Genomic DNA, 68,293 nt, shown 5'->3' on the forward strand with positions numbered 1-68,293 from the left:
CCATTCCTAATATCTATCAATTATACGGTTCTAATCCTAGATAGAAAAATAAGCCAAATTCAGAGAGTTTGGCGAGGGGGAGGAGGAGAGACGGTGACGCCTATATGATATGTCGAAAGAGGAGAGAAAGATGATGCTGGTGAGAGGAGAGCATGGCCGACAAAGGAGGGAAGAAGAGTGGGGCAGTGTTGGCGTAGATGGGAGGAGACGGCTGACATAAGGGAGTACGTGGTAGAGGGGTATAGAGATTTATAATAGCCATCGTTGGGAGCAACACCGGTGGGGAAACTAAGGGAGATGATGAGAAAGATGGATGGATGTTAAAATTTGTATATGATTTTAGGTGTTTGGTATAAAATATTAAAGTTCCGAATGAATCATTAGAAATATAAAGGTTAAAAATAAAAATTATAGGAACTGATATATAAATTTGAAGACACCGCTTAAGAATCGATTTACAAGAAGATAGTTTTAATCTACATAACACTTAAAACTACTCAAATTAAGTGGCTTATAGCATCTTTATAAAAAAGGCTAAAAATTAACTATCCAAATCTAATTTAATTATTCATAAAAAAGAAGAATATACTTTTAAAATACACTTCAACAGACTATAAAAATTTCAAATAGATCGGTTATCGGAGATGCTCCTGCCTCGTGCGTGCCATATAGAAACTGAAAAGATTTACCTCGTGCCATTCTACCTGAACTCTGAAGACAGCCTAAAGCATCACATGACACCAAGCAACAGGTCAAAACACGTGGCTTAAATGCAAGGACCAGCCGGCGGACAGTGACATGGCATCGAACAGCGATTACTCCGTCGTGGCTCACCGATCTACTGTCCGCACCCCCACATAAATGTGTCAGGGCGTCAGGTCGGTTCCGAGTATTATGGTATAATAATAAACGCGTGGAATTAGAGAGATTGCGACGTAAAGTACTGTGCTCATACTAGTGGAACGTCAGGCACAGAGGCTGCTACCGTGCCACGGTATCGTCGGTCAGGTTGCACTGTAGATACTAGTCCTAGTACACCAAAAACTACTCCTGACCACCAACATCTCTGCACTGTCCCTTTCTGGGCCTAATGCAAATGGGAATTGCGAGATTTTGGCATATACTAGTAGCTGGATATTTCTTGTAGGCAGAGATAATGCATATTGCTCCTAACAACCACCTCCTACATCGGATGAACCAACAAAAGCTCTTATGGTTTTGAAATTTGAATCACATAGAATTTGTAGGAACGATTTAGGGGAAATTTTTCACATTTTAGAAAAAGGATTCAGTCAAATCCATGCATTGCAATGAAAAAATTACGCCAACTAGTAAATGATGCCAGTGATAAAGGGCTCCATCGGTTTGCTGATACGGCTGAGGATTTTTAGCATAAGCCCATCGATTCGTTTATCATGCTAAATACAGATCAACTTTTGATGGTGGGCCCTATGTAATATAGGATTTGTTTACGGCTATCTCTTAGTAGACCAACCAGATTAGCCGATTAGGTGTAATCAGTAATATACCAACGAGTCCTTTACTGATTTGTTGTTTTCTGTTCAATAATTAATTCTTATTTTGTAAAATAGAAAAAAAACATCTAGTGAAGTCCAAAAACATGTATAACCTCACAAAAATTTACTCAATTCATTAATCCACAAGGCCACAAGAGATCCACTAATCAACTATTCTTTCCTCGTAAGCAAAACAATGGAATTGCTGTTGCTTCCAAGCAGCCGCCTATCCTGCTGAAACGCAGCTGCAAAAGCAAAACAATGGAGCCCAAATATTCACACTTTGGTATAGTATAGTTACGTTCACATAATACACATGAAGACTAGATCGATGAGATATATGTAATATTCATTTACCACGAAAGTAAAATTGATCATAATCCCATAGGACCGTCAATAAATGAGGTAATTGATGTTTTTTTCTTTTTTTAGTCACTTTTTTCATCCATTGGATGAAAATCTATTCTCTCGTCACTTTCCCCTACCCTGTTAAAAACCCCTTCTTATCATATAAAAATTGAACAGAAAATTATTCCAATTAAACATGAAGAAGAAAATTTACAATTGAATGGTGCTCCGTTTTTAACTGAAGTAATCTATTTGGATGGTTAGATCAAGAAACAAAATGATCAGATTGCGTGTGACAAATATATCTAAATCTGGTATGCACTACTTTGGTCGATCCCAGGAACACTTCTTTTGGAAAGGGTATGGTCGTAACTTTCTTTATGCATCGTTAGCGTGTAAATGGTAGACTTAAGCATGGGGTACACGATCTTTTGTTAAGACATTACGCGTTATTTGTAAGCTCTACTCTTTAAGCCTGTCCATCACAAAGAATAGACGGGAATAATATGTATCACTCATGCATGTACCATTTTATTCATGAGGCATTGTCTATTTGTCTCAATACACGAGTTTGGTTTTCAGTCTAACCGATGCACGCCAGTCAATTTCCCGATTGAGGACATGATTCAGGATAGCAGCCTCTAGCCAGGCGAGGCAATCGCCACGATACAAAAACTGGATTAACCGGTCCTACCAGTGTCTTCTCCTCAGCACGCAGACCTAGCCAAACACGCGCGACTAATTGCAACACCCGGACGGCCGATGGTCCGGACCGGGCCGGGGAGAGAGCACGAGACCACCACATGGGACCTGCCTGCCATCCTCGCGCATGGCGCGCCCAGCACGCAGCCGTGTCATCAACCGCGCGCGTCTCCTCGCCTCCTCCCGCAGAACGCAAAAATCCCCTCCGTTTTCTACCCGGTGCGGTGATCTTGCACGGTCTCACCGCCACCAGTACAGCGCAGTACCCCACTACTCGTTGCCTCGTTGGTTGGGGCGGACGAAGCGGCGAGCCGCGCGGCATGGCCGGGGGAGGCAGCGATCGCGCGGTGCGGTGCGGTGCCGTGGCGTGGCCGCGCGCGCGGGCGGAGGCCGGAGGCGGGACACCGACCGAGCGAGCAGACAGCGCACAGCCCCGCGCTCCGGGATCGGGGCCGCTTTGCACGTGACGGCGCGGGCCAAAGCAAAGCAGATGCTTGACGTGCGAACTAGAGTATACAAATCCCACCCATCCGTCCATCCATTCCATCCCATCCCATCCCATCCCATCTACCACCGCAAGACGACTCAAAAGCAGACAGAAGAGAAGCCGAAGGCCAGCGACCAGCGAGCAGACCATGCATGCACGTGGGACCCAACATGGAAAATATATATCACCCATCGCTTAAAATATACTGCTGGGTATACCAGTTTGAAGGGATTAAAGTTGATACAAGAGATGACCGTGGTTAATTGAGATGAAAAATAGAGGAAGAAATTAAATACAAGATATATATGTGATTTGTTAAGATGGAGAATTACATATAATATCAAATATAAAATATTAAAATTGAATGCTACGAGTAGGTATCTAGTTTAACAAGCTATAGTTTAACACGAAGAAAGTATACTCTCATTGCTGTCACTTCCCATGCTGTACTGCGTGAATGCGTGATGATTCAGTACATACGCAGGAGGGGACATGCAGCCCCCACAGTAAAACGCTTTCGACTAAAGCTAATCGAGCACTAACAAAAGTAGGAAAGAAATAAAGCATGGTAATTGAAGATCCCACCCCAACAGAAAAAAAAAGATACAGATTGTTAATAACTCTGTAAAGATATTAAAGAAGCAGCACTAAGTAACGCAGCGGCATCCAACGACGGATTGCTTTTGTGCATAATCGGTACAAGTACTACATCATCATCTCCTGAAAAGAAAAAGTAAAAATCAGTACATGGAGCGACCCAAACTTTAACCGGTCAGGCCCATGCGTCAGTCAAAACAACCAGATTAGTATAAGCCACCGCAATGCTGATCATCAACACTGATGTTCACATCAGCTGGCTGGTTGGTACGCAAAGTATAGGATTCCAGTTCAGGATGTGTCTTGTGTGGAATATTTTCTTTCCTTAGATGAGCACCAACCTAGCACAACCTAATTGTTTAACCCCATTCATTTCTCCAGAGGCAACAAGAGATCTTTATACCAATCTAGTAATGTTTCTGTACACTACCAGCTACATAATGTTGATCATCTTTTTTTTTTGTAAAGAACCAAATTAAAGGCTCACCCATGTTGGATGTATGGTTTCTTGAGTGGGTGGGAAATTGGGGAATGTGGGATCCTACAAATAAAGAGAAGAGGAAATGCTGAGAAAGAAGAGGGAAAGAGGAAAAAGAAGCAAACGGAAAGCAGATTCCGGTGCCACGTGTGAGGGAGACCGTTGATCGCCACCGATGGATCATGGCATATGGCCACAACTCCGAAACCGAAAAATGGCGGCTTTCTTCCCCCCCCCCCCCCCCCCCCCCCCCCTCCCTCCTCCTCCTTACCCACTCTCTCTCACCCTAGAAAGGAGCAGCCGCAGCCGGCAAGCTGCCTGGCTCGGCTCGATTTTGTTTTTGGATTTTTTTACTGTTCTGCTCGCACCGTCAATGCCTCCCGCCATCGCGCGATTCGTCGCGATCGCGGCGGTGTTGCTGCTGTGTGGCCATGTCGCGGTGGCGGCTGAGGACGGCGGTGTCGGTGCAAGGAGAGTGCTGCATCAGCCGCTCTTCCCCATTGAGTGGACTCCGCCACCGGCACCGCCGCCTCCGCCGGCCCCGGATTTTACCTCCGACCCCAGCACCCCGCCCGCGCCTGACGCGCCTTCCGGCGACTTCTTCCCCCCGGCGCCGCCGACGACGACGACGCCGACGAGCCCCGGGACGATTTCGTCCCCCACCACCGTGGCCGCCGATGTCTCGAAAACTCCGTCCGGGTCCGGCTCGGGACACCGCGGAGGCGGTCCTACGAAGGCGACCATAGTCGCTGCCGGGGCGGCCGCGGCTGCCGCCATCGCGCTGCTGGGGTTCGCCTGCGCGTTCCTGATCACCGGCCGCGCCCGCCGCCGCAGCGACTCGCAGAAGCTGCTCGGCCCCGACCGCGGGGCGGCCGCGCACCACCGCGCCCCCTCTGCGGCCGACTTCCTCTACGTCGGCACGGTGGAGCCCACCACCCCCGCGCGCCACCATGGACCCACCACCGCCGATCTCGTCGGGTCCCCGTACCGCAAGCTCCGCATCGAGCGAGCGCGGCGCGGGGTGAGCCGCGACGAGGACACCGACCACCCGAGCCCGGAGCTCCGCCCGCTCCCGCCGCTGCGGCGCGCGACCACGCTGGGTTCCTCCGACGAGGATGCGTACTACACGCCTCGGCAGCGGTCCGGGGGCTCCGGCGGGGGCGCCGCCGCCGAGGCCTGGAGCGAGGCGAGCGCGTCCAGCCCGCCCACCACCACCACGGCCTCACGCCGCAGCCTCCCCAGCATGACGAGCGACTTCTTCCCCCCGGTTGCTGCCATCACTGCGCCACCCTTGCCGCCTCCCGCGCGCTCCCGCCGCACGCCGCCGCGCACGCGCTTCTCCACGGGCTCCGCCCCCGACGTCAAACAGGCGATTTCTCCATCCCCGCGGCCGGTGCAACCCTCCAATGCACCTCCCCCTCCCCCTCCCCCTCCGCCGCCACCTCCCCCACCACCGCCACCGCCAAAGTTGAATACAGCTCCGAAACCTCCTCCACCACCACCCCCAGTGACGTCAAACAATACTCTCCCAAAGACAGCGGGGCCGCCGCCGGCCGTGCCGACATCAAGGCGCCGGTTGGTCAAGCCGTTGCCGCCCGAAGGGCCGCGCATTGCCATGCCGATGCCGATCACAGCGGCGACGACAGCGGATAACAACGGGAGCACATCAATGCGGGAAGGGGACGACGCGGCCAACGGGGGCAGCGGCGAGCCGCGGCCGAAGCTGAAGCCGCTGCACTGGGACAAGGTGCGGGCGACCTCCGACCGCGCCATGGTCTGGGACCAGCTGAAGTCAAGCTCATTCCAGTTGAGATTTGATCCATACTGATTGCGTGATTGTTACTGGTTGGTTTGCGAGTTACGCGTGACGTTGAGGCGTTTCTTTCAGGTTGGACGAGGACATGATCGAGGCGTTGTTCATGAACAACTCGACGCCGGCCGCGCCGCCACGAGAGGTCGGGAGGAAACCCGGCGGCGTGCCGTCGTTCCGGCAGGAGGAGAGGGTGCTCGACCCCAAGAAAGCGCAGAACATCGCCATCCTGCTGCGCGCGTTGAATGTTACGCGTGAGGAGGTCTCCGATGCACTGTTGGATGGTGAGTATTTAGCTTGGTTTTACTGCATTTATCGCTGCACTCGCAATTGTGCGTACCAGGATAGAATCATCACTACAGTTTTGTTGGTAATATACTTTCTTATCTGATTTGATATATATTACATTAGCTTCCACTATTAAATGAAATACTGAGATGTTTTTTCCCCAAAAGCGATCCTAAACCAGCTTAGTTGTGTTTGTTTAGCATAGCAAAATGCCATAACTTTGCTTTGGTAGGGTGCTGTTTTCAGATTCTGTTGCTCTGGTTGTGAGATTTTGTATTTGTCATTTTTTTTGTGGGTTGCATGCCCGTTTGACAGTGCTAGGTATTGAATTAACAGAAAAATCAGGTCCTGACAATAAAGACGTCAATAAAATTTACAATGAACTAGAAGTTTGAAACATCCATCATATGTTACAATGAGCATGATTTTTCTTCTTGTCGTCATAGAGACAATGCTACTATCTATAAAGTGGCAAAAGGTATTGTATGAGCTCAAAGTTCAATGGTTTATTTTTCATCGTGGGGCGCTATAATTTTGCATGTAATCTCTACACAAGAGAGTATAGCCAATATGTGTAATTACTATTGTTTCTCTGAGCAGGCAGTGCTGAATGCCTGGGGACTGAACTTTTGGAAACATTAGTCAAGATGGCTCCTACTAAAGAGGAAGAACTGAAACTACGAGACTACGATGGTGACTTGTCGAAACTTGGTTCCGCGGAGCGCTTTCTAAAGGCCGTGTTGGATATACCTTTTGCCTTTAAGAGAGTTGATGCAATGCTATACCGAGCCAATTTTGAGACCGAGATAAATTACCTAAGAAAATCTTTTGAAACCCTGGAGGTATGCTAAGTCTTTAATTAGTTTGCCATGCTGAATATAAATCACCCTTTCCAACTACTAAGCTTGCAATTAGCTGACATTTCTTATGCTTTTAGGCAGCTTGCGAAGATCTTAGAGGCAGTAGGTTGTTCCTAAAACTCCTCGAAGCAGTTCTGAGAACCGGAAACCGGATGAATGTTGGAACAAACCGGGGTGAGGCTAAAGCCTTCAAGCTTGATACTCTCCTGAAGCTCGCAGATGTCAAGGGCACTGATGGTAAAACCACGCTGCTCCATTTTGTCGTCCAAGAAATTATTCGTTCGGAGGATGCGAAATCTGAAAAGGAAAGTGCAATGATTAGTAGCTCCAAAGATGAGCAGTTCCGTAAGCATGGGCTCAAAGTTGTATCAGGGCTTAGCAGCGAGCTTGGCAACGTCAAGAGAGCAGCTACCATGGACTTTGATGTGCTGCATGGTTATGTCAATAAGCTAGAAACAGGCCTTGAAAAAATCAAGTCAGTCTTGCAGCTTGAGAAAAAATGCACACAAGGCCAGAGGTTCTTTATGTCAATGCAAGACTTTCTGAAGGAAGCTGAAAGAGAGATCGAGAGGGTCAAAGGTGAGGAGAAGAGAGCTTTGGGCAGAGTGAAGGACATCACGGACTACTTCCATGGTGACGCCGGGAAAGAGGAAGCCCACCCACTGAGGATATTCATGGTGGTGAGGGACTTCCTGTCAACGTTGGATCAAGTTTGCAGGGAGGTTGGTCGGATGCAGCAGGACAGAACCGTCATTGGTGGATCGGCTAGGTCATTCCGCATCTCAGCAACATCCTCATTGCCAGTTCTAAGTCTGTATGGACAACGGAGAGAAAACAACTCCGATGATGATAGTTCATCGTCATAGGAACAAACTGAATTTTGGAATGAACATAGATGCACAAACTTATACAGCTTATAGCAGATGCAGAAAATGCTACTATGAACAATGACGATGACAAAGGAAGCTCATGTGTAATGCGGGGAACACCGTGCTTAGGAGAGATCAGGGGGGTATACATTTGGGTCATGTGGAAATTCTTTTGTACAAAAGAGGAATAATTATAACAAGCTCTTTTTCCCTTTTTGTTGGGTAATTTGCAACAATTAGGCTTAGAAAAGAGTCTCGCTTCAGTAACATCTCGCAGTTACTTGCAAGATGACTGCACTCTTCTTGTGTAATTATTATATTCATCTAGTTTGCCAACTGGTAGGTCTAACTATAACCTGGATCACACACAGATGGTAATTTTTAGTCTGTGCCCATACTCTCAAAACATGAAGTAAACTTATATTCAGTCCTTCCTTGCACTTCCCATTTTCAGATTTGTTGGCCATATGCTGGGACAATACCAAACTCTCTCATTCTCAGATCATCTTAGTGGATGAATGCCTTACATAAACTTCCAAAGTACTGCATAGCATGGGATGCAAACCTGCAATTGCCATCCTTCCAGATATCTGCAGGCAGAGCAAAAGGAAAAGAAAGTGAACCATCACTATGTTTGTGATGCCTGTAAAGCAGCAGTCGAGTGAATAATAACTGCCAGCAAAGCGACCATCATAATCTGCTCCATAGCCATCGTCAGCCTCCTCCGTCGAGCTGCCATGGCCTTTGCTCTGCACAGGACATACTACTAGATAATAATAAGTGATGGATTGAGCACGCCATCTTTGCGTGGAGATAAAGAAAGCTATGGGGGCAGCATCCAGCATAGGTACAGGTAATTTCGCTCCGTTCTATTATTACCTGGCTACCTGCTGCAATTCCGCCGGATGCCCTAGCGCTCTTGCAAACTTCCGATTCGTGTTCCAAGTTCAGTATTTTGCTACCGATTTTCAGAGTATGCATGCATCGACCGCGACTTGCGGTTTCTGCAAGAGAACACGAGAGAACAAGAATCGATCTTCTTCTTCTCTGATAGAAAGTGAAAGAAGCCAATGGGATCTCCGTTCTTTTCTTACTCTTCTTGGTTTCCCGAGTATAAACCGACCGAAACAAGTTAATACCGTGTCGGTTTTTGACTTGTAGTATGAATCCGAGACGAACGTTTAGGGATAATTGCCCTAATTCGAATCGGGATCCTACATCCCGTATGGCTATATAAACAAGCACAGCAGTAAAATTAGGGCATATTTTTATTTCGTACCTTCGGAGTTGGAAAAGCCTTCAGAGTCATGGAGTCCAATAGCATCCAAGGCTATGTAAGTCTCTTTTCGCTCTATCTGTGAGTACATTACTTATTTTTTCGTATGCTCTTCAATGATTTCTACATAGTTGATTATCACTTCTTTCTTTGGTCTAATGCTGTGCAAAGAAGAAGGTGGTGATTGTTTGATTTTTTTTTTCATATTTGCAAACGAAAAATAATTTGGGAATAAAGCTTTTATACTCATATTCTTAACGATTTAAAAGCTAAGAAGAGAAAATAAACTTCGGCGAAAAGAATTGAAAATTTAAATGTTGGCTTATTTGTGCCAGCTGATTGACCGCTTTATTAAACTAGCTCACTGGTGTTAAACAAGCTAATGATTGAGCGCTTTATTTGTGCAGGGCCAAGATATGTTCGACCAATTGCCGGATGATATCTTATTATCCATCATAGAGAGAGCTGACGTCCGCACAATTATAAAGACCAGTGCCCTGTCGACACGGTGGAAGCAACTGCCTCTTTTGCTATATAACATCGACTTGGATGTTGATAAATTTATCCCCCCAAATTCCTCCATGTCGGCCGACGAAGCGATGGCAATTCTAATTAAATCGATGAACAATTTATTTGGTTCTCCTCAGAGAGAATGTACAATTAAAGGGCTAACCCTTAGCTTCTGCTTGCTCACTGATTTTGAGGCATCATTAAAGTATTTGCTTAACATCAGTGAGCTAGTTTGCAATGCGGTCGACAATGGTAAAGTGAAGAGCGTGGAGCTTGAGATCAAAACTGAGAAGCCCAGTGTCGATTACACCACTGATGATACGCTACTGCATGCAAAGAGCGTAGTGTATTTTTTTGATATATCTCCTAGTCTGTCACGTTGCCTCACAAAGCTTTTTCTGAGGACGGCAAGGTTTTCTGAAGCAGATTTTCATCAACTAATAGTCAGCTGTGACCAGTTGCAACATCTATCACTCTACTGTTGTGAGCTTTGGGATTCGTCCACGCTGAAGCTGGATATGCCAAATTCAAAACTCCGATTTGTTTCGCTCTTCGGGTGCTTTATCCAGACTGTAGAGTTTATCTGCCTCCCTAAACTAAAGGAGCTACACTGTGATTCATGGCCCTTAACAGGGACTCCCTTATCTTTTGGTGCGGTTCCATGCCTTCAGGAACTGCTTCTTGTTTGTGTTAAGTCAATCTTTCAATCAGGATTCAAATTGACTGATCTTCTGCGTGGTACTGCAAATGTACAGGATCTTACTTTGAACTTCCAAGGAGAAAATGTAAGTTATAAATTACATCCAAAATCATCTTCACTATCAGTTCAAAAAAATCATCTTAATTACTGTCAAGTGGTGGTGGCTGTTGGCCGCATGTTCCTGTGCAATCTAGGCCCTTTTCGATTTGGAGGAATTTTATAGGAATTTTGGAGGAATTGAACTGTTTTCTCTGAAATTCCTGTAAAATTCATGTGATCCGAAGAAGCCCTTAGACTGAAACTGATAGCACATTTTTAAAGCATTTTTAAATCAGCCTACTGTCGATACCGTAAACAACTTTGTACATCCCTTTCAATCTTAATATAGTTTGGTCGGCCTTCTTGCCTACCCGGCAAAAGAAAGAAGCAATTTTTAAGTGATTAGATCTTGATGAAAACTACTGTTTTATCCTTTTTTGTTGACCAAATTTCAGATAACATGCTTACAGATTATCTTTTCGAGTAGAATCGCGTTATTACTATGAGCGCTATGGTTATTGAGTATCTAAGTGCTGGCCTGATTAAGAAATTTTAGTACATTCAAATAATTCCTTGTTTATTTTACCTAGATTTGGATTACACCTGAACGAAAAGAACTAAGCACCACTTTGAGCAAGATAACGAAGTTGTTTCTGCATGGAATATATGTGAAATTTAATATCTTATGGACAATGCTTCTCCTTGAAGCCGCACCATCCGTTAAGATCTTTGGTGTCGAGGTACCCGCTGTCCTTTTCCTTTTTTTTTTTAATTCGTCATGGCTTGTTTTCAGCTATCTTTTTTATGCAAGTCTTTCATATGTTAAGCAGAAATGATGCCAAATGTTCAATTTTCTCATGTCTGGATGTAGGTGTGGAACCATCCATGTGAAGAGGGTGGTGAGAGAGATGGATATCCTGAAAGAACAAATGCTTTGTGGGATGCTGCACAGATGGATGGCTCGATACTTCATTTGCAATTAGAGACGTTAGAATTTGGTGGGTTCGATCCAACCATAAGTGAACACTTGGATTTCATAAGAGCTGTAATTGAGCGTGCTCCCAAGTTAAAGTCAGTTATTTTACAAGACGCAGAACCTTGTGAATACTGTGAATCAATGGACAACCCAATCTCAACATCCAGGTTTCCGCATAATGAAGATGAGAGAAGCACAGTGCTGAAGCAACTCAAAGCTGGGATCTCTCGCCCTGTTGCAATAGTCTTTTGCTAATAGAATAGGGAATGTCGGAGATTCTTTGTTACTGGGTAACTCGTAATAAAACAGATTCTCGTACCCTATAAAAATGAGGATTTTTCTCGTTTGATGTGTGACAGGTTAGTCTATATACACATTGATCCGGAAGATTATCACTGCCAGAGTAAAATAGATTCCCCGCATCCTGTGAAAAGGTGAACTTTTTTTCTGTTCGATGTGATTGATAGGTCAATTTAGTAGGTTTGATTGAGATTGGCACAGTTATACTACCCCGTTGGATGCTCTCTCTGTCCCAAAATAAACTAATTTTTCATTTTTATCTTTAATTTTTGACTCTTCATCTTATTCAAATTTCTTTTACGATTGATATTTTTGTTTTTATTAGATGATAAATCATAAATAATACTTTACGTGTGACTAATTTTTTTCTAATTTTCTGAAAAATTTTCAAATAAAACGGATGGTCAAACATTGGACACGGAAACCGAAGAATTCGTTTTTTTGGGACAGAGGGAGTATCATATACTAGTACTAGTACTACTCTAGTAGTATACCATAGTACTCCCTCTATCCTAAATTAATTATTATATAAGAGAAAAGTAGTAATCACGTATTGATCATCATATAAGAGAAAATAGTCTATTGTGTATTAATTGTAGTGCAAAAACTTTTTGGATCACACGCACATTAAATGTTTACATGCATCTACCTAATCAGCTTTGATGTGATTTGCAAATTTCGATTCTACATGTATATCTTTGTACCTAGACATTATATGATAATAAATTTGGGATTGAGGGAGTATTTGGTTACTGTTGCTGCCAGCTGGCTAAGCTATACGGAGTGTGACTAGTTGTTGCCAAGCGCATGCATGCAAGCTAGCCAAGGCCACTCTTAATGCTCAATTTCACTGCACAGTCTCGATAAAACGATGTATGAAATAGCTACTCACAATGCAACGTTTCATTGCATCATTTCCAAAGCTAAATAAAGTATGTAATTACTGTTGAAAGTTTGATTACATGCAGAGAGTGTTTGATTGCATGAAACGCCTCAAGCTTTTTAATGCAAGTTTCGCTATATTACCGAGAACTTGATAACAGTGCCTAAAAGTTTCATGGTCATAAAACTAATTACCTCTCTCTCTTCATAGTTTTATGCAAATATTCTCTTTTGTGCTAATGTGTCACCTGTATAATATGTATGACACCTCCATAAAATCTCCATTGCAGCTAATAAGGCCTTGTTTAGTATGGCATCCAAAAAAACACCCCTAAGGCATTCTGAAATTTTTCATTTAAAAATTTTCTTTTTCCCAACTAAACACCCCTAAGGCATCCTGATGCTTTGGAATTTGGTTTTTGTATGGCTCATGGCCTGCAGCTGCACTGCACACTGCTGTTACGAAACTTTGGCATGTTGTCATTAATCCCAGAGCTCTGGATTCTGGAGCCTGAAGACTCTGAACTAGCGATCGCACGAGGGAACTGTGGAGTTGTTTAGATGAGACTAAAATTTTTTTAGTCCATATTATATTAGATGTTTGGATACTAATTTGAAGTATTGAATATAGACTAATAAAAAAACTAATTTTATAAATGAAAACTAATCTGCGTGATGAATTTTTAAGCCTAATTAATCTACAATTAGTAAATATTTATGGTAGCATCACACAGTCTAATCATAAATTAATTAGGCTCAATAGGTTCATTTCGTGAATTAGTCCAAAGTTATAAAATAGATTTTATAAATAATCTATATTTAATACTCTAAAAGTCGAAGTTTAGACCCACAAGCTTTCCTTGCCTGTGCATCACGGGTAAACCAACCGCCCAAAATACTTGCAATCGAATGTTCTAGCCATGGATCTCGTCGATCGTCATGTGAATCTCTGGGTCAGGTTCAGCTGGGGGCTCGATTTTAACTTATACGGCTTGGTTTTCCCTGATGCTCTCTCGTGATCCAGCATCGAAATGCGTGGGCATACAAAACGGCCAAAAACTCTGATGGTGAGTTGGTAGGAGATAGCACCATTCGAGAAACTTAGGTTGTATTTAGATGGAGCTAAAATTTGTTAGCATCTGTCACATCGGATGTTTAGGCATTCATTATAAATATTAAATATAGAGTATTAATAAAATGCATATATAATTTTGGACTAATTCGTAAGACAAATCTATTGAGCCTAATTAATCCATGATTAACCTATGTGATGCTACCGTAAACATATGTTAATTATGAATTAATTAGGTTTAAAAAATTTATCACGTAAATTAGCTCTCATTTATCTCTCATTTATGTAATTATTTTTATAAATAGTTTACGTTTAATATTTATAATAAATATCAAACATCCAATATGACATGGACTACAAAGTTTTAGACCCATCTAACCGCCCCTTAACCGAAGGGTCCAAGCTGTTGCTGTCGTGATATCATCCATCGTGTTGCTGTTCCTTGATGAGCGAAAAAAAGGAGTGTAATTCTCTCTTCCCTTTTGTTGCCATTCCTGCCTTCTTTACTTGGGTAATCATATAAACTTGACGTCATGTTTTTCATTTCTTATACGAAGAAAGCGTACTCGCAGTAGACTTCCCTTACAGTGTTTTTCTTTTTTAAATAATACTAGTAGTTCATTTGAACTATACTCTGGGTTCATGCGGATGAGATTCAAAATTGATGCTGTATATTACAAAACGGGTCATAGCGCCAAAGGATAATCCACTGTGCGTATACAACAGACACGCAGACAAATTTGTAAATTGTAACTCCAATCATACTTGTACAGATCATTCAAAGAAAATTTTAAGAACGAAGAACGCGACCCATATAAATCTTATACCGAGAACAGAAGTTAAACGCAAGTTCAGAATTCGCTCCTGGTACGTACTAACATGTTGTTCATATGTATTCTATTCATCCGATAATTGATCAATGGCAAATAAAAATACTCCGCATTCAGCAATATGCAATGAAAAAACAGTTCGAAGCTTATTAGTTCGTAGTTCATTCATATCACCGTATTGCTTCTCTAATCAACGAGAATATTGCAGGAACATCCAAAACACACGACAAACAAAAATTGATGTAGTTCATTCATATCACCACAGGAACGTGGCCAACGGGCGATTGCCAATGTATTTTGACGAGTAGCCTGTGATACCAGCATCCGTGGAAGGTGGCGGTGGCGTGCGGCGGGCGGTCATGTCATGCCGCGGAGGGTGTGGTCGACGGGGCGGGGCCGGGGGCCGTCTCGGTCGTCGACGGGGCGGGCACGGTCGCGGACAATGTAATCGACGGAGAGGACGTGGTCGCAGACGGTGTGGACGACGGGGCGGAGGCGGGGGACTTCTCGGTCGATGGAGCCGGAGCGGGAGCAAGAGTCGTCGATGCGTTGGACTTGGAGGCGGCAGCCATCTTCGCCCGGGCTGTCGCGTACACCTTGGCCACAGCATCTTTTTCTTTGTCAGACATGGGGATAACCTCGTCGACCTCGTCATCACTGGGCACACTGGCCTTGATCTGCTCCGCCTGCTTGTCCATGCTAATCTTCCGGTGCCGTTTCCCACCCCGGCCGCTGAAACGAAGAGCAAGTTAGATCATAGAAACCAAATAAAACCTAGAGCGTGCGTCAGGGTGCAGAGGCCTTACAGCTTGATCGCGCTCTCGTAGGGCCTCATGGCGGCGACGACTCCGGAGGAGGACGGGGCGACGGAGACTTGAGCCGGGAATGGAGAAGGTGCGGCGCCGCTCACCCTCTGCGCCCTCTCCTCGACTCTCTTCTCGACTCGATCAGCATCTCGAGACTCGAGGTCTCTCTGTGTGTATATATACTAGGACATCACTGGAGGCAGCCTGGCACGCGGGCCCCAACCAGAAGCGGCCCCACATGGCAGCGGAAAACACGGAACCCAACCGGCGCGTAAATAAAAAAGCAACCAGCACCAACGGCCGAGCGCACACCACCGCTCCACGCGCCGACAAGCGGGACCCACAAAGAACGGGCCCATAGATCAGTGTAACAATAGGCCAGGCAACTGGATCATAAAAAAGCAAGACCAACAGAAGGGGCATGCAAAAGCAATCCCTGACATGCGGGACCCACCAAGGGCGACCCCACAGGCCAGCGGAACAACACGCAAGCCAACTGGTGCGTAAACTAAGAACCAGCAGCAACAGCCGAGTGAGCAGAGCGAAGTCTACTGCTCCAGGAACAGTGAAAAAAGCCTACGTGGCATGCCCCATATGTACTTATTGGGATTGTAAATTCAGAATTTTTTTTAAGGTGATATTTTGCGTGATATACCGGGAAAATTCGGTCCATTGCATTTAGATTGATGTACCAGAAATAATCGTCGCGTGACAAGTAATAGTTTCAACGCTTGACACATAAACTTAGAGATGTTTTTTTTTGGGCGGAGTAGTAGACCTTTCCCTTCGAAAGTACCTCTATGCTGATGCAAATGATTTATGTACACCTTTGTGCGCAACTGTAGACTGTAGTACATTGGAGCTTGGCGAGAAAGAGTAACACAGAAAATTAACTTTCATTTATGAGATTCCAATGTGATATTCTGTCCGAAGCTACAGGAAATATGCTCATAGTTTGATTCCACCAGTAACATGAGCAAGGATCATAATGATGCTTCATGGCATCGTATGCTTGGCCGTCTATTGCACAACCACGTCAAAAAAGAAAAAAAAACTGTCACATTTACAGTTCTCGCATTGAAAAACGATGATGAAACTATCACCTAAATCCCTGTCAATCCTTGCATATGCTTCTTCATCGCACGATCTCTCCGGTAATGGTTATTCCGGCCACCACCTCTCCTTCCGCCGCCGCCTCCACGAGGAGCAGGCCCCCCTCGAGCGAAACCCTGTGCTGCATCAGGATCTTCACTGTCCTCCGCTGGATGGTCATGGTTCCTGCTGCCCCCTCTTGGCGCACCACGGCCAAAGCCACGCTGCTGGCCATTAAGGTTCTCGTTTACCTCTGGTTGGTTGCCATGATTTCTGCCTCCTCTTCTTCCACCACGGCCAAATCCTGGTGGCCCATTTGAGTTCTCGCCCTCCTGCGTGGGGCCGCCATGATCTCTGCTGCCCCTTCTGCCATGACCGTCACGGGGATTTGAGCCTCCTTTGCCTAAGTTGGAACCTCCTCTGCCGAAGTTGTTTGCATTGCCCTCTTCTTCCTCCATGTCTCTGTGCTGCCTGTTGGGAACACCCAGAGGTACATTTCCACCACGGCCAAGACCATGGATAGTCTCTCTCTGAATATTGCGCAAGACTTGCGCTTCTCGGGCACTAGATACAGCAACCGAACCAGCAACCTTGTAGCTGTAGTTCTTCCCATCCTTGACATAGTATTGTGGCTTCTTCTGTGAACTCCACCGTGGACCCTGTGATGACGTCTCAGCATCATTCGCACCATCAGTTTCCTCATAACTTGATTCTACCACACTGAAGCCAAGATCATCAAATGAGTCATCGTATTCATCCTCATATTCGTATTGGGATTCAAGCACAGCTGATCTAATAGCATCTTTTGCTTTCTGGGAGTCTAGAGTTGCAGAGTCAGGCACATCATCATCGGTCTTCCTTGTAAATCTACCTTGTGGGACTGATGAAGCAGATGATGATCCCTGGGATGCAGATGAGACTGAGGACGAAGAATCTTCAACAATGCGTTGCATCTCAGTATTAACCTTATGGGGTTTGTTCATAATTTGGGGCTCAGTCTCCACAAGTATGCCTTTGCCTTTATCTTTCCCAACAGTAGCTGCAGGCTTTTGCTGCGGGATCTCATCTAATGTAGTATCCAAAGCTAGAAGATCTTGATGGAGGGTTCCATCTAATATCCTTTGGATAACTTCCTCTGGGTTCTGGTTGTAGGCTTCCAGGCATGCAGCAAGGAAGCCCTTCCCATAATCAGGAAAGAGGTCCCTTATTTGACTAAGCTTGGACTCACCGATGGCAGTATCCTCATCCTTCTGTTGTACTTCACCACCATAGGAAGAGACAAGCAAATCAGGCACACTATTAGAAGATGTCAGAGTAGCTCCACACACGCGCGTGATAAACTGGAACTGCTCATCGTCCATGTGTATCCATCCTGTTTAAGATTGGAGGAACATGATACATCAACAAAATGTTTTGGCATCAATATAAAAACTAAGAAACAATCAATAACTTGATAACAAGAAAATGCAGCATAAATGTCAACAGAACAATGCTGTCAGTTTAGCTAACTCTTTGGTCTTAACAACAGAACATATACGAAACTGAAAAAAGGTGATGTCTTATGAAAACAACTCAAAAATCATCAGGGTGATTAAACGCAAATAGAAATAAAAGCAAAAGTAGGGTGATAAGGGAATATTATTGGTGAACTTAGTGAGGTCAGGACAATTGAAGCTTGAGCATCTTTTCCTTTTACACGTGGATCCCAGACTCCTCTGTAGCATGTTCTGACTCTTTCCATTCATTGAGATCAATACGCTGGATCAAACTGGAACTTTCAAGCTTTGTAAGAAACACAACGGAAGGCATGCAACTCTTTTAGCTCTATTAACTTATGTACAGATTGTGTGAGCAGGCATAGTAACAGAACATAGAATCCTAACAACATAGACAATTTATGACATATGTAGAAGAGACAATATTGGCTGAAATAATAATAGCGGGATACTAAGTTTACGTGGAACTTTACAAACCTGAAAGCAGCCAAGTAAGCATTTAGTTTAGAATTTTGATCATTTACCTTTCTTTCGAATATCTCTAATCCGGCTCATCAACTTAAATTCCTTTTCAAGAGCTTGGAGGAATGTCTTTCCAGGATGATCTTGTCTATAAGTGGCTTCTCTATTGATATCTTTCAGTGTTTGAATTATGATGTCTCCCCTGATCATAGGATCTTCGACTTTAGCTGGAAACATCTTAGCACAAGCTTGAACATCATGCTCCAGAAGTTGATCATTTAGATAGCAGTACTCCAATAATCTCCAACCGAAACTAACAGTTCTCCTTGACAGCATCCTTAAGCCAAGAACCATGTCACTTAGTATACTGTCAGATGTAGTCTGGCAATTGCTTTGGGAACTGGACATAGCTTGAAAACCATGAAGCAAAGATGGTAACAATGAATCATACAATCTTGGAAGAATGTTCAGTAGTTCCTCAACTCCATAGCTGGAAATTAAACGGTAGATAAGCATCACTGCCTACTAAGGGAATAGTGAACGAATATTGTGTTGGATGAGTAGAACCTCACCTCATTTCGAAAGAGGTACAAAATAATAAAGCAGCAGGTTGATAGGAATCGACAAAGGCATCCAGGGTGACAATTGCATCATTTACAAAATCCAACACCTGATGGAAGTTGAATTTACAACAGTGTAGAAAAAATCAGACAAAGGGACAGCAGAAATATCATAAACTACGCCGTAAAGTAAGACTTGCCTCTGATAAATCTTTCTGAAGTTGGGTATATCCACTATCATTCGCTCCAGCTGAGGTGAGCACCTAAAATGAATTTATTATGGTTAAGATTTGTTTATGCATAGTTCTCCAATATCTATAATAAACCATCGTCAGATCAGCAAAATGCGATACAACAAGATCAAGTTTATATTGATACTATAGGCCCTCAACTTTTAACCTTAGTAAGAAAATATGCATTCATTTACAATTAAGGGTTAAAAAGAACGAGAGACAAATTAACAGTAAACAAAATCATCATCGGTTTCTATCTTACCAAGCAATGGACCATATGGCCAAAAGGAATAGTGAAGAAAATATTTGAAATAATAATAGATATAATAAATAATCACAAATACATTCATCGATAGGACAAATGAAAATCATTTTACCAAAAATATAATTTCTCTTTTCTACAAAAAAAAAGTGATTTAAAGAAAATGTCAGCAGTTTTAACGTATGCAATTGTGACTACAGAGTGAAGCAAGCAAACAGCGATTATCATGATATATATGTTATGAATAGCACTTGTGTTCATATGAGGGCACTAGGCCCGAATATATACATGTACAAGATGAGTACATAAGGAAACTATATGAAAAAGGAAATAAGAGTACGAATAGGAATACATCTACACTTAACAATATCCTATGGATGTTCACACCAAGTAAAAGAATAGAGTATCCTATAATAGTAGGCTGCAGTTATTTATGAAAATAACCTGTAATGATTTCATGCACCTCTGCTGCATTGTGTGGAAAATGCCCAGGAATTGGGGGAGGGCAATATTAATGCCATCCAGAATATTTGGCTGGACACTGACAGCATTCTCAACCTACAGATACAGAAAATGTGCGCTCTTTATTGTCAGAAGTATTCATGCCAATGACTAGAAAGAGTTTATCTGAGACTTAAGGGAACGAAATAGAATTTGTATTTAAGTTGGGATCCATGTGCAAAATGAAAAGGAGAAAAATAACAATAATGAAAAACACTTCAGGAACCAACCAGTGTACTTGTCAATTTGCCATTGTCATGCCCATAAATAGCACATATATCCAGCAGCTTTGGCAGGTCAAGCAATCTTTTCTCCTGAAGAAGGGCTACAGTGGAACAACATAAATACAATATATTTAAACCAATGGTCATTCCATTCTGCCCTAAACAAAGTAAACTCAAACAGTGATCATATGAGTAGCCATAATCTCACCTGCATGCTCCTTCATGCTAAGGGATTCAGTCCTGCCTGCTCCAGGATCCTTGTTTGAAGATCTACCACCCAAACAAGAGACATGACGACAAATTTCATGCAAATCTTAACAGCATACACTATCTTATGAGAAGAATGCATAGAAGTAAGATAGGGAAATGATTTTAATCTCACATGCGGTACAGGACCATAAAGACACGACGGCAAAGCTCAAGCTCCCCAACAACCAAGCCAGCAACTGCCCCTTTGGGTGCACGATGAGGCAAATCATACCATCGATGCCTGAATTGTAGGTAACTGTCCAGGAACTCATGCAGGGAATCATTCTGTGCCACTGGGAAATGGTAACCATTAGTAGAGTTCAAATACATGCGGATATATCCATAAATTCCAATTCTAGGATTGAAACAGCCGATAATCACAGATTTAGGCGTGTTCTCATCTCAAAATTTTATGTTGACTCATCTAGTTGCTCAATTATTGTTCAGGCTTAGTTTGCATAAGGAATAAGACTCAATTCCTCGTATTGGTAAGGGTAGTTAGTTCCTGCCAATCTGAAAGGACTGGGATTAATAAAACTATTCTAAGGGATAACTTCTAGTTAAAGAACCCCAGATTAATTGACAGAGGACCTTATACAAATAGATATAGTTCCTAATAGTGACAATATTATTGCATTGGCTTTGTTTTGCTTCTGCAGCTACAGACACTTAAATCACAGATGTAGCAAAAAAATTAACGCACTCGTCATCTTGTGCTTAAAAGTGTGAACTGACATTTGAACGAGTATTCACTAAAATTTTATACTTAATCTATAGCATTAGCTAATTGCAGAGACAGCAGTATCAGAAGACAATAATGCATTCAAGGAATACAACTGAAGCAAACATACACATCCTACATTAAGTGGTTATGCTCCCAAGCTTTCAGCACTGAATTCCCAGTCCCAAAACTAATCATTTCACGCGCTATAGCTAAGCAATTTCGATGGGCTAGTAATGCGCAATCGAGTGTTTCGGTTACCCTGGCGCCAGAACTCCCGGGGCTTAGCTCGGAGGAGCGCCGCGAGGGCATCGTTGAGGAGGTCGACGACGGCCTGCGACTCCTGGGCGTCGGGGCCGCCGAGCCCGGCCGCCACCACCTCATCGTGCGGCAAGTAGGCCACGAACCCATCGGCCTCTCCTCCGACCCTGCCGACGCCTGCGCCGGATGCAGACGGGGAGGCCACCGATGATCGGAGTGCGGCGGTGAGCAACGGCGGGGGCGGGGCCGACCCCGAGGGTTTAGGGGCAGCGGACTTCTGGACGTACCGCTGCTGCTGCTGCTGCTGGCCTTGGTGGTGCTTCGGGCCGCCGTTGTGGCCGCGGCGGTGGCCGTAGGAGGTTTTGGATTGGTGGGGCGGCGGCGGCGGCGCGGACGACATGGCTGGATCGGGGAAGGAAGAGGAAGCCCTCGAGTCGTCACGGCGTTCAGAGAGTGGCCCAGCAGGTAGGCCTTGTAGATTTCAGAGGAGTTTCCCGGAATTTTGGTGTCGCAAGGGTTCCTTGTCACAAATTGTACGCATCACTGAGGCCGCGTTTGCTTGGACAGAGCTAAGCGCTTACCCGGCACGAAAAACGTACTAGTAGATTAATAGATTAGTATATGATTAATTAATTATTAAAAAATAAAATAGATTAATATGATTTTGTAAAATAATTTTTCTATAGAAAAATTTTGTAAAAAATACACTGTTTAGCAATTCGGAAAACGTGCGCGTGAAAAACGAGCGAGTAAGTCAACTTAGGAGAGGGGGATGAACGCGGCCTGAGTCATGTGATAATTTATACTTTTAAAATCAAAATAAATAAAAGGAGACATATTTCCATCGTTTTTGAATTCTAGCTTCTGGGAATTTATGTTCTTGTCCTAGGATGTTTGTTTCTAAGGGCTAAACTTTAGCCCCTAGTCACATCGGATGTTTGGACACTTATTATAAATAGTAAACGTAGCCTATAAATAAAATCCATGCATAATCTTAGACTAATTTACGAGACGAATCTAATGAGCCTAGTTAATCTATGATTAGCCTATCTGATGCTATAGTAAACATTTGCTAATTATAGATTAATTAGGCTCAAAAAATTCGTCTCGTAGATTAGCTCTTATTTATGAAATTAGTTTTTTATTAGTCTATATTTAATACTTCAAATTAGTGTCTAAATATTCGATGTGACATGGGGCTAAAAAGTTTAAGCATCTAAACAACCCCTTAGATTGTTCGTACAACGGTTTTACATGTAGTATTTGCCCCTCGCACTATCGAATAGAGCAAATAGGCCCCGTTTGAAATCTCCAAATATTTTAAAGTTTTGATTTATTCGTTTCTTATGATAGTTAGGGGTTGTTTAGATGGGGCTAAACTTCTTAGCCCCATGTCACATAGGATGTTTAGACACTAATTTGAAGTATTAAACATAGACTAATAAAAAAACTAATTTCATAAATGAGTGGTAATCCGCGAGACGAAATTTTTAAGTCTAATTAATTCATAATTAGAGCATGTTTACTGTAGCATCGTATAGGTTAATCATGGATTAATTAGGCTCAATAGATTCGTCTCGTGAATTAGTCTAAGATTATGGATGGGTTTTATTAATAGTCTACGTTTACTATTTATAATAAGCGTCCGAACATTCGATGAGACAACGGACTAAAAATAAGTCTCTTGTTCTAAACACCACCTTAGCTGGGCCTACAAATAAATGAGTTAGCTATTGTAAAAATTTCAGCATGCTTGGTATTACTTATGTTGGTAGGGGTTACTACCCACCATATCATATAAGGAAAGAAGTTGAATACAGTCCCAAAGCAATTAAGAAAGGATATGGTAGAGGAAGGAACTTCTGCTAGGTAAAAAAGAATATGGTAGTTTAATCCATATACGATAAGTTTATCTGACCATCTTGTCTAAGGACGTGTTAGAGTTCGACTCATCTCCTGCTAAAACTATTTAGTTAGTTTTTATATTTATCTCCTAGATCTACTTTGTTTTTATACTTATCTTCTAGATCTACTTTGTTTTTATACTTATCTCCTAGGTTTACTTAGAGAAGAGGAGACAACAGTGAATCAAATAACTTTTGAGAAGTTAGAAAACCTCGATAAGCGACCAAAAAGTCTTAAATGACAACTAATACAATACAAATCCCATTGAGTCATCAGTGAAGAAACCCGAATATGTTTAGCCATATGCAACCATGCTTGTGCTATCGTACCAATTCATTAGGAGCCCGAACCTATATATAAAAACGGATGTTATTCTCATTGTTATAGTTTTGTGAATAACTTGGCATCACTTGAACTCTTATCAAATACCATAAGTAGATCTTTATTCGACGTCGGAAGTCAAAAAAAAAGGATTAGATAAGAAACTTTTAAAGCAAAATTCACCGATGATCCTTAAATTTGTTGTGTTGTGCCATCTAGATCTCAAAACTTAAAAAAAATGTATATCCATGTCACTAAACTTGCTAAGTGTGTTACATAGTTCCAAAACTACCGCTAGTCCTCTAGGAGTCCATGTGGCTCTCTGGGAGCATACATGGTATTTATGTGGTGGATATGATTATGCAGATGCCAAGTAGGTATTTATGTGGTGGATCTGATTATGCAGATGCCAAGTAGGCTTGTGGAGGAGCGTACGGTGAATTTAGACCTATGTGGCAATACTTATAAGACAAATTTAAATTTTAAACATTAAAATTAGAGTTGATTTGAGGGTTTTTTCATATAAGTTTATTTTCTAGGTTTGACTTTTAGATCAATAAGAATACATATATAAAATTTTTTATTCATAAATTATTTCTCCTTTGCAAATGTGTTGTAACAATCAACCTCAAATATTTTTCAAGTTTACAATAACTAATATTTATCATTTATTAATGAGCTAACTCAATTTTTGTGATCACTTTTGTCTTTCTTCGCTCACTCTCAAACTCACTCGTAGCAAATTTAGAGATATGTATATACATTTGCATAGTTTAGACATATAGATGACACAACAATACTAATTTAAGTGCCGCAAACTTTTCAAACAAAGGGCCGGTCCTTAAACTTGTGGCGCAGTACTACTTAAGTTCATAAACTTAGAAAATACATGTTTAGGTCCATGAACTCGTTTTAACATCTAAAATCATAGACCTGGACAGTACATTAAAATGAGTTCATGTACCTGAATGGTACATTAAAACAAGTTCATGGACCTGGATGGTACATTAAAACAAGTTCATGGACCTAAACATGCATTTTCTAAGTTTATGGACTTAAATGGTACCACGCCACAAGTTTAATGACCAGTCATATACTTTACTCAATCCAAAATATGGTAGAGATAAATACATACTATTATGACCCCTGCCCCCAAGGTGTTTTTGAAAAGCAAAGACAAAAATTATGTATAGTAGATGAAAAGTAGTAATATCAAAATTGAATAAATAGACAAGCATGCTATCATGGCCCCCGTTTCATGAGTTTTTGAAAGTTGTAGGAGTTTTTGAAAAAGCAAAGACAAAAGTTAATATAGTAGATGAAAATAAGCAGTAATACGGAAAATGGATAAATAAACAGGCGTGCTATTATGGCCCTTGTTTCAGGAGTTTTTGAAAAAGTAAACACAAAAGTTAATATGGCACTCCCAATAAAAAATATTTATCGTTTATAATAAGATTTGGTCAAACTTCTAAAATTTTGATAAGTAATATTATGTTAAAATGAATTTGAACTTAAACATTTAAGAAATAATCTATGGTCATAATTTTAGAAATTTAGCCAAATCTAATGCTAAACGAAAATAATTTTGACCAAAGCCTACAGATTAAGCAGCAGTAAAATGGAAAAAATATTATCAGAGCCAGGTTTCGATCCGGGACCTGTGGGTTATGGGCCCACCACGCTTCCGCTGCGCCACTCTGATCGCGCTGGTTAGTGTGCTAATAAGAGTTTTTTCAAGAGCAACACATAGTTATTTTTCTCAATCGTGACTTTGTACATCTAATCGTTCATGAGCCACCATTTTTTTCAGGCACAAGGCACAATCTGGGAAATTTTTCGTCTCAGCTTTTTGTTGATTATCAACTTAGCTCAGCCTGCAATGTGTAGCGATTAGTTTTTCACGCACAAGGCACAATATAGGAAAATTTTCGTCTCGGCCTTTTGTTGATTATCAACTTAGCTCAGCCTGCAATGTGTAGCAATCGGTTGCTGTATTCAAGGGTGGTCATCATTTGGTTTTCGAAGGAAAAAAAATATGAAACCATATTTGTAAATAAAAAATAATTTGTGAATATAACTTTTATACATGTGTTCTTAACTATCTAAAAGCCTAAAAGCAAGATTGAACTATAAATATAATAAAAAAAACCTCAAAATCAAGTTACAAATTAAATGCCGAAAATTCAAATTTTAGCTTATATAAATATAAGCAGCAAAAAGACGGGGCTTTACACAAGCATAGAAGTGCCCACCCGAAGAAATTGGAAAAGAGCAATACAAGGAAAAAAAATTATAATGCTTTGGCATGTTAAACATTTCTTGATACAAGAGCCATATTATATACAGAATGTAAGTTCATATAATAAGGAATTTAAGTCGGATAGGAAAACATCGGGGAACAACCAGCACTACGGCAAAACTTGTCTCAATATTTAGAAATTTCAGATGAAAACAAACTTCTGAGTGCCGCCAGCTGTTGGCTCTTCACATAATAATTGGATCCAAGATTCAATTGTTCGGTTTGGATAGCTCTAGAGCCAACTAGAAAATTCTCTGCTGAATCCATTACTTGGAAATTCCAAGGTGTGTGGATAGAATGTCCTGGAGATAGTAACCATCTGATTCTTCAGCAGTTCAGCTGAACGTGTTACTTGTATCAAGATGAGTAACATATCAATATTATTCACAGTTAACATCCTACTGTTCAAGCTCTTTGTTGTCCTGGGTTGATCTCCCAGCTTTCTGCACTTCACTTTCTTTCTTGCGCTGCATCAATTATTAGAAAAAAGTATTACATGAGACAAAGTATTCACAGTTAATTTGATCCCTAAGTGCAGAAGTAAAAAAAAAAGTAGTACATAAGCCACATAAATAAATGATTTAATAAAACATAATCCCATGGTTTCAGTTCACGTAGCAGCACAGAAGAACCTCTGGTATTGTTTTATCAAATATATGATTAGTTTTGGTTTTAAAAAAGTTTGGTTTAGCTCTTTAAGTGTCAACATAAATACAGGCATACAATGGAAAACTATGCTACTGGTGTCGCATTTCCTCAATATTAGCCATCTAATGGAACAATATTATCCAGCTACTATTATTCTCTTCCATCCATGATGCACGGTGAAATATCAACAGATCACTTAATAGGAGATAACGATGAGGTAAACAGCTCTAAGAGAATGTTGAGAAAAATAGCATCAGCATTCAGCAGTGTAACATTTCATTTTCAAAGCGCTAGAATGTTGGTGAGTAACATACCTTCGGAAGAAGTCCTTCTGCAGACATCAGCTCATATAGCTTGCGCATGATTGTTTCCTCTTCCACCTGTACATAATGATATTTTCAAAGTATTAATGCTATCTAAAAATTTACTTTAAAGACATTATAATACCTCTAACCATATAATGCTCACCTGAAGTCTATGCAACTCATGGGACATTGCTCGGTAAGTTTCCATTAGGGCTTGATTTTGCTTGTCTAAATGCCTGCAGATCCCATGTAAGTAGCGTAATAAACTAAAAATTTCAAGAACTAAGGGATTTAAAAGAAATCTTACTTGGACATTTCAGCTGAATGATTTGGTTCCATTCTCACCAACAGCCCGATACCAGTTCCTGCCAAATTTTTATACATTTTAAAATCATGTAAAAGCAAGCTAAAACTGGCCTTTATCTTATTAATTGAGGAATTCTGAGTTCAAGTCGTGAAGGTGTGGTGTGATGGCATGGTGGGCCTAGGATTTTGAGATCAAGTATTTGAAATGCGAAGGAGTAAAAGAAAATTACAACCAAAAGCGTAATATTTGGTTCTAAACTAATAAGGTTATAATATATAGCACATATAACACTCAATTAAGCATAACATATTTTCGTAGAATTAAATTGCTAATTAACAATTTTTCAACATATCAAATACATATATGATATAAAATGGCCAAATGATAAGAAATCTTATAATTTAAAGAAGAACTTTTCGCTTGATGTTTTGAAAATGAATCATAACATCCTCATCAGTAACCGGCAAGAATAATTTCTTTTCAATGAATGTAACCAAACAATATTGACAGCAACTACATCTAAATCAAATATTGGTCCATTTCAATATTGGCAGCAACGACATCTAAATCAGTGCATCTAGTTCAGTTGATCCATTCAAATTTCAAAGTAACCTTCCCTAAATTCGCAGCAACTAACTAAACTACCAATTCATATACTTCAAAGTATCTATCAAATTCAATTTCAATTTTCAAGCCAGCAGGCAACCTCGTCGTGGGGTCGTGATGCAGCCAGACCGGGTCGTCAACTCCTCATGGCTGCAGCCTGCAGCAGGCCAGGCAACCTCGTCGCCTCCCCTCCTCGAACTTGCAGGCCCGGACACCCACTACACGCAGCTCACCAGGCCCTCGCCGTCCCTATCGGGCGCCGACCCTGACTGCCTCCGGGGCTCCCTCCTCCCTACTTCACTTCTGGGATTCCGGCGCTGGTGAGTCAACGACGACGTCAAGGCGTGGTGGCGGAGGCGGCAATGGCGGTGAAGACGTGCTACAGTTGGTCGGCGGCCTATGGCATCAGGGCTTCCTCCTCCTCATCATCCCCACTTCACTTCTGGCGATGGCGATTCAGCGACGGCGTTACAGCGCAGTGGTGGTGGAGGTGGCGGCGGCAGAGACACGCTAGCGCTATGGTGCAGGCAGCGGGCGTGACGAGGGAGCTGGGAGATAAGCTGAGAAGGGTGCCTGGGACCTGGGTTGCTTGGTGGGGAATGGAGTTAAAGATTGGAATAGGGCCAGCCCATTAGAGCGAGGCTCAAGAAATCTGAAGCTGGCCTTTCGGCCTCTTTGATTCAATATATCCTTCTCCTTTTTTTTGTTAATGTATACATGTATTATGCATAGTTTTTGTCAAAAAATTTTGGATATACATTGAATACCTATGTATACGAGGTGGGTTAGTAGGTATGCCCCTTTGTACTCCTACATTATGATATCATTCAGAATAAGGAAAAACAAAGGGTATATTTGGATTGACGCTAATTTTTGCCCCATCAAAATATTGATAGTGCCAAAACAATGGCAAGTTTTGGAACTACCAAATTTGGTAGTGTGGAACTTGTAATTGCATAGGTAAATTTTGGTGTCAAACCAATCATACGTACGTTACTATTGAAATTCCAAAATTTTGGTAGGGCAAAAGGTTGGCTTCAATACAAACAAAACCAAAAATGCAAATGTTTTTGTTTCTTGTGCATAGGAGAAGCTGCCCTGTTACCCAAGGATGAAAGGTTCAATCCATTAACGATCGCCACATAATTAATCGATTTGACATCTAAAATTGCATGTATCGTTTGGTGTCATTTTGTGATTATAGCCGCCGTAGGCAATGTTAGAACACATTTTGTTCTATTTGCGACCATTAGAGAAAGGAAATTAAGAAGAATCCATGAATAGCTAGGATGAATAATTCAACAGGAGGCAATCAAATTGATAGGGCAGGATGTTATTCGACATGGCTATATTTCAACAGAACAAGAGGCTCATTGAGGTACCAGGGGCGGATCTATTGTGGGACATGGGGGTTCAGTTAAACCCCTCAAACTTTTTGGGAACAAAAAGAACCTGTTATTAAGGCTATTATTAAGGCAAATTAGGCCAAATCCAGAAGAGAACCTATCTAGGGTTCATGATGCAGATTCCAGAAGAGAAACTATCTAGGGTTCATGATGCAGATTCCAGAAGAGAAAAAAAGTGGAGCGCGTGGATAGAGAGATGAGAAAAGAGGATGTGGATGGATGGATGGATGCTCACCGAGGACGACGGCGCCCCCTCTCGCGGGAGATCAGCGCAGGCGGTGGGAGGAGAAGCCCGTCCTGGGCCGGCGCAAGGGCGGGCGGGGGGAGGCGGGGAGCTCGCTGGCCGGCTGTCGCCAACTCGCCGTCGCGTACGGGGGGAGAGGGCGGAGAGAAGAAAGGGAGGAGTAATACGAGTGTGGTTACGACGTGTAAGAGGTCTCTGTACACAAATGAAAAAACAAATTTGCCTAGAAACAATGAGACAAAACTTTTTAGCCTAATTAATCTATCATTAGCATATAAAGGTTGTTGTAGCACTTATGACTAATTATAGACTAATTAGGCTTAATAAATTCGTCTCACGGTTTCTTCCTAACTATGCAATTATAATTTTTTATTCATCTATATTTAATGCTTTATTTATTTAGTTATCTAAACATTTGATGTTTGATGTGATGTTTTTAAAAAAATTCAAACTAAAAGGGGCTCTTAATAGATAACACTGTCTTATGAGCAGTGGCAGATTTAATGTGGGTGCAGGGGGCTTTGTACCCCTACTCTCTCTGGACCTATAGAGCCTCCTGAAAAAAATCACCATGAATAAGAGACAGGGATGTTTATGTTCACGCAGTTTAGCCCCTTTATTTTTGGTTTCTGGATCTGCCCCTCTTACAAGTTACGACCAAAAAATTTGATATTACAATAACTAATACTATTATTTTATTTTGTATATAACCAACTTCGAAGATACAAATAGTATGGATATTTGAGTATTCGTTTTATTAAAAAACTTACGAATTACTTATTTATTTTAATATGATTGAATTTTATTACTAATTTATTTTAATTATAATTTATATTTATGCTCAAAATTTAAGAATGTCATCTAATAAAATATAGAGATACTGTGCTATTGAGGCAGTTCTGGTTCTGTGCGTCCTAATACCACAAATAAGTTTTTACTGTGTTATGATCCCGTAGATCCGATCAAGTTTGTTACACCCGTTCCTTGATGTTTCGTGACATAAACACAACGCATTAGTCCTAAATTATTAGAACGAAGTGAGGTTTTATCCCTAGACATATCTATGTTATTATTTATAGTGTTTGTAAATATTTGGAAAAAAATGAGTGTCAAAGTTTAAAACTGAATAGTATGTATGTTAATTGTTCACTCTTGTTTTATAATGTAAGATTTTATAAGTCTATTTGAATTCATCTATTGATCGATTAATATAATTTACATATATGCATAGATTCATCGTAAAATCTATGTAAAGTCTTAGGAAACAGATAGAGTATTATAAGTAACGGATGGAGTAGCTTTGTAAACAAAGGGTTGTCGAGTGGTGAACAATTGTCTCAATTCGAAAAAGAACTAAGAGTATCTCTAAAAGAATGCTAATATTTTGCTATCAAAAAACTTGTATTGGGTTTATCTAAAAATATTAGACATAAAATTACACACTCCCCCTACACCCCTACAGAAATCTAAAAATGAATAATTTGCATTAGGAACTCATATTTTTACCCTAAATTAAGGATATAATCGAGATAATTTTAAACATGAGTAAATATTATGAATATATTTGATCTGTTGAAGATATATTTTTTAGTCCAATTTTTTAGAGATTAATTTTAGATATCTGAGATGCTCAAAGAGAAAACGAAGCAACCCCATTTCGTTGCCGAAAACAAAGCCCTTTCATTACAGGATCTGTACGAGGAGGCAGTGGAGGAGCGAAACGGCAAAAGTAAAAATCGATCAATGAGATTTTAATTATGTATATGCGTCCCATCCTTCCGCAGTGAATCAACTCGATTTAGGATGGAAAAATGTACTACGTCAACAGCAGAAAAGAAAAAAAACTGTATTTCTGCGCCAGCTGCTACGAGCCGCAGCTTGAGCTACCGTCTGCGGTGGCGCCACCATGGCTCCTTTGAATGGATCATTGCTGCTGCGGCGGCGGGGAGATCTTGAGGTCGAGGCCGACGTTGACCCCGTTGTAAGCGATCGGCGCGAACATCCACATGTCGTCCGAGCTCAGAAGCTGCAGAATGACAAAGATCAGAGACAAACAGCGAAGCAAATTGGGGCTCGTGGATCAGAAATTCAGAATCAGGGGCCTTGTCATTCATTACCTTGATTTGGAGCTGCAAGAACTTGACGTAGTGAACTGCCTCTTCAAGCATCGTGCTGATGTCCACCTGGAAGATTAAGCCCGTGCATGCATGATCAGAACAGTTCGGCACCGTAGATGCTGTTGTTATTTTTTACCCATTTTGTTGTGGTTAAAATCAGGTGAATTTGAGTAACTTGCCTTGGTTCCGTTCGGGATAAGATTCTGCAGTATCTTTAGCCTTTCATTGATCCTTTCTCGCCTCTTCTGTTCCACCAAAACAGCAGGAGAATAAAAAAAATCTTCAGATTCAGATAAGCAACAGACATGGATGCAGCAATTCAGAGTCTCGGACAGCAGCATTGTTCTAGTTTTACTTTGTACCTACCCTGGCATAGAGGCTTTGCGGATCGGTGGCCGCCCCGCGCCCCGCCCTCGCCTTCGCGCCGTGCTGGGCTGCCGTCGACGACGGCTTCTTGGACGCCGAGCTCACGTTGCTGCACGAGGTCATCTCCAGCGAGTCGTCGTCAGAGAGGTAGTTGCTCGAGCTCTGCACATTGCCGTCGCCGCCGCCATCTCTCTCCTGCTGGTGGCTGCTTCGGCTACACGCGCCCTTCTGCGCCTTCTTGCACTGCGCGCTCTTCCCCTTCTTCTGCACCTGCAGCATCGTCGTCAGAGATCTCAATCCGAGGCACACAAAAGATAAATATTTCTGTTTGTTAATTTGCTGTGACCAGTTGATTCAGTTCATGGTACTTACTGCCGCCGCCGTGGATCGCGCCTTCTTCCTCGAGACGTTGTCCGTGGTGGCGCTCTCGTCCCTGTGATCCTCAGCCTTCCTCTTGCAGGCCGGTGTCATCTTGCCACCGGCGGCGGCGGCGCCGCTGCTCCCAGCATCGCCGTGCTGGTCCTCGAACTCGAGGTTCAGGTCCACCATGAAGCTCGGGTCGGCCAGCTGCTCCTCCGGCACGAAGAAGTCGCCGGCCACCATCGCGCCGCCGTCGTAGCAACCGTAATGCTGCTGCTGCTGCATGTAGCAGTACGGCGCTGAACCGTAGTACTGGTCGGCCGCCTCGTGGCCAGGCCAGTACGTCGCCGGCGGCTGCCTCAGCTGCTGCTCCTGCTCATTGCCGAAGTACTGCACGCCGAGCAGCTGCGCCATCGCCTCGGAGTCCTCCATTGCGACCGACGGATCGAACGAGTGCCAGCTCGCCTCCGACGACTCCATCATCTCTGCCGCTGAACCCCAATGTCGAAGTGTATATCAAGATATGATCTTGTATAGATGGCCATACCTGTCATAGTATTTATAGCAGCGATGACACTGTTTTTTTTTTCTTCATTAGTTCAGGAACAGAATGTTCGAGCATACAATTCTGACCAATCATAAATTAATTCGAAACATTTCGGGAAAACTAATTCACAGTTGGCGATGGCTAGACAGCTAATCAAAACCGCTGAAATTAGTGCAAAGATGAATATAAAACACAAGGGTCGAATCGCACATTAAAAAAAAACACGATTTCGTCCGTGCAATGGGGCGACTGAATTGGGGTGCAATGAGATGAGAGACTAATTGTGCCGATGAATGATTTAGAGTAAACAAGATAGTAATGATTAGGAGAACTACGTACTAGAGTAATGTACAGAGCTGGTCTTATGTCAGTGATTTGTCATGGATGGTAGGACTGTAAGCATAAAAGAAAGAAGAAGAAAATTGGTCGTGAAGGAGTTGGCAAGATCGTGCGGAAGAGTTTCATGTCAATTATAATTTCACAGGAAAAATAAATTTGTTGTCTCAAATCATGGATTCTGATCTTTTGCCTCCCTATATAGGGGCTTCAGAAATTAACAAACAAAAAATCGCTATGGTGTTCTTCCCTACTACTATTATTAATTTATTATACTACTAGTATAATTGATCTAGACCAGCGCACGGTTTATATGGGTATTTTAGTATTTAGTAACTTAGTGATTAAGAATAATATTGATAATTATGATGTTATCAAATCTTTGCAAGAAGTTTTATCCATTCATCGATACATACTACACACTCGGCTCATTCTTTCACAAACGCACAAATGTATTATTTTACCCTTGTAAGAACATTTTTTTTGACAGTCATGCCCCTCTATAGCTCCATATTTCTACTATCTTGAAATGGGGCAAATAATATCTAACTAAATCTTTATGTTGTTTCCTTTTTTAAAATTATGTTATATATTAATTGTCAAAGCATAGCTTTTGATTACTTTATATGTCGTAGCGTTAGCACGGATATATAACCAGTGAGTTAACAATAGAAATAGTTCTAAACCATTCAATAAAGATATATCAATGATTATTTATTTCTAATACCAATACAAAGCACCGTAGCGGTACTATAACAAATAATGGATAATTTTACGTGGTTTTCAAGATGAAGGGATAGGGAAGCTGGGCTGCCAGTGATCGGTGAAAATATTTGGATTAACTTATGATCGGTGTGTGTTTGCTTGTTAGTGGCCTAGATCACGTCGACGCATTCTTTGTTTTTCTGCCGGCGATATATGGCATCTTTGTGATTAGTGACGCTACAATCGTTCCAGTTGTTATTTGTTAAAATAAAAACTTTGTCGACTGACATAGTATGATATTCCACGTTAAAACTATATGAACATAATAGGATTTGTCATGACAAAACTAGATGGCATTGTCTGTCATGGAGATATAATATACTTTCAAAATTCGTGAATACAATGTGGCATTTAACTTTTTGCCACTCTTACGAATGTTCATAATAGATTTATCACTAGACCCACATGTCATAGACTCATGAGGATCCATATGTCATAGACAACGAGTGGTAAATCGTTTTGACTACTTGTAAGAGTGGCAAAAAGTTAAATTTCCCACAAAAAGAAGGTAGCAATATGTCATGGAAAGCAATGGTAGTTTCCACTATTCGTTGCGACATCAATTGATGATGCAATTCAGTATTTGCCATTAGACCACCTAAGTACCTGTAGGGGTGGATAACGAGCTAGCTCGGCTCGGTCTAGCTCGTTAAGATAATAAGCTGGCTCGGCTCGTTATCGTAATGAGCTAAAAACCCAGCTCGGCTCATTATAAAGCTCGAGTTGGCTCGTAGGCTCGTGAGTCATGCATGAAAAGTTAACCTAAACAATTTTTCAATAGATTATACAAGCAAATTTTCAGTTCAAACATGTAAATCATATAAAATTGTATCTAAATATTAAAGTTTGAACCAACAAATCACATGGTTAACCTATGAAGTACTGAACACATACATTCTGGGGTGGAATCAATGAACACTGATGAATCGCGTATCCTTAGTCTAGCTCGTTAGGCTCGCGAGTAGCTTACAAGCTAGCTCGAGCTGGCTCGTTATCTCTAACAAGCTAAAATGCTAGCTTGGCTCGTTAGAAAAATGAAACGAGCTGTGTCGAGTTTGTCACGAGTAGAGCGGGCTAACGAGCCACGAGCTTTCTGTTCACCCCTAAATATCTGCATGATTCGAGATTTTCTATAGATGTGCACATTGGAGTAAGAGTAAGGCCTTGTTTGGATCCCCATGGATTTTTTTAGTCTCTATCACATCAAATGTTTGAACACTAATTTGAAGTATTAAATATGAGCAATTTTATAGGCCAACAAAAGTACCTCGAGGTATCGGTACCTCGCGATACAAATCGTTTTTGATCGTTGGATCTAGCAATGCACATCCTACTCAACTAGATCCAATGGTGAGAAATGATTTGGTACCTCGAGGTACCGAAGCAAATCTCATTAAATATAGACTATTAATAAAACTCACCCCATACTCTGGACTATTTCGCGAGACAAATCTATTGAGTCTAATTAGTCCATGATTAGCGAATGTGATGTTACAGTAAATATTTGCTAATCGTAGCTTAATTAGGCTTAAAAAATTTGTCTAATGAAATACCTTTATCTATGCAATTAGTTTTGTTATCAGTATATATTTAATACTTCTAATTAACGTCCAAACAACCGATGTTACAAGGGACTAATAAAAGTCCCTAGATCTTAACTTCCACTAAATTGCATTCATGGTATATCAGCTTGGCAGGTGGGTACAATGAACTAAACACACGGTACAATAACTTGACATATGTGTGTTGGTATATACTACCTACTAAGGACATGTACACAGACGTTTACTAGTTGCCTTTTTCTATTATCATGCAAGCAAACATGATAATACGAAGGAAATATTCAAATAGAGATAAGAAAAAAAACCATTGTTACGTATGATACCAGTTTAGAGTCGACTATTAGTATTATTGAAGAAAATTTGTTACATGAATATGGATAAAAAAGAAAGGAAGTAATAAAAAAATATTTTGTTGTATTGATTAAGAGATCATAGATGAATATACTTTTGTACATGTTGCTATAAAATGAGTTCTTATTTGTGATGTGAATTAGAGAAGAATTGGTGCTAGGCTCTTTCTTCAAACATGTCCTAACTAACAATATGAGGTATGTATATCTCTCATACAACTCCATCTTTTTACTTGTGCTTAAGTAAAAAATTTAAATTTTTAACTTTAAATTTAGAGTTAATTTTAGGTTTTTTATTTTAGTTTATTTCTCAGTCTTTGCTTTTAGATCGTTAAAATGATATATATATAAGAGTTTTATTCCTATATCATTTTCCGTATGCAAATATATTGTTTCGCTTTTTATCCCAAACAACCAAAAGATGACCAGGTATGCCTTCCAACGACCCAATATAGTCTCATCATTACCAATTATAAACTTGTCCATTACCTCTCAAACAGTAGGGAGATACATCTCTATAAGGATGGTTGAAAACCGCTCAAAATACCTAGAGGGCTTGACAATAATTTTAAAGTGAGAGAAAAATATCTAGGGATGTTCTCGTTTCCTTCAGAACCTTAGCTGTCAGATCTTGTATGCTTCATAGTTATTCAGCAAATATCTCCTTAGAAACCCTCTTTTCGCTGAGTTCCTAAATTTAAATTTCTGATACAATTTCCTGTGGACTCGAAGCCAATTTCCAACAGATACCTGCCTTTCACGAAGTTCGAATTGCATCATCGACCAAAGTGATTTATTTGTTAATCTGTTCCTCTCAAAAAAAATAAATGATTAATTTCTTGAGAGAGATGGAGAATAGTTAGAGAAAGAGAAGGAACATGATTACAGAGCCGTACCAGAATATCATCGAATTAAATCCACGTTATAACCACGTCCAACAAACCAAAACAAAAAAACAATCACAGAGAAATTCGAAGCCATATGTTTGGTCTCCTTCCAGCAATAATATTCTTGCGTAGTGTACACAACCAAAATAAAAACAAAACAATAATAATAATAAAAAAGGCCCATCATGCACAGTTGCACACGAGTGCAGATCACCAGAAAGCTAGTACTGCTTCAGTTGATCGGTCGACGTCTTCGACAGACAAGAGTGTCTGCTCGACTGCGCATGCATTTCAACAGTTGACGGCACCATCACCCGTCATTTTGCAGAAAATGACCCCTTGCTAGCAGTCAAGAAACATCGAACACGTACTTTCCCATTGCAAGAGAATCACGGCTGATCTGTGCAGTTGTCGTTCTCACCTCACGCCTCCGGAGCGATAGATTTACGACATATTTATAAATAAAAATTAATTTATAGATAAAATTATATATATATATATATATATTCTTAGCTAGTAAAAAAATAAAAGTAAAACGATAGGTACCAGTATTGTCACCTAGTCGATAGGTGTCCACAGCAGCACAGATGATTGATAGTTTATGCTTTCCTTGCTATAAGCCTGTGAGTTAGTGGTGCATTAGTGGAGTGTAGTATTAGTTAAGTGGTGGATCTAGAACAGCAGAGAGGTCTTCTGAACACTGCATTTGGGTAGAAAATGAATGGATAATTAGGATTCCGGCAAAAGAAATAGATCATTAGGAGTTAAAATAAGGCGCTCAATCGGGTGATTAGCTATCAGGTATCTTCTCTCTTGGGTACAATTCAATATCCAAATCCTGCACTAATGCAAGTTGCTAACTATGTTTGATAAGCCAATCAGCGTGCATGTATGACGACATTATTCTGCTTTCACAACGGGCATTCTGGGAAAAAAATAATTATTACTTGGTGGTGCGAATATTCAGTGAATTGTTCCGACCATCTTGATCAACAATTTCAACTTGCATCAAAGGTCCATATAATTGCACTGTCGACAGTCATCTATTGAGTGAGACTCAGGGATTTTGTGTGCCGACCAAGCCGCTATTGAAATTTAAATTTAAAACTTAATTTTGGGTTTTTATGTCAGAGTTTTTTTTAGCATTTACTCTTAATTCTAATTCACTAATGACATATATAAATTTTACTTGCATATTATTTTTTCGCTAATAATCCTTTCTATGATTGTATTCTAGACGAGGACGTCGTGTGGCCTAATTATCCTTTAGATATATTTTCACTTATTCATGAAAAAACGACATATTTACAAATGAAAAATAATTTATAAATCTTTTATATATGTGTTCTTAGCGATCTGAAATCTAAGGCTAGAAAAATAAATTATGATAAAAAACTCAAAATCAACTCTAAAATTTAAGGTTGAAATTCAAAATTTGACTTATAAACATAAGCATAAGCGAAAAGATGAGGGTGTTATGTTAGGTATTGACTGCTTGTTATACAAAATAGAGCAGCCTATTCTCGCATAATTAACTAAATATAGTTTGTAAAAGCAAATTTCCAATTAAAGTTTTCCAAAAAATATACACATTTTAGTATTTCAACAAGCAGATATGTGGAGAACGAGAGCCGAGGTATGTTTGAGAGGAAGGGAAGAAAAAAGTAGAAGATCATGCAATATGAGGTATCTCATTAGTGAATGATAATTAAGTATTAGCTATTGTAAACTTAAAAATTATATTAATATAATTTTTAAAACAACTTTTAGATATACACATAACATATCGTTTACCAAACATGCTTAAAAAATCCTAAGAGAAACGGGGAGATTTTTCTTTCTTGTTCTTTCATTCGCTTAAAAATGAACGGTGCTAATAGCTTAGGTGCAAATTAAATGGTCTGACATCATGACTCATGAAACATCTTTTTATTTATGGTCCTGCAAACTACGAGTAGCAACTTAGTATACGAAATATTATAGCATTTCAAGTCCACACAACCAAACATTTCAGAAAAATACTTACCAGCCAACCATATCTATACGTCTGGGAAAATATTTGGCCCCGTCATCGTCTGTTTAGATAAGCAAAACACTTAAGGATTAAAAGATAATTTACGTATGTTCTTAACGATTTAAAAACAAACTACAATGATAAAACCCTAAATCATCTCTAAATCTAAGTTTTACAATTTAATTTTGTTTATAAGTATAAACATAAATAAAAAGATTCATCGGTAGCCAATGTAGTAGTAGTTCTTTTGACAACTTTTATATCTGGCACCTAAGGTTACAAAATAGGAAGATAAGTAGAGTATTACACCAGTTCCACCAATTCCACAGATATTCAGAAGATGTGAGTGGTTACACCAGTTCCACAGATATTCAGTAACTCAGTCAAGAAAGAACAACACGCTTTAAGTTCTGTTTGATGCCTTGAACTGAATAGTCTACTGTTGATCTGGCAGAAGAAATCAACCGAACCTTAAACAAGCTGGATGTAAAAGAGTAAACAAAGTAAGACATGAGCTATCTCAATATTCTCAAGCAGTTCTAAACAGACTTAAAATCTTCATACAGATCATTATATATACCAATGCAGATATACAGCTGGTGTATTATTTCTGAATAGTTGACACTCTTAGCTTTGCCATCAGAGGAAGAAGTTTGGATTAAGAGGAGTATACTCCGTAAAATCGAACTGTTTGGACCAGTGTATTCATCTTGTTGTCAGGGCCCCAGATGATTTCATATTTCATCTAATAATTCTCAACAATATAATTTTAAAATTAATGCTGCGTTTGCAACTGCATTTGCAGGTTGGCTAATTAGCGCACATAAAACGGGAAAGACATTAGAGCTACTACAAACTTAAAAATTGAATTAATCTAATCTTTTAAACAACTTTTGTATTTTTTTTAAAAAATACATATCATTTAGAAGTTTAGAAAGCATACGTGCATGGAGCACATGAAAAAGAGAAAATTAGCCTCAGCCGGCAGTTTACATAGACATGACAATCTTGAACAAAATGCTGACTTAGGAAGTAAATGGGCGTCAGGAACATACAATGTAGAAACAACACCTCAACCTAGCCCGTACAAATTAAACAATTGACTATACTCTATAGTGCAATAGGCCAATAGCTATTGTTTCATAGAAGAGTTACAATACCAGATAGAAACGTCACTATGAAAAAACTTCCCTTGGCTACTGGAAGGAATCATTCCTCACTTGAGATACTAACATACAGAAAACATGTTAAGTGACACTATTAGCATCAAAGTCAACTAATTAACTAGCACAAAGTCAGCTAATTATAACATCACCAATCTTAGATTAGCAAAGCTGCGTTAATTAAAAGAGATAAATATATCGTCTTATATAAATGTTTTTTTGAGGCAATCGTCTTATATAAATGAAGAAGCTGAATGTGCTCTATCATAGATCCAACTAGTAGAACAAAAGCATATCACTCAAAAAGGGTGCAGGAGAATTAGCTGAGGAAATGAACTCTATTATCATGGAAAAACTTAGATTATGGGTTGGATTTTTGCATCCATGCAAAGCAAAACCAGTTTTCCGAAAAATCTAGAATAACCTATTCAACTATTTTCTCCATTCCATGTTATAATACTGTTTTATAAATATTCATGTGTGTCATAATGAATCTAGATACATATACATTAATATTTATATATATGAATGAATCTAAATAAATCTAGAAAATATTATAATGAAACGGATGGGATACTGAAGACAAAACGAGAACCACGACACGAGTTGACTATGGCCACGTTCGTTTCCTCCCCCAAATTAATTTACCCCTCGTTTTCCGCGTACGTTTCCCGAACTGCTAAACGATGTATTTTTTAAAAAAATTTCTATAGTAAAGTTGTTTTAAAAAATCATATTAATCTATTTTATATTTTTTAATAATTAATAATTAATTAATCATGTACTAATCTACTATTATGTTTCCCATGTCAGAGATAAGAACTTATCTCCTCCATTCAAACGCGGCCTAGATGCGCTTCAGTAACGACGATATCAATTTCAGTAATCTCTTATCAGTAGTTGCCCGAAAGAGACGCAGAAAAAACACCAAGTTTCGGTCGTCGCTAGCTATTTCTCAGTATGAACAAGCATATGGATGTTATATATACGGCTCACGTGAACTCTCAAAATAAATATATTTTCACGATGTTTATGTTTAACGTTTGATCATCCGTATAATTTTTTTTAAAAATATGATTAATATTTCTGTTTTATTAGATTATAAAACATGAATAATACTTTATGTGTGATTATTTTTATTTTTTTTAAAAAAAAATTAAATAAGATGGATGGCTAGATGTTGGACACGAAAATCTGTTATATTGAGACTGACCGGTAGTAACCAACTTATCTATAGAAAAAAAAGAAAGTTGTTAGAACTACTAGGGTCACGTTCGGCATGAGTACATGATTAATTAATTATTAATTATAAAAAATATAAAATAGATTAATATTATTTTTTAAAAATATTTTTCATATATAACATTTTTACAGAAAATCATACGGTTCAGCAATTTGAAAAGCGGAGAAACAGAATGTGAGTGAGGTTAGGATGGGGAGAGCCGAACGCGGCTGAGGAGACGTGAACAGGGCTCCGATTGATTTGGGCCAACTATCCATACGGCCCAATATCTTTAAAGCCCATTATATGAACGGGCCGTAACCCAAACTGAAATAAGGCGAACCGTCATTCGGCCATTGACCTCTTTTTCTTTTTTCCTCGCAATCTTCTCTTCTCCAAAGAAAAAATAAGAGGAGAAAAACTTGCGAGGAATCGCGAATTCGCTCCTCAATCCGCCTCCTCGGCGCGGCGTCACTCCCGCGCTCCGGCGACGGCGGAGGCGGAGCGGTCCCTGGCAGCCGTCTCCGCGGTGTGGGGAGATGGGAGTGCACGGGCTGTGGGAGCTGCTGGCTCCCGTGGGGCGCCGCGTGTCGGTGGAGACCTTGGCGGGGAAGCGGCTCGCGGTGGACGCGAGCATCTGGATGGTGCAGTTCATGCGGGCGATACGGGACGACAAGGGCGACATGATCCGCGACGCCCACCTCCTCGGGTTCCTCCGCCGCATCTGCAAGCTCCTCTTCCTCCGAGCGCGCCCGGTCTTCGTCTTCGATGGCGCCACCCCGGCCCTCAAGCGGCGCACCCTCGCCGCCCGCCGCCGCCACCGTGATGCCGCCCAGGCCAAGGTCCGGAAGACCGCCGAGAAGCTTCTGCTCTCCCACGTACGTGACCTTTCCCTATCCCCCTCCCTATTTTAGTTTAAAAACATTATGAAACATGTATACATGAGTCATAAAGAGTATTTTAATAAAAGTAGACATTTGCTTACCTTTTGTGTATATTTTAATAGAAAATTATAGTCAAAGATAGATTTAGAAGATCATGTCGTTGTCTAAAACGATAACTATCAAACTGTGGGTGTAAACACCAGTGGGAACCAAACACGCTCTGACCATGTGAACAAGAAAGATGCTCTACCCAGGTCCATTTATTATTTTTTGGGGGATGTTCCCTTGCATTTCTAGGGAAAACACGTCAAGAAACTTGTTTCTCAGGGTTTACTTATTTTATTTCAGCATTAATAAAGAGCTCATTGATCTGCAGTGCAGAAAACATAATACCTCATTTGGAGCGCAGAAATTTCACTATCCAATTTCTGCAGGAATGTGGAGATATCTTTCCCAAGTACCAAACAGGCCAAAAATGCATAAATGATAGCTCCGCAGAAAACATAATACCTCATTTGGAGCGCAGAAATTTCACTATCCAATTTCTGCAGGAATGTGGACATATCTTTCCCAAGTACCAAACAGGCCAAAAATGGATAAATGATAGCTATCTAGACTAATCTTTGGTGATTTTTTTCTTGTGATGAGTCCATATTACACCCCTCAGTTATTGGGTTAGTCTAAAAACACCCCACAACTTTGAAGCCACACATTTTACACCCTCAACTATCGAAATTGGGCAAAATGCCCTCTAAGAGCAATACAATCCAGTTTTAATGGTGGTTTTGGTCGATAGTGTCGATGTACGCTCATACTACCCAAGTTCAAGTCCTTGTCAAGGCGAATTTGGGTGCCTGTTCCTTCTCAATTAAAAAAGGCAGCTAGTTCCTCCTAGTTTAAGTTTTTGTGGTTTTCATAATTTTGGCATAGATAGGCACTATCATCCTGAAAAATACCTGTATTTCTAATGACCAATTGTTTAGCAATGATGGTATGTCATTTTAGGTGTACTAGTCTTGTAAGTTTGTTGAGCAAGGCAAGATCAAGATCTTTACGGTTCTGAGCCTGTGATTCCAGCTCAAGGCTAGGAAGCTTGAAGAATTGGCAGCACAAATTAAAAGTGATAGGGCTAAGCATGACAACAAAGACAAGCAAGTTGAGAGCAGTAAAATGGAAGAAATTGAGAAAACAAATGAAGATCAAAACAAAAATGGTGATGGCGAAAACAGTGGGGCAACTGTCACACCAATTGACCAGGAGAAGCTGGATGAACTGTGTGTGTCTCCCTATAGTTTCCACATACTTTGTGCTTGTTGAGATCATTAAGTTGATGTTTTTATTGCATGTTGTAAGGCTGGCCGCATCACTTGCTGCAGAGGAAGAGGCAGATCTGACTACCAAAGGAAAACAGTATACTGCAAGCGCTCCATTGCGAGAAGGGGCTGACATTGATGAGGACAATGATGAAGACGATGAAGAAATGATCTTTGTAAGTAGCTGGCTTTTGTTTGCTTGATCGAAATATAGTACGCCATCAAAGGCTTTCTTTTTCTTCTGTTCCATAAACATGGTGCCTATATTTTTATGGAGCACCTGTTGTCTTTTATTTTGTTAGTTGTTTAAAAGGGACTGTTTTCTTTAATGAAATTGCAGCCTATGACCACGGGTGACATTGATCCTGCAGTATTAGCTTCACTCCCTCCATCGATGCAGCTGGATCTTCTTGTCCAGGTAAAGAAGCCAAACTAGTGGTTCTCAAGTTTCTCTTTGGCACCTTAAACTGTGTACAATCACAGACTGATTTGGAGAACATTTACATTCCTTTCATCTTTGCTTTAGATGAGGGAGAGAGTGATGGCTGAAAACAGGCAAAAGTACCAGAAGATAAAAAAGGTGATAGACTTGCTTTTTTGAATTACTCCTTACAGCATTTCATATAATTTACCATTTTCAGTATTTAGGGGTGGATGTATGATCTTATGATGATTTGACTCATTGCAGGAACCGGCAAAATTCTCAGAGCTTCAGATACAGTCATACCTGAAAACTGTTGCTTTCCGCCGAGATATAGATGAAGTTCAGAGGTGTGCTGCAGGGAAGGGTGTTGGGGGAGTCCAAACATCAAAAATAGCATCAGAAGCTAACAGAGAGTTCATTTTCTCATCGTCATTCACTGGTGATAAACAGTAAGTACTAGTCTTTACATACAGTCATTTGTTAAACTTTATCCTGTACTTGTTAAGATTCCACCTATACATACATTTGTCTGTGATGTTCTTGTGCAGTACCATTTAATTCATTATACTTCTCTGTATCAGGACATTGGCACAAAGAGGTGGAAAGGAGCATACTGTTGATAGCATTAAGTCAAAGAGGGAAATCAATCCTGCTTTCTTCAAATCCAATCCCACTAGTAGTTCTGGATCAACTAAGCCTAGCAACAGTGAACGTTTGGGGAGTTTTGGACCTGATGTTGAGACATATCGTGATGAGAGAGGAAGGATTAGAGTAAGTAGGGTCAGAGCAATGGGAATTCGTATGACTCGTGATATCCAAAGGAATTTGGATTTCATCAAAGAGCATGAGCAGGTCAGAAACAGGGGACATAATAACGCTGTAGTTGAAGGATCAGCTAACAATGAAGACCCTCCAGATTTCCCGGAACACCTTTTTGAAAGTAATGGGTTGCGGAGTTCTCTTCATCTCAATGAAGATTTTGATGAAACTGCTACTGATAACTATCACACATCATCACTAGTAGGACAGGACATAATTTCTGAGGGTACTTCTGTGGGAAGCAAGGAAACAATAGAGATATCCTTTGTTGATGATCAAACAGAAGTGAATGACAATGATGAACAAATTTTCTTGCATTTAGTTTCTGGAACTTCATCCAACTTATTCACTACAGATGACATTTTTCCTAAAAGTACAGAACAGATGGATGGCTCTGCTTGCATTTCAAAAGAACTACTTGAAGATGAAACACTTCCTTTGCAAATTGGTGAGAAGGATCATCAAACTTCACTGCTGGATGATTGTGGTACTGATGATGAGATAGAGTGGGAGGAAGGTGGTTGTGATGTTCCTGGAGGTCCTTCTAGTAATGAAACTAATCAACCTAAATTACCAAAAGGAGATTTAGAAGAAGATGCCCTTGTTCAGGAAGCTATAAGGAGAAGTTTAGAGGATTTTGAGGGGCAAGAACCTGAAAATGTAACCCCTAAAGATTTGCAAGCATCTTTTGAAGATAAACTTGTGGAGTCTTATGATGATGTTCCCGAGCCAGCTAGTGCTGCAGTAAATACAGCTGATAAAATTGGAAAGGAAATAAATTCTGATGAGAATGATATAGTGCATGGATTGCTTGTAGTTGATGGACAAGAAAATGAGAATCAGACGCAGCTAGAGAATAATGATGGGTGGGTCAATAATAACAGCGCTTACTTGTCGGATCCTCTCCCTTCATGTAATATGACCATCAGTACTGCCGCTACAAAATCACCAGATAGCTCAGAAGTTCAGCACCATAGTTCAGTGTTACATACAACCAGAACTCCCGAGTGGTCTAAGAATGATAGTGATAAAGTTATCACACAAAACAGTTCGATTACTGATAAATCAAAATGCAAAACAAATAATTCTTGCATTGGAGAATCCTCAAGGTCACCCCAAAAGGACATTTTGATAGATGAACTGGTTGTTGACACTGCCATACAAAACCAAAATGCTAACCAGGGAGCTATGGACTTCTCTACGTCTGAGATGTACTATACAAAATTGAACGATAATGCTGGTATCAACAGTGTATCAACTGCTAATCTGGAAGAGGAATTATCAATTCTGAGACAAGAACAAGTATATCTTGGAAATGAAAGGCGAAAGCTTGAAAGCCATGCAGAGTCTGTCAGCAGCGAGATGTTTGCTGAATGCCAGGTTTGATAGATAGATACAAACACCTTTTCCCTTTGATTAGAAGCAATGTTTGTCTTGGATTGAGGTTTACTGAAATTTTAGAAGTAAATGGTTTTATTTAACTGTATACAATGTTAACATGGATATCTTTGCATTATACAGGATTTGCTCCAAATGTTTGGCTTGCCGTATATTATTGCACCTATGGAAGCTGAAGCTCAGTGTGCATACATGGAAATGACTAACCTTGTCGATGGAGTTGTTACTGATGATTCAGATGTCTTCCTGTTTGGTGCAAGGAATGTTTATAAGAACATATTTGATGATAGAAAATATGTGGAAACATACTTAATGAAGGTGAAATGTCTTTTTGCTTTCTATTTTACTCCCATTTTCATTACATTGAAAGCTGAAGCAGTAATGGAAGTTTGCATGTATTTGCTGTAGTATGTTTTCACAACTAATACCGTCATTTGATTTCAGGACATTGAATCTGAGCTTGGTCTAACAAGAGAACAATTAATACGCATGGCTTTGCTTCTTGGGAGTGATTACACTGAAGGAATTAGGTGATATGCTAGCAAGAATCTGTCTCACATATGTTTGTTAGAACTTGAATTTTGCAGATATACAGTGTTACCTTCTAGTTGTAGAATGTTTTGCAAGCCAACAATTTGATGACAGTTGAATTTATATTAAAAAAAACAAGAACGTAACTTCATCTTTTTACCTGTTGCATTTTTTGTTGAGGAAATCTGAAAAAAAAGTTGCTGTTCCAGAAATTGCATGCATGGTCTATTTTGTAAGAAAAGTTGACATGTTTTTTGTTGTACCTCACAGCATTTTGGAAGCCTGTCTAATGAACTATGCACTTGTTTTGCGAATTAAGAGTGCATAGCATTATACTGTAATCATGCAATTTCATTTTTTTAAGGAAAAATGCTGGTGCACTTTCTGTTTTTCCAGTATATTTATTTATTTATATATACTGTTATGCAGTGGTATTGGCATCGTGAATGCTATTGAAGTTGCACATGCATTTCCTGAGGAAGATGGACTCCAGAAGTTCAGAGAATGGGTTGAATCACCAGATCTAACTCTACTGGGGAAACTTGGTATGGAAAGTGGTAGCAGCTCAAAGAAAAGAAAGTCTGAGGGAAATCATTCAGATGGTAAGGGAAGTAGCTTGGGACCTCAATGCATTGAAGGTTCTGATGACAACCAATCTTCTAATGAAATTGAACGCATCAAGGAAATATTTATGAGTAAGCATGTAAGCATGCTTGTCTTTATGGAATGGCTTGTCAATTTCTGTAATTGCATGGTTATTTTAGTGGGTACATGCTTTACTAATATTTCTTTTGTGCTTATTATCATATTATTATAGAGGAATGTGAGCAAGAACTGGCATATTCCTTCAAATTTTCCTAGTGAATCAGTCATAAATGCATACATATCTCCACAAGTTGATGATTCAACAGAACCTTTTTCCTGGGGAAGACCAGATTCAGGCTTACTACGCAAGTAAGTTTTCTTGAATAACCTTGTTTTCCATGAACGCAAGCAACTGAAAATGAAAATAACACTGGCTCTATTTCTTATTACGTGGAATGTGCTTTTACCCCCTTCTTATTAGCTTGTTTACAACAAATTGTTTTGATCTATATCTTGCACGAATGTATCTGTGGTGGTTTCTTTTGTTTCAAAACTAAGGACTAGATAATGAAAACGATATGGGCTCTATTTCTTCTGTTTCTTTGTCGCAGCAAAGCATCTAATGTGGAGGTTCTTCAGGTTATGTTGGGAAAGGTTTGGATGGAGCAAGGAAAAAGCTGATGAACTTCTAATTCCTGTTTTGAGAGAGTATAACAAGCACGAGGTTAAATCTCCGGAAAATTTCATGAATATGTACCACATTCTAGGCTGATTTGATGCTTAATATGTTTATGCATAATGTTGAATTATGATAAGTTGCCTACTGTTATGGTTTGAGGACACCAACTGTTAACATGCCAGCGCTCTGGTGTTGGTTTGCCATGCATATAAGTAGACATGCTAAGTTTTTGGCAATTCATTGCCTTTTGTCTTATTGTTTTTACATTTAGGAAATCCCTGCCTCTTCAAAATAGAATAGCTATGATCTTCTGCTTGGATTCCATTTAACTATTAGGATGAAAATCTATGCAGAACTTGGTCATTTAAATCCTTACTGTTCAGTGTGTCACATGTGTGCAGACTCAGCTACGTATGGAGTCATTTTATTCATTCAACGAGAGATTTGCAAAAATTCGTAGCAAGAGGATTAAGAAAGCTATCAAGGGTATTACAGGGAAGAGCTTTTCAGAAACGGATGAAGTTGATCAGGACAGTCCCAGTACTAGTAATGCCAACAAGAATAAAGAGAGAAGCTCCTCAGGTCATGCTAGGGCTAAAGGGCAGAAAACCAAAGATGGTGGGCCTGGAAACATGGGAAGTCAAGATCATAAAATCACCAATAGTTTTGCAGATGCAGATGAACATACTACACATAAAAGAACTGCCGGAAAGAAAAAGATTGGAAACCCCTCTAGCCGTTCTAGAGGCAAAGGACGAAGAAGAATGGATGATGCTCATGTGGTTGGTGGAAGTCAGGAAGGTTCTGAAGTCTCTAATTTAGCATCTGATGAGGTTTCTCATATTAGATATACCAACAACTACGAAACAGAGGGATTAGCGATGCGCAGAGTAAGTGCACCTCATAGTTCTGTCTTTTTTATTGTATCACTCTTATCTTTTGTGATATTTGATGCTGCTATAGAAGGGCACTGTACTGTAAAATTGCCCTCTAATGTGATGTGAACCTATCTAATATAATATATAAAACACTACAAATCTAGTCTGTACTAGAAAAATAGCTTCAATTTGTTACTAGCTGGTAAACAACTGCTTTTATTCCTCACTATATTACTTACGTTCTACGTGTGTATATGATACTCATAATTATTGAATATAGATGTATTTATTCTGATCGCGTATAAAAAGCTGTAATATTTGTGCTGGAAACTAACATTATTGTATCTGCATGCTGATGTTGTCTGTGCAGTCAAATAGGAAGCGTAAGCAGGTCATGTACGCGGAAGATGGCCAGGAAGCTGACGACAATGATGTTTCCATGCATCAAATCGATGAAAATCAAAGGCAAGGCTCTTTGAACGAAGATATGGATCACATGGATGGACATGACGCACTATCTAATCTGCTCCATCAGGATACGAGTGAATTAGGAAGCGATCAAATGCATTCAGGTCCCTCTGGTATGAACGAAGATCCCTCAAGGTTTGAGTTAAGAGAGGATTCCCCGATGGACTCCGCACCAAAAGACTATCTTTTCACTGGAGGTGGATTCTGCATGGAAGAGGGTGACGAGCAAGATATGGCAGTCGATCAATCTGGTGGAGAAATGGAGCATGGAACAAGGGATGCCTGTGAGGGTATTGACGAGGTTTCAGGTGGTGGTAGAACCGCGAGCTATTCGACGACTGGAGAGTTCACAGGGAATGCAGATACGGAGGTCCCAGGTGCGCCTTCGTCGCAGGGACGTAATGCAAACCGTGGCTCAGGTACCATGCCGAAGCCTACAACTACAAAGCGTAGAAGGAAATCGTGAGACATTTGCAATACATCATGCCCCTTTTGTTCGACTGAGCACGGTGATTCTAGTGTTTGTTCGGCAACCAGTGAGTTGCGACTTTATACTTGTAGCCATGTAGGTCAGTCTGGGTGAACAAGATGCATGTCTGCAGACCGTTTAAGCATTTCCGGTTTGTGCCCATTGTTTTTCTTGTAAGATGGTTAAATTGATTATCGTATAGAGTAAAAAACAAATGTTTATCGTAGTACCAGTGTGAATTGATTGCAGTGAACATTCAAACCTGACGTCTTTCCTTCCACGGTTCCACCTGACCTGCTGGAAATACTGGGGAAAAAATATGAAATACTCAATATTAACCTTTGACAACTGTTCTCTATCTGGATATGTTTATATTTCATAAAAGAAATAACGGTACTATTGCATTTCCATCTAACTAATCCAAAAGTGTTTTTTAACTGCTCGTATACTCAAGTTGAGGAAGTATGGCTGTGCAGTAGTACATCAAAATAAACCAGTCTGTGCCTAAAAAAGGAATTAGAACGGTAAATTTTATAAAACTGCACTTATTATATACTACTTCTGTCCCGAAATAAGATTATTTTTCAGTTTTTTGATACAATATTTTGACTCTTCGTCTTATTTAAAAAATTTTTGTGATTAATATTTTTATTCGTACTGAATCATAAGCATAAAGCATGACTTTTTTTTAAAATTTTTATATAAATTTTTTAAATAAGACAAACATAGAGGCTCTGGTACCATCATCGAAAAGTTTCACAAAACCATCGGTCTAATGGACGAATACCTGCATGTCCGCTAACTCACCTGAATGGCTTTACATACATAGAATGTTTTTATATAGGAAATCTACACAAACAAATATAATATATAAAGTATATATTATAATAAAATATCTATATTAAAAATAGCATATTAGAAATATATATCTAAAAGGCTATAAAGAAAAATATATCCTATATAAAAAGTTTGGACTACGTACCAAATCTATATATAAAATGTTTATATACGGAATGTCTGTATGTATGTATATAGAAACAATTCCTACGACCTACGTACTAATGAAACATTGAAACATTAGATAGGGGATTAAGTGGTTCAGATCGTATACATAGCAATTTTCATACGGAAAACTGTATACGGACGCGTTCGGCCTTCACTTTGGGCACCGCCGCAGCGTGTATCTCAGGCTCGGCCCAGTCAACTAATCCTAGCACTCACCTGCCGTCGCGCGCCGCCGGGACCCTTCCACTCCGACGAGCTCGACGACGTCGCCGTCGTGTCTCAGGGGCAGGCTGGTACCGGAAGAGCGGTGAGCCGGTGAGGCGGCTGCGGCTGGACTGACCGCTGGACGCTGGTAGATCTCACGGGCGCCTGAGGTATGGTGCTTGGCGCTCGGCTCCTCCTGGGCCTCGCTCTGCTCGCCGCGCTGCTCGCTGTCGTCCTCCAGCTCTACCGCCTCAGGAAGCCGGTGGGTTCCTTAATCCCTACTCATACTTGCCCCAAAATTTTCCACTTCGCTTGTGTTATCTAAACTGTGGAAGCTGCCTTTGTGCTTGCGACTGATCCGGTCGCTTGTGTTTTCTAAACTGCGGAAGCTGCCTTTGTGCTTGCGACTGATCTGGATCCGTAATCGCCACAAAATCTTGACCACCTTGTCCATTTGCTTCATCTAGCGCATATATAGTTCACGAATCGCAACTTCACAAACTTGTAGTGAAGTTAATGATTTGCCCTGTAAGGCTGTAACTCTATGATGAATGCTGAACTTGATTGTGCAATCTGTTTTAGCTATGTTCCTTTTGTAAACAACATTTTCTCTTCTTCCATGTGTTACACTGAGCAGAGATTGTGGACCATGGAAGAGTTAGCAGTGTACAATGGAACGGACGACAGCTTGCCCATACTACTTGGGATTTTGGGGTACTCACACTTATCTCACATAAGCCTGCAGTTCTATGAAAAACTATTTTATTGTAGAGGCTTCAAGTTTTGTATTTGGTTGTAAATGTGAATTCTTATAAAGCATGTTCACTGTTTAGGTTTTGTTATTCTTTATGGATTCAATTAATTGCATTGCATTGTGTTGATTTTCCATTCTACTTTAGGACTATTTACAATCCTATTATTTTCCTTTTTGTTTGATAATGCAGTTCGGTGTTTGATGTCACGAAAGGAAGATCAAATTATGGTCCTGGAGGTGGTTATCATCACTTCGCTGGCAGGTTACTATCTTTTAGGGCCTTTTGAATTCTATCAAGGAACAATGCAATAGCGTTGGTGTTTTATGAAATTAGTTATTATACTATTGGGGGTCAAACGAGCAACAATTATTAGTAATATTATGGCCTATTACGATAGTTCTTAAGTTGGCAAACCTCATATAACCATCTCATCTTGTTGATACTAAAACAGCATTTTCATAACAGGGATGCATCACGAGCATTTGTTTCTGGGAATTTTACAGGTAAAGCTGCCATCTTATTGATTTTTTTCTTGCACCGTTCTATTTGGTGCCTTTTAAGGGGGGAGGATCTATTAGGAACAGATTTATGCGGTTATTGTTCATTTACATTACCCTAGGCTACAGGCTGTCTCGTTATATATATCCACTGTTTATTGCCAAATGTACTTCTTAGTAGTAATAGATTGTGCTGGCTGTGTTGATCATTTGAGGTAAATTGAGGACATCCCTGATCTCTATCGAATTATAAGTGTTTACTTCAGACAACATAAACATTGCTCTGTTTAATGCTTTGTTACTGCCAGCGAAGCATCAACAGTTCAACATCAACATATGTAAAAACAAGTTGTAAGCATAGCCATCTATTGGGTACATTGTAGGATGTTGGTGATCGATCAATGTCGAATCATTCGTGAAAAGAGCCAAATATAATCTGTGCCATGGTCTTGTGAATTTAGCACATTTTAATATGGACATTTTGTTCGAAGCACTAATAAGATGGCTTGGGTGCATAAAAATGCAGTTGGTCAGGCATGGACCATGTGATGAAGAGTAGGATACATAGCTTTAACCTTTATTTCCCTTCTTAAAGTTCTTGGAAGCTCGCTAAATTTCAGTTTCTGCCAGCAATTGCAATGTAATAGGATGTCGTTCCCATATTCCCCTTCATAGTATGTTCAAAATTTTATTGAGGGCAGTCAAGATGTAAATTCACTTACTAAATAAAGAGATCATGGTAATAGAAGTTCATATGCACTTACATTAGAATATTCTCCCTTTTCTGATTAAACAGGTGATGGGTTGACAGATTCTTTGCAGGGCTTATCTAGCATGGAGGTACGGAAAGTTATCACAGTTCTTGTAGTTTATTTATAGTCGTACTTGTAGAATCTATTGTTTATTTATTAAAAAATGTTAGGATGGACCATACATACATAAAAGGTTCAAGGGTATGTATTGTTAATTTCAATTAGTTCATACCAGCTACCAACCTTTTTATAACTTGGAAGTTCATAGTATTCCCTCCGTTTTATATTGGACAACGTTTTGTCTATGCCTAGATTCATCTATTGATCAATGTATATTGTTTATATATATATGTCTAGCTTCATTAGCATCTATATAATTCAGACAATGCAGTCTTACATTCTGAAACGGAGGTAGTACCTCTTTATAATTTGGAAGTTCATAGTACCTAAACCTTTCATCTTATGTACTGATGTCACATGTGTGTATTTCTTTTACCATGGACTGTAGAAAATATTTATGTTGATGTAGTGAATCACTAAAACACTGTAAACAGTTGAAGAGGTCATTTACATCTTGATCGCATTATAATTTGGAGGTGTTTATGTTATGAGCTACTTCTATAGCTTAAAAACGCAAGCAAAATTTAGCATCTTCTGTTTCTTGTTGCTGAATTTTTAGTGTTATAGGCTTGTGCATTTTCAAAAAAAGGGTATATTTCCATATATCTGGGGTCAATAATATTCTATTATTGGTTTGTGACTTCCTTTTTATCTGGAGTCAATAATATTCTATTATTGGTTTGCAACTTCCTTTCAGGTAAACAGCATCGTTGACTGGAGGAAATTTTACTTTGAGAGATACATGTGAGCTTCTTTTTTCATCGATTCATCAAGTTACTTTCATTTCATATGGTTACTTCTCAATATGAGAACTTCATGTAGGAGGATATCTTCATGCTCTTCAACCATGGTGTTATTTCTCCTGCCCTGGCCAACTATAAAACATGATAGAATACTATGATCTCTCTATCCTTATGAATGTTTTAAATTTGTAGTGTTTATAAATCCATTATTTATTCTATGTGGTATTCTTCGTATTAGAGTGTAAGTTCCAATGCCAGGAGAAACTTGCTAAAGTTATTGTGAAAGTTGTGGATTGTGTAACAGAAAGCCTTGTTAGATGATGTTTCTTATAGTATGTGTGAACCTATAATGCAGATTTGCTGGTAAAATTGTTGGACGCTACTACGACAGTGAAGGCAACCCAACAAAATATCTCAAGGGCATAGAGGTGAAGGCTAAGAGAGGCGCTCAGCTTCTTGAGAAGCAGAAGAGTGAAGAAGCTAAAATACCTAGCTGTAACTCGAAATGGAGCCAGCAAGAGGGTGGTGAAGTAAGTACCCTGATATTGATTTTCAACTGCTGCTATTTTCAGTTTTTGTTATTAAAACACCTCATGAACAATTTACTGATGAAATTAAACTTCCCATTACCATGTGTCATATTCTCACATGAAAAAAATGAACTGATCTATGCTTTTCCCTAATTTGACACTGACAAAATCATGTAAGTTAGACCATTGGGAGTACCCTTACAGTTCTCCATACAGTCATTTGCCCCTTGGCAGGGCAGTAGCGCACCGTTCTGTAGGACTTGCTCACTCTGTTTCATACTGTTAGTCATTTTGACTATCCCTAGATTTATCTATTGATCAATGTACATTGTTTATATATGTATGTCTAGATTCATTAACATCCATATAAATCTAGTCAATGCTAAAATGTCTTACATTTTAAAACGGAGGTAGTATCATTCTTCTAGTGCACTAATCTTCTCATGCCATTTTGTGCTGGCTACTGTCGATCCTTTAGTAGTCACTGACAGGTTATTGCAATCTCGGTGAACATTAGCAAGGATTATGCCCTAAACCGATAATTCAACTCTGCTACATCCTCCTGGACATAAAATTACTGATGTTCAACAAAGCTCGCAACAAAATAAGTCATGGAGAAATTTACTGCGGCAAAAAAATGGCATATGAAGCAACGGTATTAATGAAAATCACCAATGGAGTAACTTTTTACTTTTGACCAAAGCAATGTGGTACTAAACTTGGTGCGACTTGTTGAGATTGCTCGAAATGTTTTGTGATCTTTTCCCTGCCCTTCGCTAGTTCGCTCGTCCTTGCCTAGACCTACTGTAGGATATCTTTGATGGTTGCTTGGCATTGGTTTTCCAGCCACATGTGCTGGTACTACTGCCACCTTCTGAGATAGCAGTATATACATATGAACATATGTGCTCTCTGTACCTGAGGACAACGTCTTTCCTGGGGAAAGTGCTATGCCCGTAATAAGCCTTTACATTTGTTGGTGCTTACTGCTTGACATGCATAGTTCGAGTTGAACTAATATTTGTCTATTTTGTTACTTCAAAATTGTATCCATTTTGCGGTTACTCCACATTCTAGACTGTGAAGTCTGAAACTCTAGACAAAGCATTTTGTTTATCAGGTTTGCTTAATGTGGAACCTTCTTAAGATTGTGCTACGTGTGTTAGGTTTGGTGCGATGCAGGCTACCCAAGATTAGTCAGAAGACCAGGTGACATAGCTCTGACGGGGCAAGTTAGCCAGCGTTGTGCCTGTTTAAAGGAGGAGGAGCTGGACAAGCCTGGCCTGGTGGTGTACGAAGGGTGTGATTACTTGTCTACATCTTGCAAAGTGAGTTAGGAATGCTGCATCTCCCTCTCGCTCATGTAGTTGTCTACGGCTGCTCACTGCATATCTGCAAGGCTGCTAACAGTAATCATACACGAAAAGCACCGGTATCAGTATGGGCGGTATACATCATGATCATCAGTTTCGCAAGTAGTGGATCGATACGTTTCTGAATATACAGAGCAGTCATCTTGCTCCTAAATTGAAGATACGCAATTGATTGGAAGACTACTTGCAATCAAACCATATGATGGCAATACAGTGCCCCATGCTTTATACATGTATCGCTGCGAATGCAGAGGCTGCCCATGATATTCATAGCCATGGGGGGCCTTGGGCTATAGATTGATAAACCCTAGCGGCTAGCTTCACGATGCAGTCAAGGAGGGTCCTCTGCTGTTTTTTTTTTCTTTTTCATGATCCTTGCACCTCGATGTCCTGAGAAGACTGTTCAGGGGTTAATAACAGATTCTGATTTTTTTGGCTTGCACGAGCTAGGAAATCAACTAACCACAATGCTCACAAGTCCTACCGAAACTTTAGGGTTGTTTGGTTGGTTACCACACAGCTTGTCTAAGTTTATCGCAACTCAAGTTACTCAAATTTGATCAAGCTAGATATGTGTTTGGTTTGTATTATATTTGTGATAATATTCTATTTTTAATATATATATATATATATATATCATATGTCACTGACATAATAAAATATGATAAATTTGTCACATGTTGGCTCTATTTTTTGTTAGCCAACTTTTAGTAAAGTTAGCGACAACTTTGGGCAAACTGAGTATATCGACCAAACATCCCCTTTATCTCAATCTATCCTCTATGTATTTCCTTTTCTCATGGAAAATACAATACTGGTACTCTTTTTATTATTGCTCATTTCCCAAGCAAGCCATCGTCATCTTACGAGGCCATGAGCTCTCTCTCTCTCGTTATTCGGATGGGTGTGCAAGTGCAACTGTGCAGCATCAAACCCATCCGCTTTCTCCGAGCGAAGCACGCATGATGCGTCACGCCACCACGGGCAGCAGGAAGGAAGGAAGGAGAAACCGGCAGCATGTATGACTGACAGTGCGCCTCCTCTCCTCTGCCCCGCGATCATCTCTCACCTCCACCCGTCCGTCCCGCGGCCACCGCTTTCGCTTTCCTCGGCTTCCTCCTCCTCCTCAGATCACACCCGGGCGCGCGCAGGGCCATCCATGATGCGTCGCCCCGCCGCGAAAGGCGCGACGCGATGTGATGCGATGACTCCCTCGCTCGCGTCCGCGTCACGTACGGGGGAGGAGAGAACTCCCATCCCGACGCTCTCCTCTCCTCTCCTCTGGTCGGTACGGCCCGGCTCTGCTCTAGTAGTAGCAAATGAAGAGAGCGATTTGGCATTGCGCTGTGTCTGTCTCGCTGCCTCTGCTTGCGTGCGCCTGCCTGCCTGATGTCTGCGGCGTGCATGGTTCTCCCGTGCAAGAAAACATATGGATCTACTCAGGGTTGTTGCCAAGCTTTCAATGCGCACTACTGGTACCTCCGGTCGTCAGATTCAGAGGCTGCCCGGTGCATGATGCGATTCGGATCCTCGCACGACCAGTGGAAAGAAAAAGAAAAAGGCAAGGACGCCGTGTTGGCATTATTCGTCCTCTGCGATCCGGATCCCGTTGAAAAATCTACCAAACCCTCGATTGTATGGGAGAAAATCTCCCGATCCGCCGTGTTGGCGTGAAATTGTGTCACTCGCCCAAGCATACCACGTTAAGCCTTTAGAGCAAGTACAATAGCAGGTTATAAACTGGCTAAATGCTTATACACAGGAGGGGGTGAAAGAGAGAGAAGAAGTAAGCTGTTATCTTATAGCCAGTTTGGGCACAAGAACCAAGATTAAATGTGATAGCGACATGTGGGTCATGTATCAATAATAAAGAGCTAACTACTATATAAGTGGGCTAAGAGCAATGCCTTGGCTATATTATTAGCCTTGCTCTTAGGCCATTCACGTGCAAATATTCTTAGAGAGTGGTCTTAGTAAACGACGGTTTAAAACATTTATTTAAAAACTCTCACAAAGAGCTTTAAGTTTGTAAGTTAAACTTAGCATTTTCTATTCTAGTTTTATTTTTTAACTTTATAAGAAATTCAAACTTTTACACTAGACATCTTAAAATCCACGAACAAATAGAGAATAACTCTACTTCACCACCCTATCCTAAATCCGGACTCTTCTCCTCATCTTCCCTGATACTCCTCTCCAACAACGAGAAGCAAGGAGAGTTTCGTGAGCATGTCAGATCAGGCCTCAGGCTCATCAGATGCAGCATGTGGGGGATGAGCTCGATGGCATGGACCAGGGGAAGTTCTACAAAGTTGTCAAATTTGATCTTAGGCTCACTAGATCCGGCCTGTCCAAACGAACTCAATGGGGTAGAGCAAATAGTGAGGGGATCTAGACGTGCTAGGCAACACAAAAAGAGAGGTGAAACACAAGGTCAGCAGCTCAGTACCTAGGGGATAACGATGAGGTCAAAGGCACAAGTAGAGCAGCTCGGGCGATGCAACGTATTTCCCTAGCATGTACCCCACGCGTGCCCATACCACACACTATATTGAGACCAGTGTGCCTCGTAGAAGGTGCCTATGATCTGATGAGGCGACCCATATTCACCCTATCTCTCCTCCAATATGGCCTCCATGGCGAACGATGATCGGAGGGGCATGGGGACCACTTGTCATGCCCCATACTTCAAATGCCTTTAGGCAAACACCTAGCAAACTTCCAATCAAGGTTTTCCTATTATGTGGGATAGGGTTATCGGGCAGTAACCCTGAGAAATCAATTCATGAGCCAATTGACAAAGAATGTACTCGTTTGGCCTAAATGAAATATAATTTCATTTCATACTTATCACACGCATACTAATAGAAAAATAAATATATTAGAATACCCTTCACTTTACCAAATCTTGCTATAATTATATTCTACTCTGTATAGTCATAATTTATTTCTTTCATATTTCCACAAAATCCAATATAATTACTCGAAGATAAACATATATTTAGAAACAAAGATATGCCGGACAACAATTTTGAGTCGGTTCTCACCCCCATCTATTTGCTTATGCTTATATAAGTTAAATTTGAATTTTAAATCTTAAATTTAAAGTTGTTTTTGAAGTGTTTTCAACAAAATTTATTTTCCAATCTTGACTTTTAAATCGGTAAGAATATGTATATAAAAATTATACTTATAAAATACTTTTTTCGTTTGTAAATATGAAACGATCACCCGACCGTATATTACATTTGAGGTTATCTAGTTAAAAAATATTTCTCGATGGAATGTTCAGGTAATTTGTCGTCAAACTCAGGTGCCAAAAATTGGTGTAAATATCTCCGGACGAAAGGCCCGGATCCTGCCGTGGAACCAGGATCCGGACACATGATCGACGCGCGGAGATCCAACACGTACGACTCCAGCCGACGGTGGAGTACGAGCCAAACACCACAGTCCAGCAGCAAATACTCTCCTCCACTTGCTATACTAGCCAGCAGCCTAGCAGCAGCGACGTCATGGCCCATGGGCACGACCCGGACGGAGCACAACGCGCGGTTGGACCGCCACGGAACGCACCGTAGAATTCCTCCTCTGTATGCGTGCGAGTGGGAGGGAGGGAGGGAGGGAGGGGGAGCTCTGCTCTCGAGTTCGTTTCGCGCACCTACGTACGGGGGAAGAAAAAAAGGGGACGAAAAGGCGGTGGTGGACGGAATATGCGCGAGCGAGCGAAGAGGGGAGGTGAAATGCTTCGTGAAGCGCAACATCCATCATCATCATAGGTTGTCGCGGGCAGAGCGAGCAGCGGCACGCCTCAAAAGACAGACGCCGCGGCTATCATGAGGTTACCGCCCCACGCGCCAACCACGCACGCAGTAAATACGATAGCCTACGGACGGACGTAACGGACCCCCCAAGCTCCTCCTCAGCCTCTGCGCGGAAATTTTTTTATTAAACAAACTTTTTTTTAGTAAATAATTTTATTACTAAACAATTGTACAAAATTATTTTAAAACTGAATCTTTTAACCGTGATGTGGCAAGGTCAAAAGGTGCATACGGTAGAAATATTTTCTTAAGAGATTTAGTAATAAAATTATTTATTAAAAAATTTTAAAAAATAAAAAAAATCCTCTGCGTGCTACTACCACGAGCACTAGCACTGCAGGTAGTAGCGGCGTACTAGTGTACAATAGCAACTAGCTGTTCAACATGAAACCCGGTCCATAATTTCGTGTGCTAGAGGCGGTCCACGTACAGATAGAAGGTTTAGGATACTCACCATGCAGACTATAATGTTATTTTTATCTGTATTTATTATTATGACACACGGCTAATTTGGTGATGTGACATGTTATTTATTGAAGAGAGATAAAAATAAAGAAAACAGTTCTAGATCAAGAACTAGTGTATTTACGTAAAACAAGATTGATCGTGCGAGAAATGAGTGAGTCACATAGAATTTTCATTGTGTAAGATAGGTTCTTGACATGATGTTCAAAAGTATAGTTACCATGGTAGTTTCTAGCATTATGAGTGCCCTTAGAGTAGGTACAATAGTAGATTATAAGCTGATTATAAACATATTTTAAAGAGAAAAGAGAGAGCAGTTGACTACTAATTTATAGCTAGCTACAGCACGGGCTCAAAAATGCTTAGTGTATATAATATGTAGGACCATTATTAATGTTTTGTAGGTAGCTATTGTATGAATTGGCTATTAGCTTGACTATAGATGAATTGGAGCTAACAGTTAGCTATACTATTAACTTGCTGCCCAATTCATACAATAGCTATATACAAAGAATTAATATATGGTCTCACGTGTCATACACATTACGTCTTAAAAGTTCGTGTTTTATAGCTAACTCATAGTCAGCTATTCTACTTACTCTAGAGGCAAAGAAAATGAAAATCGTGCGTGACAGCGTAGTAGAGCAAGTATAATAGCAGGCTATAGGCTGACTATATGTTTATATGGAGGAGAGAGAGGGGATGAGAAGTGTAAGCAGACTGTAAGCTTGTAGATAGCTTGGGCACAAGAACCAAGAAACTGTGTGAGAGTAATATATGGGTCATGCATTAATGATGAAGAGCTAACTAGTATATGGGTGGACTAAGATAAAACAATTAGGGCATTTCCAACCCATAACACTAGATGTAGTTTCCATAAACTGCACATCGTCAACAAACTAGTACTAAACATTGCTCTTCCAATGCAAACACCACTATTCCATACTTCAATTTAATGCTACTTATCTCACATGATATCTTGAATATTGTGTAGAAACCATGTCTGTTTCATTTTTTCCTTATTTATTCACTTGCCACATTATCTTTCATCCTAGATGATAACTTATTTAATGTTATGGACACCTTACTAGTAATTGGGTTGAAAATGCCTTAGGAAGTCTTATAGCCGGTTTGTTGACTATATTATCAACCTTTCTCGTATGTATCGCGCTTATCCCTTATAAAAACGTGTCTCACGGCATCGTGTCTCCTCGTCGGCGGCGAGACGGAGGCCTCTCGGCGCCGGGTTAAAAAACACAGGGGAGGAGAGTCGAGGCTGGCGGGCGCATGGGCATCAATGCTCGGGAAGGCGAGATAGCTTTATCGGAGGCGCAGATTGGTCATGCAAAGCCCCTGGTTTTATGCGATCGATCTGGGACCAGTGAAAGCTTTGTACCACTTATTCCATCGGCCAATGACTTGTTTAGTGGCCAAACTGACGTGGTTGTATGTTGTAACGACCCGTGGTCTCAGCAAGATTCCACGAAGCTTTGTAAAGTTCGAGTGTATATTACGAACTATAGTTCATGTGAGATATAATGCTTATGAGAACTTATGTTTCATCCAACTAAGACTGTATTTTGGGTATTTGGATCAGAAGATGCGTGGCTTAATACTACTCTCTCCGTCATAGAAAGAAGCAATTCTCCATCCCCGAAAGAAGCAATTCTTAGGTTTTTGCGTTCAGCATTTGACCATCTATCTTATTTGATTTTTCTAAAAAAAGAGTTTAAAAAATTAGTCACATGTAAATTAATATTCATGTTTTATCATCTAATAAAAATAAAAAAATAATCGTAAATTTTTTTAATAAGACGAAGAGTCAAACGTAAAAAAACTAAAAAATTAATTTATTTTAGTACGGAGAGGGTATTTGGATTGGGATGTCTTTATCTTCATCAACCATAAGCACAGCCCAAATATAATTCCTTCCGGGAAACTGGGTTTGTTGGGCTGTCCGTTACCCGGCCCAGCCCGAAGAGGAGGAGGACGACGAGGACGAGCGCACGGACACGGAGGCTGCAGCTGGAAAGACGGACAGGTGGACCCCTCGCCCATACTGTGCCATAAACATTACGCTGCGCTTGTACCTAAAAAAGCAGCAGAGAGGAAGAGTAGGCGAGAAAACTGAAAAAAAGGCGTCACGTCCGGCCAGCCAGCCAGCCGGCCATCCGTCCTGCACCCAGCGAGCGAGCAGCAGACGCCCGCCCAGGACCGCGGCGAGGAGAGCTTTCTATTCCCCTCTTGAAAGCGGCAGCGAAAGACGACGTCGTCCTCGTCGTCCCCGCATAAACGCTAGCTACAGTGGTCGGCACAGCACAGCAGCAAAGCTAGTGCCCCCGCCCGACGAACGCCAAAAGCGAGCTTGCTGCTACTACCTCAAAGGCGAGGCGAGGAGACGAGGGAGGAGGAGGCAGGAAAGCCTTCTGTCCAAGCATCACTGCCCCCTTGCCTCTTCTTGGCTTCTTGCGGTGAACCTCTTCTCTCTCTCTCTTCTTCTAGCCTGCTCTGTGCTCTTCCTTTCTCTGTCGCAGCACTTCGCCCTCCTGCATTGCGAGTGTGTGTTCAGAGGGAGGGTGGCGTGGTGTGCTTTTGTGTGGGCACTCGAGGAGGCACGCTGGGCCGGCTCCTGACTCCTGGGGGTGCAGCCATTGGAGGAGGGAAGAGGACGTACACCTGCAAGGCCACTGAGGTTTAATTTGGCACACCGTCTTTTCCCCAGCAACACACACAAGCATGCACGCACAGAGGTGAGTGAGAGAGATAAAAGAGACTAGAGAGACATGCACATGTGCGAGCACACGGCGGATTGCGCACACTTGCGTGGCTGCATCCGGGAGGAGGAGGCGCTCGTCTTCCTGAGCATGCAGTTCTTGGGTTGAGGAGTGAGGAGGAGGAGGAAGAGTGGAGGTGGGGGTGGCTCCATTGCTCGGGGTGGGTCTCACTGTTCCTCTTTCCCCGGTCATGGCTGATGCTGCCCTTCGCTTTGCCTTTGTTCGTGTGCGCCTTGTAGCGTACCCTGTTTTGTTGCCTTCCCCGTGTTGCTATAAAATCTCGATGCATCCCACATGCTTCCTCATGGCTGTCACATTGTGGCCGTGGTTGCTGTGTGCTCTTGGTTTTTAATTCTCCCCATCACTCTCTTTCTCTTTTTTTTTCTCTCTTCTAGCTCATCACATCATCGTATATGCTTTCTCTTCCTCCTCCTCTCGTCATCGATCTCAAGCTCGGCACAAAACTGTGAGATCTTGGCACATTGATAAAGATTCCCGCACAAGCACGCACCGGAGCCAGAGCTCGGTGCAAGTGGCCGTTCTTGGTCTCTCCATTGCCTCCCCCATCTTGCATTATAAAAGATGCTTGGTGTCTCCTGCTCCAAGGCGTGTTAAAGAAAAAAAATACCAGACTGACCCTTGTGTGTTTTGCCGTTGTTGTTGTTGCTGCTGCAGAGATTTGTAGAGCGAGCGAGAGATCGCCTGCTTGGGGAACAGTGTGGTGGAGAGGAATGTGGACGAGTTGTTTATGAGTGGTGCATTGGACACAAGATCCTGCGTGATTCTTGGTTTATTAAAACAAAGTTGGCGAGGAGGAAGGAATTATACTAATCGCCTCTCAGATCAACAAGGACAGGCAGCAATTAACAGGTAGCAGCAGGAGGAGGTGGGGTTGTGTCAGCTTTGTGCTTTGTGGGTGTTGTCCCTCCTGGCTCTGGCTTCTTGCCTCCCTCTACCTCCTCTCTATCTCTCTCTCCTCCATATAGTTTACTTCCATTGAGGTGCTTGTGCTCCTCACCGTTCTTGCCTCACTGCCTACGATAGCAGCAGCATCGGCCCGCATAAGTAGGCTCAGCTTGGAGTGTGCTTGAAGCAGCAGTGAGTGCTGTACTGCTGTCGCAATACCTCATAATCTGTTTGATTTCCGCTGTACGAACGATCTCCGGGCCGGCCTGGGCACGTTGCCATATTCGGTCGTCTCGCCACAGCCATCCAGCAGAGTGTAGCTAGTTGTTCCTGCTCCTTGTACTTGTTTGCTCCTGGAGTAGCTGCTGTTCATCTTCTGTGGAAAAAATATGGGCTAGTAGTGGTGTCGCATTGGTTGCAGTGTTGTGCTAGTGCGTGCTGGTCTGTGTTTGTGGCTTTGTGCTGTGTCCATTGATCAGGAGTAGGAGATTGTAAGGCCTGTGCCGTCTGTTCTTTGCCTGTCTCAAGATGAAGTTCATGAAGCTTGGATCGAATCCGGATACTTTTCAGGATGACGGCAATGAAGTCAGGTAAATTGTTCGCACATCTTGTGTGTTCCTTTACCTTGTTCTTGTACATGATCTCAAGTTGTAAGTGGTTCTTTATTTCTGGTGGTTTTCTTCAGAACTTAATGTACTACTATTGAACGATGAATATGCCCCCATGGAATATGCGACCAATCCCCTATCTATTTTACATTATCTTGAAGAACTGAAATAGAAATGTTAAACAACAGAGGAACTAATAATCCTGGTTAGTTTAGTACCGTAATAACAGGAACTGTATTTCTCCATCTGTCTCTCTTTTTTTTTTGAGAAAGTATTTCTCCATCTCTTAATAGCCCCATTTATTCCAAGTAGTCTAAATGCTAGACGCAAAAGTCTACTGTTCATTTAGGCAAAGGCTGCTTGTTCTTTTTTCGTTTTGTCATCACTTATGAGACTGTTCATCCTTGCAGCATTGCGGCAACTGAATTAGTGAGCGATGTCACCGTTCGCATAGGGACTACAAGGTTCTACCTTCACAAGGTAAAAATATTCTTCCTTTTCATTCATGCAACACTTTTTCAGAGAACTACCTTCATAATGCTTACCACGGTAGAAATTTCTTGTGGTTCAGAAGATATAGGCTTATCCGTGGTTTTGATACTTACGAACATAGTATGTTAAACCCCTTGTAACTCAATTTTTCCCTTTGTGGTTTGTCTGCTTATTGAAACCTAAGAGTAAATATTTAGCTTTATGCTACTTTTTCCTTGTTCATTTGATGTTTATTCTATATTTATCTGATCTACATTTTCCTGCCATGCAGTTTCCACTTCTATCCAAGTGCGCTCGCTTTCAGAAGATGATCCCAACTACTGGTGATGAAAATATTGAGATTCAAACCCATGACATTCCTGGTGGTGCCAAGGCTTTTGAGATCTGTGCCAAGTTTTGCTATGGCATGATTGTCACGCTCAATGCCTACAATGTCACTGCTGCCCGCTGCGCTGCAGAGTACTTGGAGATGCATGAAACTGTCGACAAGGGCAATCTCATCTACAAGATTGATGTTTTCCTTGGATCAAGCATTTTCCGGAGTTGGAAGGATTCTATTATTGTTCTTGGTACAACAAAGGCTCACTTACCTTGGTCAGAGGATCTTAAGCTGGTTAGCCACTGCATCGACTCCATTGCTTCAAAAGCCTCTACTGACACTTCCAAGGTTGAATGGTCATATTCATACAATCGCAAGAAGCTCCCAACTGAGAATGGCCTTGATTTGGAATGGAATGGAGTCAAGAAGCAGCAGTTTGTGCCACATGATTGGTGGGCTGAGGATCTCACAGATCTTGACATTGATTCCTACAAGCAAGTCATAACAGCAATCAAGACCAAGGGTATGGTGCCCAAGGATGTGATTGGTGAGGCAATCAAGGCCTACACATACAAGAAGCTCCCTTCGTTAAGTAAGGTTTCAATGGTCCATGGTGATGCAAAAGTCCGGGCAATGCTAGTTACCATCACATGCTTGTTGCCATCAGAGAAAGGTTCAGTTTCATGCAGCTTCCTTCTAAAGCTACTGAAAGCAACCAATTTGCTGAAATGTGGAGAGCTGTGCAGGAAAGAGCTTATGAAGCGCATTGGACGGCAACTAGATGAAGCATCAGTGTCAGATCTTCTGATTCCCACGGTAGATGGAGAGACCACAGTTTATGACATTGACATGATACTTAGTATAGTAGAAGAATTTGTAAGGCAAGATAATAAGAATGCCCAGAAACATAATGGTGGTGAAGTGGATGGTCATGTCCAAGCACCTAGTGCATCCATGATTAAAGTGGCTAAAATTGTTGATGGGTATCTTGCCGAGGTTGCAAAAGATCCAAATACACCCATTTTGAAGTTCATTCATCTAGCTGAGACAATGTCAGTCAATTCAAGGCCAGTTCATGATGGGCTATACCGTGCCATTGACATGTATCTAAAGGTACTCTTGCAAATTTCGACTTCCAATCAAAATGCACAATCCATACTGATATACTAGCACATACTCCTAATGCATTTTCAGTTCCTGTCACTTTCTATTTAAATTCACGAATTTATTTCACATGCATTGTTTTGTGTGCTATCAGATCAGAATACAGTTCATTGAAGTTCCTCGTTTCTTATGGATATACAGTTTGTTTAAAGTATGACATCTGTTTTATTACTGAACAGGAGCACCCAAGCTTGGGCAAGAGTGACAAGAAGAAGCTTTGCAGCCTCATGGACTGCAAGAAGCTGTCACCGGACGCCTGTGCTCACGCGGTGCAGAACGAGCGGCTGCCACTGAGGACCGTGGTGCAGGTGCTGTACCATGAGCAAACGAGGGCGTCTGCCGCAGTCACCATCCGAGCTGACAGCATCTGCGTCGGCTCCTACGAGAGCTCGAGGTCAGGCGCAACCACGAACACGGAGGACGAGTGGGACGGCGTCATGGCGGTGGAAGACCTCAGCCTGTCCAAGACCACCAAGCTCGACGACGCTGACAAGAACCATTGCAACGGCAAGATCGGGAGCAACGGCAAGGCGAAGGGCGGCGCGACGCCCAAGAAGGCGGCTCTCGGGAAGACGACGACGCCAAGCAAGGGCCAGTCCGGTGAGCGCAGCAGCTCGGATTCGTCGGACAGTGCCATCTTGCAGAAGCTGGAGCTCCCGAAGAGGACCCCCTCAAGGAGCACGAAGCCGACTGCTGCGTAGCGTAGCTCCTGCATGAATTCTCGGTGGATTCGTAAGGATCGCTAGGTTCTTAGCTGCTGTCTGGTTCTTTTCTCTCTTTCTTTCTTTCTTCATCAATGTTGCATAGAAGCAAGAACTGATGGTTTACACGTCTGTAGGGATGTTATAATGTGAGGTCTTCTTTTAGGTGATCTTAATTATTAGCATGTAGGCTTGCCATGAAACCTATGAAATGTTGGTTGCTACTTTGAGGTTTTATGTCATACTCAAAAGTTAGTTGTTATGAAGAGTCTACTTTGTTAGAACTTAGTTCAAGCGTGATTGATTTGCTGATATACTGGTAGAGTGGTATGATTTCAGTTCAGATCGTCCAAACTCGCCATTGTTCAAGTTGTGTAATTTGTAAGTACACAATGCTGTCCTGAACCGAGAGCTAATTGAATTCTGGGCCCAATAGGGATCTCTTTCAGGCTTGCACCAACTGGGCTCAGATTGAATTTTGCAGCTGGTTGGACTTTTTTCCCGGAGAACGTATGAGTTATACCGTACTGTACGTTATAGTACAGGCACTAGTCTGCACTACGTACTTATGTAAAAGCATAATGTATAGTACTGTGGTTTTATACTACTACTTTGTTTTGCACCCTACTTTGACACCAGTTCCACAATATTTTGTAATTTGGACTAGCAATTGCTGTGGGCTTGTTTAGTTTGCAACCAAACTAAAAATGTTGGCACTATCAAATCTTAGGCCAAGTTTTGTTAGCGTCAATGTTTTGTTAACATATAGTAGTATATATTAATATATGTGATTGGGACATTTCGGTGACAAACCAAACCTTCTCAAAATAATATTCAAAGTGCCAATGTTTTGGTGGAGCATATTCTGGCTTTAGACCAAATTTGACAACCAATATATTTTAAGTCATCCGGTTATTACGAATGGGCTTTATATGTTTTTTTAATGATGTGTCGATGGTGTGAGTTGCCTAATGAAATATATAGTTGTTGAGTTGTGATCCAAATTCATCTGTATACGTCTAACCGTTATAAACTCTAGCCGAAGGAGTTGAGGCTTTATATGGTTTATTTTTAGACTCATGTAACCGTTATAAACTAGTTGGAGGAGTTGGGGTTATAAATGGGTGATTCCTTCAACACAATCGAAGGCTTTTGGACCCCCTCTTCAATCTGAGCAACCTAAGTGAGTGTCCAAGAGCTTGAGTAGCAAACTGAAGGTCTTATGTGCTAGATTTTAGCATTGAGTGTGTTGTACTATTATTAAGAAAACTCAATCTCCAATGCTTTGTGTTCTAAAGCATGTCTGATGTATTTGATGGGAGTGGAGAGTGATTGGAGGTTTGTGATTGTAATCCCGTGAGCAACCGGAGTGTGTGGTACGCTCAGGAGCACTTGTGAATGTTATGCATCTCCGTTAGAAGGAAAGAGGTAAATGCAGTGGAAGCTAAGCTATACCTTGGTAGGGGTTTGAT

General features: G+C 40.9%; 9 protein-coding genes across 15 annotated transcripts; 5 read left to right on the top strand and 4 right to left on the bottom strand.

The window, feature by feature from the left end:
- Positions 1-4,376: 4,376 nt before the first annotated feature.
- On the top strand, positions 4,377-8,190 carry LOC102720130 (formin-like protein 8). The gene is made up of 4 exons (XM_040522662.1): positions 4,377-5,935; positions 6,018-6,223; positions 6,828-7,069; positions 7,165-8,190. The coding sequence occupies exons 1-4, from the start codon at positions 4,503-4,505 to the stop codon at positions 7,951-7,953; spliced, it is 2,670 nt and encodes an 889-aa protein (XP_040378596.1). The 5' UTR covers positions 4,377-4,502; the 3' UTR covers positions 7,954-8,190.
- A 1,016-nt stretch (positions 8,191-9,206) lies between these two features.
- On the top strand, positions 9,207-11,915 carry LOC107303875. The gene is made up of 4 exons (XM_015835127.1): positions 9,207-9,290; positions 9,640-10,527; positions 11,072-11,221; positions 11,353-11,915. Exons 1-4 carry the CDS (start codon positions 9,264-9,266, stop codon positions 11,710-11,712), a joined length of 1,425 nt encoding a protein of 474 aa, XP_015690613.1. The 5' UTR covers positions 9,207-9,263; the 3' UTR covers positions 11,713-11,915.
- A 2,802-nt stretch (positions 11,916-14,717) lies between these two features.
- LOC102720416 (UV excision repair protein RAD23 homolog B-like) lies at positions 14,718-15,476 on the bottom strand. The gene is made up of 2 exons (XM_006651082.3): positions 15,348-15,476; positions 14,718-15,273 (listed from the first exon to the last, which is right to left on the bottom strand). Exons 1-2 carry the CDS (start codon positions 15,374-15,376, stop codon positions 14,904-14,906), a joined length of 399 nt encoding a protein of 132 aa, XP_006651145.2. The 5' UTR covers positions 15,377-15,476; the 3' UTR covers positions 14,718-14,903.
- A 742-nt stretch (positions 15,477-16,218) lies between these two features.
- Positions 16,219-21,904, bottom strand: LOC102710956 (activating signal cointegrator 1 complex subunit 2). Its single transcript, XM_006649528.2, has 9 exons — positions 21,409-21,904; positions 20,560-20,719; positions 20,386-20,447; positions 20,184-20,278; positions 19,897-20,010; positions 19,158-19,220; positions 18,970-19,067; positions 18,460-18,887; positions 16,219-17,811 (listed from the first exon to the last, which is right to left on the bottom strand). Exons 1-9 carry the CDS (start codon positions 21,806-21,808, stop codon positions 16,451-16,453), a joined length of 2,781 nt encoding a protein of 926 aa, XP_006649591.1. The 5' UTR covers positions 21,809-21,904; the 3' UTR covers positions 16,219-16,450.
- A 3,934-nt stretch (positions 21,905-25,838) lies between these two features.
- Positions 25,839-29,608, bottom strand: LOC107303861. 2 transcript variants are annotated; one of them, XM_040522436.1, is made up of 5 exons: positions 27,903-27,923; positions 27,197-27,254; positions 27,053-27,125; positions 26,899-26,964; positions 25,839-26,403 (listed from the first exon to the last, which is right to left on the bottom strand). In XM_040522436.1, the coding sequence occupies exons 2-5, from the start codon at positions 27,226-27,228 to the stop codon at positions 26,335-26,337; spliced, it is 240 nt and encodes a 79-aa protein (XP_040378370.1). In that variant the 5' UTR covers positions 27,229-27,254; positions 27,903-27,923; the 3' UTR covers positions 25,839-26,334. The 2 variants fall into 2 exon arrangements, with proteins under 2 accessions (XP_040378370.1, XP_015690579.1); XM_015835093.2 differs by lacking the exon at positions 27,903-27,923 and adding an exon at positions 29,444-29,608 and having other exon boundaries at positions 25,840-26,403.
- A 1,768-nt stretch (positions 29,609-31,376) lies between these two features.
- LOC102720692 (transcription factor RSL2) lies at positions 31,377-32,727 on the bottom strand. The gene is made up of 5 exons (XM_006651083.1): positions 32,308-32,727; positions 31,936-32,205; positions 31,749-31,814; positions 31,570-31,635; positions 31,377-31,478 (listed from the first exon to the last, which is right to left on the bottom strand). The coding sequence occupies exons 1-5, from the start codon at positions 32,725-32,727 to the stop codon at positions 31,377-31,379; spliced, it is 924 nt and encodes a 307-aa protein (XP_006651146.1).
- An 8,833-nt stretch (positions 32,728-41,560) lies between these two features.
- LOC102711511 (DNA repair protein UVH3) lies at positions 41,561-49,815 on the top strand. Of its 2 annotated transcripts, XM_006649529.3 has the most exons (14): positions 41,561-42,019; positions 43,103-43,299; positions 43,379-43,514; positions 43,679-43,756; positions 43,865-43,918; positions 44,027-44,211; positions 44,344-45,961; positions 46,103-46,297; positions 46,424-46,509; positions 46,940-47,213; positions 47,328-47,464; positions 47,735-47,819; positions 48,176-48,664; positions 49,023-49,815. In XM_006649529.3, the coding sequence occupies exons 1-14, from the start codon at positions 41,681-41,683 to the stop codon at positions 49,584-49,586; spliced, it is 4,437 nt and encodes a 1,478-aa protein (XP_006649592.2). In that variant the 5' UTR covers positions 41,561-41,680; the 3' UTR covers positions 49,587-49,815. The 2 variants fall into 2 exon arrangements, with proteins under 2 accessions (XP_006649592.2, XP_015690918.1); XM_015835432.1 differs by lacking the exon at positions 41,561-42,019 and having other exon boundaries at positions 43,208-43,299; positions 43,402-43,514.
- Positions 49,816-50,744: 929 nt separating this feature from the next.
- LOC102711786 (membrane-associated progesterone-binding protein 4) lies at positions 50,745-56,128 on the top strand. Of its 2 annotated transcripts, none has more exons than XM_006649530.3 (8): positions 50,745-51,060; positions 51,436-51,512; positions 51,743-51,814; positions 52,019-52,056; positions 52,847-52,890; positions 53,620-53,666; positions 54,021-54,195; positions 55,362-56,128. In XM_006649530.3, the coding sequence occupies exons 1-8, from the start codon at positions 50,971-50,973 to the stop codon at positions 55,530-55,532; spliced, it is 714 nt and encodes a 237-aa protein (XP_006649593.1). In that variant the 5' UTR covers positions 50,745-50,970; the 3' UTR covers positions 55,533-56,128. The 2 variants fall into 2 exon arrangements, with proteins under 2 accessions (XP_006649593.1, XP_015689726.1); XM_015834240.1 differs by lacking the exon at positions 50,745-51,060 and adding an exon at positions 51,300-51,326.
- A 5,997-nt stretch (positions 56,129-62,125) lies between these two features.
- LOC102712063 (BTB/POZ domain-containing protein NPY4) lies at positions 62,126-67,117 on the top strand. 4 transcript variants are annotated; one of them, XM_015835775.2, is made up of 5 exons: positions 62,126-62,328; positions 63,307-64,127; positions 64,556-64,625; positions 64,909-66,069; positions 66,300-67,117. In XM_015835775.2, exons 2-5 carry the CDS (start codon positions 64,066-64,068, stop codon positions 66,819-66,821), a joined length of 1,815 nt encoding a protein of 604 aa, XP_015691261.1. In that variant the 5' UTR covers positions 62,126-62,328; positions 63,307-64,065; the 3' UTR covers positions 66,822-67,117. The 4 variants fall into 4 exon arrangements, with proteins under 4 accessions (XP_015691261.1, XP_015691260.1, XP_015691259.1 ...); XM_015835774.2 differs by lacking the exon at positions 62,126-62,328 and adding an exon at positions 62,666-62,791; XM_015835773.2 differs by lacking the exon at positions 62,126-62,328 and adding an exon at positions 62,953-63,176.
- The last annotated feature ends 1,176 nt before the right edge of the window (positions 67,118-68,293 follow it).

This window comes from Oryza brachyantha, chromosome 3 (genome assembly GCF_000231095.2).
Source record: "Oryza brachyantha chromosome 3, ObraRS2, whole genome shotgun sequence".
Lineage (NCBI taxonomy): Eukaryota > Viridiplantae > Streptophyta > Magnoliopsida > Poales > Poaceae > Oryza > Oryza brachyantha.

Coding starts and splice junctions, on each gene's coding strand:
- LOC102720130 (XM_040522662.1), top strand. CDS start 4,503: ATGCCTCCCGCCATCGCGCGATTCGTCGCGATCGCGGCGGTGTTGCTG. Junction 5,936..6,017: donor CTGAAGTCAAGCTCATTCCA/GTTGAGATTTGA, acceptor CGTTTCTTTCAG/GTTGGACGAGGACATGATCG. Junction 6,224..6,827: donor CTCCGATGCACTGTTGGATG/GTGAGTATTTAG, acceptor TTCTCTGAGCAG/GCAGTGCTGAATGCCTGGGG.
- LOC107303875 (XM_015835127.1), top strand. CDS start 9,264: ATGGAGTCCAATAGCATCCAAGGCTAT. Junction 9,291..9,639: donor CCAATAGCATCCAAGGCTAT/GTAAGTCTCTTT, acceptor TTATTTGTGCAG/GGCCAAGATATGTTCGACCA. Junction 11,222..11,352: donor TTAAGATCTTTGGTGTCGAG/GTACCCGCTGTC, acceptor GTCTGGATGTAG/GTGTGGAACCATCCATGTGA.
- LOC102720416 (XM_006651082.3), bottom strand. CDS start 15,376: ATGAGGCCCTACGAGAGCGCGATCAAGCT. Junction 15,274..15,347: donor TACGAGAGCGCGATCAAGCT/GTAAGGCCTCTG, acceptor TCTTCGTTTCAG/CGGCCGGGGTGGGAAACGGC.
- LOC102710956 (XM_006649528.2), bottom strand. CDS start 21,808: ATGTCGTCCGCGCCGCCGCCGCCGCCCCACCAATCCAAAACCTCCTAC. Junction 20,279..20,385: donor TAGCATGAAGGAGCATGCAG/GTGAGATTATGG, acceptor GTTCCACTGTAG/CCCTTCTTCAGGAGAAAAGA. Junction 19,068..19,157: donor TTCAGAAAGATTTATCAGAG/GCAAGTCTTACT, acceptor AACTTCCATCAG/GTGTTGGATTTTGTAAATGA.
- LOC107303861 (XM_040522436.1), bottom strand. CDS start 27,228: ATGGAACCAAATCATTCAGCTGAAATGTCCAA. Junction 27,126..27,196: donor CATTCAGCTGAAATGTCCAA/GTAAGATTTCTT, acceptor TGGGATCTGCAG/GCATTTAGACAAGCAAAATC. Junction 26,404..26,898: donor CAGAAGGACTTCTTCCGAAG/GTATGTTACTCA, acceptor TAATTGATGCAG/CGCAAGAAAGAAAGTGAAGT.
- LOC102720692 (XM_006651083.1), bottom strand. CDS start 32,727: ATGGAGGACTCCGAGGCGATGGCGCAGCTGCTCGGCGTGCAGTACTTC. Junction 32,206..32,307: donor CGCGATCCACGGCGGCGGCA/GTAAGTACCATG, acceptor ACGATGCTGCAG/GTGCAGAAGAAGGGGAAGAG. Junction 31,636..31,748: donor TTATCCCGAACGGAACCAAG/GCAAGTTACTCA, acceptor TTAATCTTCCAG/GTGGACATCAGCACGATGCT.
- LOC102711511 (XM_006649529.3), top strand. CDS start 41,681: ATGGGAGTGCACGGGCTGTGGGAGCTGCTGGCTCCCGTGGGGCGCCGC. Junction 43,300..43,378: donor CAGGAGAAGCTGGATGAACT/GTGTGTGTCTCC, acceptor GCATGTTGTAAG/GCTGGCCGCATCACTTGCTG. Junction 48,665..49,022: donor AGGGATTAGCGATGCGCAGA/GTAAGTGCACCT, acceptor TTGTCTGTGCAG/TCAAATAGGAAGCGTAAGCA.
- LOC102711786 (XM_006649530.3), top strand. CDS start 50,971: ATGGTGCTTGGCGCTCGGCTCCTCCTGGGCCTCGCTCTGCTCGCCGCG. Junction 52,057..52,846: donor TGTTTCTGGGAATTTTACAG/GTAAAGCTGCCA, acceptor CTGATTAAACAG/GTGATGGGTTGACAGATTCT. Junction 54,196..55,361: donor GCCAGCAAGAGGGTGGTGAA/GTAAGTACCCTG, acceptor TACGTGTGTTAG/GTTTGGTGCGATGCAGGCTA.
- LOC102712063 (XM_015835775.2), top strand. CDS start 64,066: ATGAAGTTCATGAAGCTTGGATCGAATCCGGATACTTTTCAGGATGAC. Junction 64,128..64,555: donor GATGACGGCAATGAAGTCAG/GTAAATTGTTCG, acceptor TCATCCTTGCAG/CATTGCGGCAACTGAATTAG. Junction 66,070..66,299: donor CCATTGACATGTATCTAAAG/GTACTCTTGCAA, acceptor ATTACTGAACAG/GAGCACCCAAGCTTGGGCAA.